Source organism: Perca fluviatilis, chromosome 16 (genome assembly GCF_010015445.1).
Source record: "Perca fluviatilis chromosome 16, GENO_Pfluv_1.0, whole genome shotgun sequence".
NCBI classification, from domain to species: Eukaryota; Metazoa; Chordata; class Actinopteri; order Perciformes; family Percidae; genus Perca; species Perca fluviatilis.
The window spans coordinates 379,624-451,712 of record NC_053127.1 but is presented as its reverse complement, the minus strand read 5'-3'; the positions used below and the strand labels follow the sequence as shown (position 1 = coordinate 451,712).

The 72,089-nt window shown below is 43.2% G+C and overlaps 3 protein-coding genes across 7 annotated transcripts in view; 2 read left to right on the top strand and 1 right to left on the bottom strand.

The window, feature by feature from the left end:
• The window catches only part of slc23a1 (solute carrier family 23 member 1), a 24,518-nt gene extending 10,756 nt beyond the window's left edge, over positions 1-13,762 (top strand). For 2 of the 4 annotated variants that reach the window (XM_039777724.1, XM_039777725.1), the window contains 11 exons: positions 3,441-3,529; positions 3,743-3,810; positions 6,154-6,335; positions 6,532-6,652; positions 6,742-6,898; positions 8,219-8,366; positions 8,446-8,551; positions 10,305-10,434; positions 10,975-11,118; positions 12,291-12,386; positions 13,377-13,762. In XM_039777724.1, coding sequence (XP_039633658.1) covers positions 3,441-3,529; positions 3,743-3,810; positions 6,154-6,335; positions 6,532-6,652; positions 6,742-6,898; positions 8,219-8,366; positions 8,446-8,551; positions 10,305-10,434; positions 10,975-11,118; positions 12,291-12,386; positions 13,377-13,636 — 1,501 coding nt within the window. In that variant the 3' untranslated portion in view covers positions 13,637-13,762. The remainder of the gene's footprint in view (positions 1-3,440; positions 3,530-3,742; positions 3,811-6,153; positions 6,336-6,531; positions 6,653-6,741; positions 6,899-8,218; positions 8,367-8,445; positions 8,552-10,304; positions 10,435-10,974; positions 11,119-12,290; positions 12,387-13,376) is intronic. The other 2 variants (XM_039777727.1, XM_039777728.1) reach the window with 1 other exon arrangement.
• A 4,448-nt stretch (positions 13,763-18,210) lies between these two features.
• Positions 18,211-23,595, bottom strand: prob1 (proline-rich basic protein 1). The gene is made up of 4 exons (XM_039777739.1): positions 23,268-23,595; positions 20,692-21,079; positions 20,353-20,596; positions 18,211-18,906 (listed from the first exon to the last, which is right to left on the bottom strand). Exons 2-4 carry the CDS (start codon positions 21,055-21,057, stop codon positions 18,236-18,238), a joined length of 1,281 nt encoding a protein of 426 aa, XP_039633673.1. The 5' UTR covers positions 21,058-21,079; positions 23,268-23,595; the 3' UTR covers positions 18,211-18,235.
• Positions 23,596-23,946: 351 nt separating this feature from the next.
• Positions 23,947-59,646, top strand: mat2b (methionine adenosyltransferase II, beta). 2 transcript variants are annotated; one of them, XM_039777749.1, is made up of 8 exons: positions 23,947-24,109; positions 24,488-24,562; positions 35,088-35,285; positions 46,633-46,747; positions 47,084-47,236; positions 52,648-52,838; positions 57,039-57,152; positions 59,165-59,646. In XM_039777749.1, the coding sequence occupies exons 1-8, from the start codon at positions 24,080-24,082 to the stop codon at positions 59,336-59,338; spliced, it is 1,050 nt and encodes a 349-aa protein (XP_039633683.1). In that variant the 5' UTR covers positions 23,947-24,079; the 3' UTR covers positions 59,339-59,646. The 2 variants fall into 2 exon arrangements, with proteins under 2 accessions (XP_039633683.1, XP_039633684.1); XM_039777750.1 differs by lacking the exon at positions 24,488-24,562 and having other exon boundaries at positions 23,948-24,109.
• The last annotated feature ends 12,443 nt before the right edge of the window (positions 59,647-72,089 follow it).

The window sequence follows — 72,089 nt, the reverse complement described above, 5'->3', positions numbered from 1 at the left end:
CTTTTGCTACACATGAACATGCAACATAACAGGGAGGAGAATAAAGACCTTCACGTTCATATGTCTCTTTGTAGCTTTGCTTATTTAAAGCTAATGTACTTAATTGTAAGTCGCTTTGGATAAAAGCGTCAGCTAAATGACATGTAATGGAATCAGAATCAGGATCAGCTTTATTGGCCAGGTTTGCGTAGACAAACAAGGAATTTGACTCTGGTAATCTTTGCTCTGAAATTACAACACTTAACATTTTAAGAATAAAAAGAGATGACGATAAGAATATAAAAATTAGTGTACAGTATAACAGTACAATAGAACAATTACAATTTTACAAAACATATACAAAAGAGAGGGAAGGTTTAGTGCAATATCGGTCAATAGGCTGAGATTTTAGGATTTAAATATGAGTACAGTGCAATGCAAATCAGTGCAGTGGTAATATATTAATAATATTGTAATTGTAGGATTGAAATAGACATGAGGTAGATGAGCAGAACAGTGGTGGTTGACTTTGTTCAGTGTGAGGGTGGGGGCTATTTCTGAGAGTTCAACAGAGTGACTGCTTGGAGAAAGAAACTGTGTCAGCTTGTTTTGGCGAACAGTGCCCTGCATTGCCTACCAGAGGGAAGGAGGTTGAACAGTTTGTGACCAGGATGTGAGGGGTCTGCAGAGATTTTTGCTGCCCTTTTCCTGACCCTGGACCGGTACAGGTCCTGGATGGAGGGAAGGTCAGCTCTCTTCAGCCCTAATTGTCTGTTGCAGTCTGGCTGTGTCCCGTTTGGTGGCTGACCCAAACCAGATAGTGATGGAGGTGCAGATGACAGACTGAATGATGGCTTAGTAGAAATTGGTCAGCAGCTCCTTAGGCAGATTAAACTTCTTTAGCTGTCGCAGAAAGAATAACCTCTGCTGGGCCTTTTTCTGGACATAGTCAATGTGGGGAGACCGTTTTAGGTCCTGTGAGATGGTTGAACCCAGGAGGAAGGAATCCACAGTGGCCACTGTGTCGTTCTAGATGGTGAGGAGGTGTGTGTGTGGGGACTTCTCCTGAAGTCCACTGTCATCTCCACAGTCTTCTTGTGGTTTAAATCCAGGTGTTTTTTTGTAGTTTATTTAAATAGGGACAGATACAAAAAACATAGATTATTACATAAATAACAATCCAATGCCTGTATCACAGTGTTTATAGCCATGGCTAATTCGCAACACCTGTCCCTAGGAGGGCTTTTTACAGTTCAAATAATAGGAGTCAAATTTTTACAGTGAATACAATAAAATGTCCAAAAAAACAGTTAACAGCAATAAAAATAAGTGTAGTAAATAAACACATCGGACCAGCTGTTCCACATCCTGTCTGTAAGAAGACTCATCACCATCCTGGATCAAACCAATGACTGTGGTGTCATCTGCAAATTTCAGGAGTTTTACAGACGGGTTCTTTGAGGTGCAGTCATTGGTGTAGAGGGAGAAGAGCGGTGTGATGGACCGGGGGGGCGGTTTTTGGATGAGATGCTCCCCAGTCTGACATGCTGCTGCCTGTCTATCAGGAAGCTGATGATCCACTGACAGATGGCGGCAGGCTCTGAGAACTGGGTGAGCTTCTGATGTAGGAGTTCAGGGATGATGGTGTTGAACGCCAAGCTCAAGTCAACAAACAGGATCCTGGCATACTTCCCTGGGAGTCGAGGTGGTGCAGGATGTATTGCAGTCCCATGTTGACAGCATCATCCGCTAACCTGTTTGCCCTGTAGGCAAACTGCAGGGAGTCCAGCAGGGGTCCTGTTATGTCCTTCAGGTGGATCAACACCAGACGTTAGGGCGACAGGCCTGTAGTCATTTAGTCCTGTGATGGAGGGTTTTTTTGGGACTGGGATGTTGGTGGAGCATTTGAAGCAGGAGGGCATGTCACACAGCTCCAGGGAACGGTTAAAGATCTGAGTGAAGATTGGCGCCATATGTTCAGCACAGACTCGTAGACAAGAGGGGCACACATGATCAGGTCCTGGAGCCTTCTTGATCTTCTGCACACATCCTTCTCGGGGGATGGGTGTTGAGGGAAAATCTTTTGTGCGTGAGGGGTGTGATGATGGGTGCTTTTGAAACTTGCAGCAAAAGTCATTCAGGTCATCAGCCAGTCTGGGATTTTCTGCAGGGTGGGGGGATGGTTTCTTGTAATCTGTGATCTTTTGCAGGCCTCTCCAAACGGATGCAGGGTCATTGGCTGAGAGGCTGTTTTTCAGTTTCTCACTGTAGCTTATTTTTGCTACCGTGATCTCCTTTGTCAGCTTGTTCCTGGCCTGGTTGTATAGGTCCCAATCCCCACTCCTGTAGGCCTCCTCTTTGGCTCGATGCAGTTTCCTAAGATTAGGAGTGAACCAAGGTTTGCTGTTGTTGTATGTGCAGAAGGTAAGGCAGTATGTGTTGTTTTAAGGCAGCTGGAGCACGCTGTCCGGGATGCGTTCACAGAGCCAGGTTTCCGTGAAACACAGGGCGGCAGATCTGAGAAAGTCTGAGTTGTTGTGTTTGAGAAACAGCAGCTCATCCATCTTGTTTGCCAGGGACCGGACGTTTGCCAGGTGAATGGCTGGAAGCGTGGTGCATAGTCCCTGCTTCCTTAATTTCACCAGCCTTCCTGCTAGTTTCCCCTGTCTGTGTCTCCGGCAGATTCCATGGAGAACCGCGCGCCTTCAACCAGGATTTTGGTAAAGCTTGCTGGGGTTGTGACAACCAGAGAAAGTGTTCCTGTAGAAGTTTGCCTGATGTTTAAGAGTTCCTCTCTGGTATAAGTTATTGGTGAAGGACCACAGAAAACGTAATAAACGCACAAAAACAAAGTACTAGAGAGCAAAGTACTGAGGCTACTATCCACAGCGCCATCTTAGTTCCATATAAATGCACAGATAATTGTTGTTTTTTGTTGTTTTTTTGTTAGTGAAGAACAATATTGACCTTGTAGTTGAAAAAGGAGCCTCATATAAGAATGACATTTCCTCCTATGGATTCCATACATTCACATTCGGAGATCAACTCTTTTTGACTGGGAAAATGGCAGAAACAACAACTGTTACAGTGAGTTGTTAAAAACTTTCTTTTTAGTAAACTCTGGGTAAACAAACAATGTTGTCAATGCTGAGTTCATGTGTAGAGCCCCTGGTGATACTTGGAGCGAAGTCTCATGTTGTGTCGAGCCTTCTTAGTGTTTTAAAAATAGTGATTTTGATGCTATCATAGTAGTGCCCCTAGCACTCCCATTCAAAAGGCCATTTGACCAAAAAACTAGAATACGGTAAATCTTAAAAGTGGTGATTCCGTTCTAATTACGTTTTTACACTAAAGTTTGACTCAGGTAGATTCACAAAACGACCCTAGATTGCATTTTAGCGAGAGTTACACTTTAAGGGAAAGTTTGCTGACTTTCAACCAGCTGTTGTTTGTGTGTGTAGGCTTCCTCTGTTTCAGGCCAGTGCGTTAGCTTTCCTGATTCCTGCACAAGCAATCCTCAGTCTGGACCGCTGGAAGTGTCCCAGTGAGGGTGAGTGTCTGTCTGTCTGTCTGTCTGTCTGTCTGTCTGTCTGTCTGTTTGTTAGCCCATCTATCTGTTTCTCTGTGTGTGTGTCTGTCTGTCTGTTAGCCTGTCTATCTGTTTCTCTGTGTGTCTGTGTGTCTGTCTGCCAGATGATTTTAATGTTTTAATTAAACATTCACAGGATAAAAATAAGGGGGTTGTTGTTTCTTTCCTTTGCAGAGGCAATTTATGGGAACTGGAGTCTTCCTCTGAACACCTCCCACATCTGGCAACCACGCATCAGAGAGGTACATTACATTACATTCATCACCACTCATACATACATGATGTACATGATGATTATCTGTGCAGATAATCAGATAAAACCTGGTTTGGTTGGTCCAGGTGACAGCTAGAGCAGCATGACTCAGCACGACTCAGCAGGCAACTCAGTTCACCAGATTTATTGTTCGAAGTATAATTAAAGCAGTGTCCAAATCTTCAAATCAGGGCTTTCCAAAGAACAGGCAGAAAGGGCTAGTCTGAGGTATCAAAATCACTGGACAAAGGCAGGCAAGGGTCTTAACTTACTAGAAACACGAGGAAGGAATGCTAGAACTGCATGATCGAACCAAACGATACAAAACAATCTGCCTACTACAGCTAGTCAGAGGGAAGTAATTACACAAAGATGGTGACACAGCAAGGCCAGGAGATCACAAGGGACGCAGACATCATTGAATTTTCATTTTCCATCACCAAGGGACAAGTATTGACAAATGAAAATGTGACCTAATTGCTGATGTGGAACTTGTCGCAGGGAGCAGAACCACTGATTGAATAGATATTTTTGACAGTGGAAGGAACACTTTGAGGAACTTTTGAACCAGTCTGACTCGGGGGAACAAACAGTGGTACCAGCTGTGGATGATATTCAGCCTGAGATTTTGAAAGCTCTGAACCGTATTGGGTCATCTTATATCATGGAGGTGGGACTGGAGCATGAGCTCCAACTATCGTATCACAATCCTCAGCCTCCCTGAGAATGCTACTGTCAGGCAGCTGAAGCGAGTCTCTGGCTGATTGTTGGAGCTCAGATTAAGGAGGACTGATGTGGATTATGTCCTGGTCTTGAATCAGGTGACCAGCGGTTTACTCCTACACAGTCCTGAAGGAGGTGTTTGTGGACTTTGGAGAGTTTATGACTGTTTCCCCCAGAATGTCTTGGGGGGTCTTTTGGGAGTTTGAGGTGCCATGGCTTACTAGATTCATTCAGTCCTTGTTTAAACAGAGAGAGAGAGACCTGTATGTATTCTCAGCAGGAAGTCAGACATGTTCTCAGTGGGAGTTGTTTCTGTCGTGAGTCGCTGGAGTTAAAGCAGCTTAGGGTCAGTGGTTCAGCATCTGAGCAGGATCCTCCTGGATGCATATTTGTGGAGGTTCAGGTTAAGGGTGCATGACCAAGCCATGACACCAATGAAAGGGACATGAATGACTCAATCAAAGCACAATAAAACATGTTCATTTTGGTGTTGTTTAATATATAAATATGAGTTTACTTTAACAATACAAGTGCTGCTGAGCCTTTTTCAGTTCAATTTTGCTACAATGGCAGTCCCACTGTATTTATAGGATTTTACGACCTCAATGGTTCATGTGAGTAAATAGTAGTGATGCACCGAAATGAAAATTCTTGGCCGAAACTGAAAACTGAAAAAAGAGGAAACCAAGACCGAAAACCGAAACCGAAACACCGAAAGAAATTAAGCCAATTATTAGTACCATTGCATTTATGGCTATGACTGTGTACTAACTTTACTAAAATCAAGGCATTGCAATTGTATAAATTAATATTAAAGTTTAATTAAAAAAATATCTAGCAGAAATATGGCTACAATCTGATAGTCACATACAGTATATATATATAGTAGCCTAAGAACAGAATAGCTTACCTATTGTTATTGTTATTATTATTTGAGGCACTTTCTTGCAGGATTTCACTGAACATATCAGACAGCGAGGGTGCATGCCCCTCATCTGGTGCAGAGAGACCAGTCTTTGTTTCTGCGCTCTGATCTCCTCCTGCGCTGGGCGCCGCTCCGTCTCCGTCTCCACGTGGGTTCTCCGCATCCATGGCGTTCTGGATCATTTCTCGTGCGCAATGCTTTATTTCCGCATCCAAGTAATGGTGTTTATAACGCGGATCAAACAGTCGCGATGAAGTGCAGAGGATCTGAATAGATCTCCCTGAAACGTGTGCTGACAGACTCTAAGAGCACTTTTCATTGTTTTCACTCCGTGGTCCGTCTCAACCTCTTTGCTTAGGAGACGCTTTGCAGGTGGATCGGGTACTGACACACGTGCAGGTCACGGTTTTCGGCCGAAAATCTTCGGTGGCCGAATATTCGGTGCATCCCTAGTAAATAGGCAAATCTTAGTTTTAGATTTGAGCTTGTTTTGATGCAGCTGGGATGAGAGCCCAGCAGAGCAGAACCAGACGGGAGGGATTATACATCTGACCTGCGCTCTCCTCAGGATCCTCCAGGAGAAGCCTGACGGATCGGCTGAGTTCTGGTTTTATTCCATTTAAACGGGAAGCTGGAGTTAGACAGTGCAGCCGGTTAATTTATTGATTAATTTGTGTGTTTCAGATCCAGGGGGCCATTATCGTGTCGAGTTCTGTGGAGCTTCTGATCGGTCTGTGCGGGTTGCCAGGTTTGCTGCTGGAGTACATCGGCCCACTCACCATCACTCCAACTGTCTCACTGATCGGCCTGTCTGTCTTCACCACAGCTGGAGACAGAGCTGGGTCTCACTGGGGCCTGTCCACACTGTGAGAAACCTGTCTGTCTGTCTGTTTGTCTGTCTCTCTCTCTATATGTCTGTCTAGCTGTCTGTCTGTTTGTCTCTGTCTGTCTGTCCTCCTGTAAATCTTTTTACCTGTCTTTATTTTTCTGCTCTAATGAACTGAACCTACAACCTGTCTGACAGATAAACAGACAGACAGCTGTCTCTCTGTGTCTCTGCAGGTGTATTTTTCTCATCGTGCTGTTTTCTCAGTACCTGAGAGAGACTTCACTTCCTGTTCCTGTTTACAGAAGGAAGAAAGGGCTGTCGTCCACCAGAGTCCAGATCTTCAAAATGTTTCCTGTAAATAACAACCCCACTCAGTTAAGTGTCTGTTTTCTTGTAGTTACTAAAGCTCTCTTCAGTGTCTAACTCTCTGTCATCTCTCTCAGATCATCCTCGCCATCATGGTGGTCTGGCTCGTTTGTTACATTCTCACGCTGACCGACATGTTGCCGAGCGACCCAGATCGCTACGGACACAAGGGCCGGACGGACGCCCGCGGTGACATCATGGCTTCATCTCCCTGGTTCAGAGTACCCTACCCCTGTAAGACCTGAAATCAGCCAAGCCAACCCGTTCTCACTCCGAACTCGTAAAATATGGACGTTTGGACAGTGGCTGTCAGCGTCTGAAGCGACGAAAAAAACGCCCTTCAGTGTGTTTGTATAACGTAGCAGGGAGAGTAGCAGCTCCACGGGGTTTAGAGAGTAGTATGTAAGGGGGAAATACCTCGTAGTTAGGTTGGTCAGGGGGGTGGATGGTTCAAACACAGGACTTTCACCCAGGAGACTAGGGATCTTGTCCTGTGTGTCACATTTCCTAAAGTCGCTTTCTTCTTTAACGGTCCCGTTCCCGCGAGTCACGGAAATGTAAGCCCACCCACAACCTTTTCCTTAACCTATATTCAAGCACGCTTAGTTAATGCGTGTTATATGACGCTAATGGAGACTTTTAGCGTCAATAACAATGACAAAGGCTCCAGACCAAGTGTCCGCATTTTACCAGATGTTAGTGAGAATCTGTTCGCCAATCACAGGCTGTGTTCAGTTAGTAAAACAGTAAATCACGCTGAAAATATGAAGTTATGAAGAAGATGTGGACGAAGCAACAAGATAGACCTGCTTGATTCTTTCAGGGAATGATTGTAAATTGCGGGGTGCAAATGTTTCCTTCCTGAGACTATTTTGCAGAGCCACCGCCGCTGCGTCTGGAGCTTAGCGCCACCCAAGACCATTGGTTTAAAGAAATTCAAACAACAAAGAGTTTTTTCTCCTATCCAGGCATGTATGTGTAGAGGAGCTATAGCAAAGCTGTAGAATAGGTTCTGGCTATGAGAGACTAATGAAACATAAACTCACAATGACTTAAGTCCCTTCACTGACCCACCCACCTACAAAGTACGATCTGCGAATCCAGGGTGGTGAGGAAAGGACAAGCAATTTGCGGTTGTCAAGTCCTATAACAAAAAGATTTGTGGATCTAGTGGGAAGGTGAATCCAGTAAGAGTTCATAATGTCATAATGTCACTAAAGTTATGCCAGAATGAAGTAAGTCTTGTACAAGACCAAGTGCAATGTAAGAATGAGCGTTGGATATCTCAGGTTTATATCTGTGTAATCTCTGTGGTGTAATATAAATTTGGTGAAGAAATTTGTAGTGTATCAATTTATATCTAGAAAGAATAGTGGCAGACAAGCTTTTTTGACATAATTCTGATCAGAGCTCTGGATCAATCATCACGACCAAGTCGGACTTCTACTTCTCCTGAGACTCAGTGTTCAAGAAAGTCCATTTTAATCCCTTGTCAGAACAGTTTTATTTCGTAAAAACTGACTTCCTGCCTCTGCTCCCTTTGGATCCTGATAGGCCAGTGGGGGTTGCCGGTAGTTACAGTTGCTGGGGTGTTGGGGATGCTGAGTGCCACCATGGCTGGCATCGTGGAGTCGATTGGTGATTATTATGTCTGTGCTCGGATGTCTGGAGCCACGCCCCCTCCGGTCCACGCCGTCAACAGGTGAGACAGGAACTGGAAGTGATGTTTTCTCTCCGGCAGACTCCGCCCCCACAGGTGTTTCATGGTTTGTTTGTTTCAGGGGAATCTTCACTGAAGGCGTCTGCTGCATCATTGCTGGTCTATTAGGGACAGGAAATGGCTCAACCTCCTCCAGTCCAAACATAGGCATTCTGGCCATCACCAAGGTAACAGAGGCCACACCCACCTGAAAGACGTTTGTTTTATACAAACGTACCGGTTTCTGACCAGAAGTGACTGAGTCAAATACTGACTAGATATTTTCTCATATACCTGATCATAAAGGATCAGTATCCCACAACTTTTGTACCTAGTCCTCAGAGCTGGTAAAGTCATGAATCATGTGACTCACCCGAGTTCCCAACATCTTTCATAGGGCAGTTGTTTGAATGGTTGACCCTGTGTGTAGGGTAGATGTGTGAATGGTTGACCCTGTGTGTAGGATAGATGTATGAATGGTTGACCCTGTGTGTAGGGTAGATGTCTGAATGGTTGACTCTTTGTGTTGGGTGGATTTTTGAATGATTGACCCTGTGTGAAGAGTAGATGTTTGAATGGTTGACCCTGTGTGTAGGGTAGATGTCTGAATGGTTGACCCTGTGTGTAGGGTAGATGTCTGAATGGTTGACCCTGTGTGTAGGGTAGATGTCTGAATGGTTGACTCTGTGTAGGGTAGATGTTTGAATGGTTGACCCTGTGTGTAGGGTAGATGTCTGAATGGTTGACTCTTTGTGTTGGGTGGATGTTTGAACGGTTGACCCTGTGTGTTGGGTAGATGTTTGAATGGTTGACCCTGTGTGTAGGGTAGATGTGTGAATGGTTGACCCTGTGTGTTGGGTAAATGTCTGAATGGTTGACTCTGTGTGCAGGGTGGATGTTTGAATGGTTGACCCTGTGTGTAGGGTGGATGTTTTAATGGTTGACCCTGTGTGTTGGGTAGATGTCTGAATGGTTGACCCTGTGTGTAGGGTAGATGTCTGAATGGTTGACTCTGTGTAGGGTAGATGTTTGAATGGTTGACCCTGTGTGTAGGGTAGATGTCTGAATGGTTGACTCTGTGTAGGGTAGATGTTTGAACGGTTGACCCTGTGTGTAGGGTAGATGTCTGAATGGTTGACTCTGTGTAGGGTAGATGTTTGAATGGTTGACTCTGTGTAGGGTAGATGTCTGAATGGTTGACTCTGTGTAGGGTAGATGTTTGAACGGTTGACCCTGTGTGTTGGGTAGATGTTTGAATGGTTGACCCTGTGTGTAGGGTAGATGTTTTAATGGTTGACCCTGTGTGTTGAGTAGATGTTTTAATGGTTGACTCTGTGTGTAGGGTGGATGTTTGAATGGTTGACTCTGTGTGTAGGGTAGATGTGTGAATGGTTGACCCTGTGTGTAGGGTGGATGTTTGAATGGTTGACTCTGTGTGTAGGGTAGATGTGTGAAAGGTTGACCCTGTGTGTTGGGTGGATGTGTGAATGGTTGACCCTGTGTATAGGGTAGATTTGTGAATGGTTGACCCTGTGTGTAGGGTAGATTTGTGAATGGTTGACCCTGTGTGTAGGGTAGATTTGTGAATGGTTGACCCTGTGTGTAGGGTAGATTTGTGAATGGTTGACCCTGTGTGTAGGGTAGATTTGTGAATGGTTGACCCTGTGTGTAGGGTAGATTTGTGAATGGTTGACCCTGTGTGTAGGGTAGATGTGTGAATGGTTGACCCTGTGTGTAGGGTAGATTTGTGAATGGTTGACCCTGTGTGTAGGGTAGATTTGTGAATGGTTGACCCTGTGTGTAGGGTAGATTTGTGAATGGTTGACCCTGTGTGTAGGGTAGATTTGTGAATGGTTGACCCTGTGTGTAGGGTAGATGTGTGAATGGTTGACCCTGTGTGTTGTGAGGTATATATGTTTGAATTGTTGACCCTGTGTGCAGGTGGGCAGCCGGCGGGTGGTGCAGTATGGAGCAGGTATCATGTTTATTTTGGGATCAGTCGGGAAGTTCACGGCCCTGTTTGCTTCACTGCCAGATCCCATCCTCGGAGGAATGTTCTGCACGCTTTTCGGTAAGTTATGTGTTAACAAATAGCTGTACAGGAACAGACATGTTGGTGATGTAATAATATATTCCAGGTTTGTTGATGATGTAATAATATATTCCGGGTTTGTTGGTGATGTAATAATATATTCCAGGTTTGTTGGTGATGTAATAATATATTCCGGGTTTGTTGGTGATGTAATAATATATTCCAGGTTTGTTGGTGATGTAATAATATTTTTTTTTTTTTTTTTTTTTTTTTTTTTTTTTTTTTTTTTTTTTTTTTTTTTTTTTTTTTTTTTTTTTTTTTTTTTTTTTTTTTTTTTTATAATATATTCCGGTTTGTTGGTGATGTAATAATATATTCCAGGTTTGTTGGTGATGTAATAATATATTCCAGGTTTGTTGGTGATGTAATAATATATTCCGGTTTGTTGGTGATGTAATAATATATTCCAGGTTTGTTGGTGATGTAATAATATATTCCAGGTTTGTTGGTGATGTAATAATATATTCCGGGTTTGTTGGTGATGTAATAATATATTCCAGGTGTGTTGGTGTCTCTCAGGTACGATCACAGCCATCGGTCTCTCTAACCTGCAAATGGTTGATCTGAACTCGTCAAGAAATCTTTTTGTTCTTGGGTTCTCGATGTTCTTCGGTCTGACTTTACCGAATTACTTGGACAACCACCCAAACTCCATCAGCACAGGTGAGAGTGTGTCAGTGTCGTATCCTTTAAATGGCTATAAAGTCTAAATCACACTTTCTGCTGTGCTGCGGCCGCAGTGTTAAAGGGCTCCTTACTGCACAACATGATCATTCTGTTGATCATACCTGCCAACATTTTGATGTGAAAAAGAGGGAGATTTTCTGAGGTATTGGTTGGAGTGGCCTACTTACAATATTACAATTAGCTGACGCTTTTCCAGCCAGCGACTTCCAATTAACATTCACACACCAATGGCGCAGCATCGGCAGCAATTCAGTGTTTAGTTTCTCGCCTGAGGACATTTGGGACAATTAATGAGCCTTAAATCTTATAAAAATGAAAATACTCCAAAAAGAAATAATGTTTTTCGCAGCTAGCATGGTCATTTTCACCTCTGCCTTTGTGACTTTATCAGCCTCCGACACTCTTCTCAGAGGAACGAGCTGATGTTAGACGTTCCTCTTTGTGCCTCCAAAGCCTGTTTATGTTGTGTTTGCTAACATCAGTTTTCCCGCCGTGTCCTAAACTAGAGTCTGCCCGTATACTTGCAAAACGCAGTGTTTGCTGACGTGGCTAGCAGCTAGAAACAGGAATGTCTAGCACCAAGAGGACAGACATTTTGACTTGACTTTAGGAGCTATTTCATCTATTTTCATTTCAGCTGACTGACTCGAATGGGAGCTTGAACGCATGGAATGCCAGGTGGGTTGTTTGGGTTGCCAGGTTGTACCATGAGATATCCTCCAGTCTGGACAAACACAGGAACTGTGAAACCATTTGAATCATTGAAATCGGGAGATTAGGGCAGGAGAAAGGGTTAAAAGTAGGGAGACTCCCACGTAAATCGGGACTGTTGGCTGGTATGGCGTTGATGTACCTGCTGCTGCTCATCAGGGTGGTTAAATGTCTCTCTGATCTGTTCCTGAACATCATGTTGTCTTTCTGTAATGAAAGAATAATCCTACAGGTTTACAGATGATCCAGCAATTAGCCCCGGGTTACAGATATTAGTGAGCAGGACTGTTCCATTTCGGCTTACAGGAAATCTTTCTCTACTCTCAAAGTATCTAGGAGGCTCTAAATATTTGAGTGCAGTAGACAATGTTGATGTAAGATTTTTTTTAAAACGTATGTGTAGATGTAGATCCTAAAGATCAGTTTTGTTTGTTCAGGTCTGGCAGAGCTGGATCAGATCCTGACCGTTCTTCTGTCCACTGAGATGTTTGTTGGAGGTTTTCTGGCTTTTTGTCTCGACAACACAATGCCAGGTAACACACACACACACACACACAGAGACACACTAGCACATATAACCATTATACTGCTATTATACTGCTAAGCTTATCACCTGTAGACTCCAGCTTAGTGCTGAAAAGACACATGAAGACTGAAGTCAATCTGAAAATAGATAGAGATAGATAGATGTACTATGGGATGTGTATAAGCATGAGACGCATGCAGTGACAGGGCAGGTAAGGTGCTCTATGGTAAGGTGCTCTATGAGAGTGTGTCATGGTGGTAGTGGAAATAAGTCCAATAGTTAAAGGATAAAGGGAGGGGTTGTGCATATGGGCTAATATAGCCAGTAAACAGTGTAAACAGTGTAAGCAGTAAACAGTGGGCCAGTGGACAGTCAGTACATAACTGTTGTTATAGGAGGTAGTGGAAGACAGAGAGGAGAGGCAGACAGACTATGCAGAGAAGTCTCTCTTTCTTCTTCCCTTTAGTGAAGCATTGTAGAGTAGTATGGCCCTGTGGACAAATGTCTTCCTCAGTCTGTCAGTTGTGCGTGGCAATGTGCGTAGTCTTGAGAAACATATCAACAACAAAAAAATGCTGAACTGTTTGTTTTAGAGAGGTCACTCCGTGGACACACACACACACACACACACACAGACACACACACAGACACACACACACACACACACACACTCAGGGCCAGCTGTTACTGTGGGCGACAGTGTCGATTGAGATAAATATGTCTCATAGAGATGAAGAGAAACATTTATAAACAGTGTGTGTGTCTGTGTGTGTGTTTGTGTGTGTGTGTGTTTGTGTGTGTGTGTGTGTGTGTGTGTCTGTGTGTGTGTGTCTGTCTGTCTGTGTGTGTGTGTGTCTGTGTGTGTGTGTGTCTGTGTGTGTGTGTTTTGTGTGTGTGTGTGTGTGTGTCTGTGTCTGTGTGTGTGTGTGTGTGTGTGTGTGTGTGTCTGTCTGTGTGTGTCTTTGTGTGTGTGTGTGTGTTGTTTTTGTGTGTGCAGGATCAAGACAGGAGCGAGGGTTAGTGGAGTGGAGGTCTTCCTCCTTCTCCTCCTCTTCCTCCTCCTCCTCCTCCTCCTCCTATGATCTTCCTTTGGGGATGGGTGTGATCAGACGGACTCACTGGCTCAGACGGTTTCCCATCAGCCCCTCCTTCAGAGGTTTCCGGGCGTCTGACGCCTCGCCGCCGAAGGAGGAGGAGGTGCCAGAGAGAGGAGAAGAGGAGGCGCCGGACATCGACGTGTCCAGTAGCAAGATGTGACTTTGATGAGCGGGAATCAAACCTGTAGACGTGACTCAACTGTTTTAGTCTCCAATTGAATAAAAATCTGCTCTTCTGTCAGAGATATAAGAATGTTTTACAGGTGCTTTATTGATCAGCTCGAGGAATGAGGGGCGAGGGGGGGGGGGCTAGGAGCTAGAAGCTAGGAGTGAGGAGCTAGGAGCGAGGAGCGAGGAGTAAGGAGCTAGGAGCTAGGAGCTAGGAGCGAGGAGCTAGGAGCTAGAAGCGAGATGCTAGGAACTAGGAACTAGGAACTAGGAACTAGGAACTAGGAGCGAGGAGCTAGGAGCGAGGAGCGAGGAGTGAGGAGTGAGGAGTGAGGAGTGAGGAGTGAGGGAGCTAGGAGCTAGGAGCTAGGAGCGAGATGATAGGAGCTAGGAACTAGGAGCCAGGAGCTAGGAACTAGGAGCTTGGAGTGAGGAGCTAGGAGCGAGGAGCGAGGAGCGAGGAGCAAGGAGCAAGGAGCAAGGAGCAAGGAGCTTGGAGCTTGGAGCTTGGAGCTAGGAGCAAGGAGCGAGGAGCGAGGAGCAAGGAGCTAGGAGCTAGGAGCGAGGAGCTAGGAGCTAGGCGCGAGATGCTAGGAACTAGGAACTAGGAACTAGGAACTAGGAGCGAGGAGCTAGGAGCGAGGAGCGAGGAGTGAGGAGTGAGGAGTGAGGAGCTAGGAGCTAGGAGCTAGGAGCGAGATGATAGGAGTTAGGAACTAGGAGCCAGGAGCTAGGAACTAGGAGCTTGGAGTGAGGAGCTAGGAGCGAGGAGCGAGGAGCGAGGAGCGAGGAGCAAGGAGCAAGGAGCAAGGAGCTTGGAGCTTGGAGCTTGGAGCTAGGAGCAAGGAGCAAGGAGCGAGGAGCTAGGAGCTAGGAGTTAGGAGTTAGGAGTTAGGAGATATCAGATAAGAGAACTGAGACTCAGCTCAAAAAGTTGGGAACCCCTGTAACAGAGAACATGTAATGAAAACCTTCATAATCTTCACTGCTCAACTGAGTTTATGTAATGGTTTTAATTATTGATACTTTCACTCTAAAATATGCAGCCACTGTTACCATGGATACCGGAAAATATCCACACCATAAACAGGACTGATGGCTGTAAACATCAGGATCAATAAACTGGGACTACACAAGTTTTTAATTTATTTATTTATGTTTATTTAAAACATCATAAAATAACAAGTACAAGTGAAGAGAAGACACTGCGTGTGTTAGCTTCATGTGGGTTAGCTACATGTGTGATAGCTTCATGTGTGTTAGCTACATGTGTGATAGCTTCATGTGTGTTAGCTACATGTGTGATAGCTTCATGTGTGTTAGCTACATGTGTGTTAGCTACATGTGTGATAGCTTCATGTGTGTTAGCTACATGTGTGTTAGCTACATGTGTGATAGCTTCATGTGTGATAGCTTCATGTGGGTTAGCTACATGTGTGATAGCTTCATGTGTGTTAGCTACATGTGTGATAGCTTCATGTGTGTTAGCTACATGTGTGTTAGCTACATGTGTGTTAGCTTCATGTGGGTTAGCTACATGTGTGATAGCTTCATGTGTGTTAGCTACATGTGTGATAGCTTCATGTGTGTTAGCTACATGTGTGTTAGCTACATGTGTGATAGCTTCATGTGTGATAGCTTCATGTGGGTTAGCTACATGTGTGATAGCTTCATGTGTGTTAGCTTCATGTGTGATAGCTTCATGTGGGTTAGCTACATGTGTGATAGCTTCATGTGTGTTAGCTACATGTGTGATAGCTTCATGTGTGTTAGCTACATGTGTGATAGCTTCATGTGTGTTAGCTACATGTGTGTTAGCTACATGTGTGATTGCTTCATGTGTGTTAGCTTCATGTGTGTTAGCTACATGTGTGTTAGCTACATGTGTGATAGCTTCATGTGTGTTAGCTACATGTGTGATAGCTTCATGTGTGTTAGCTACATGTGTGTTAGCTTCATGTATCTCTCTCTGTTTCTCATTCTGCCCTCCTCCCTCCTCCTGTTGCACACCTGAGTGTAATCAGTGCTCAGTGATCCCGTCCAGTGATCCTGGACGAGCCCCCAAATATGTTACGGCCTCCATTTAAAGGAACAAACAAAGGCTCAAAAGGGATTGGAGGATGCAACATATAAAAAGGATGCCACAATGTTAACAATTATCCAACAAGCTTTATTAAATAATGAATATTCCCAAAAGTAACAAACAAAGAGAAACAAAAAGGATTGGAGACCCCGGCCAAAACGAACAAAAGATGTGAATACGCCGGACCAGCCTTGCAGTGTGCCGCCACTCCCCGCATCTCCCCTTAAACTACCTGAAAAGGGCCAACTAATCCTAGAACAAACAAAAGAGATGAATAACTGAACTACTGGTAACCTCCAGCCCAAATTAAAACAAGAAACTAAAATAACAAAACTACAGCACCTAAATATGCTGGAACCCCCCCCACACACACACACACACACACACACACACTCTACCTGAGCACTGATTACACTCAGGTGTGCAACAGGCAGAGGGAGAAACAGAGAGAGAGAGGAAGAAAACAAGACACACACAAGAGGCACATGTAAGAAGCTACATGTGTGTTAGCTACATGTGTGTTAGCTTCATTAGCTACATGTGTGTTAGCTTCCTATGTGTTAGCTACATGTGTGTTAGCTACATGTGTGTTAAGGAGCTTGCACACTGCTCCAACAAATGCCAACAGACTCCAACAGTTGGGTCAGTGTGGGCCGGCCATCTGTGTTTGTTGGCATTTGTTGGATGGAGTTGGTAGAGTTTGACATGTCCAGTCTGGTCTGGTGGAGTTGGTAGAGTCGGACATGTCCAGTCTCGTCGAGTTGGTAGAGTTTGACATGTCCAGTCTGGTCTGGTGGAGTTGGTAGAGTCGGAAGAGTCGGACATGTCCAGTCTGGTCTGGTGGAGTTGGTAGAGTCGGACATGTCCAGTCTCGTCGAGTTGGTAGAGTTTGACATGTCCAGTCTGGTCTGGTGGAGTTGGTAGAGTTGGACATGTCCAGTCTGGTCTGGTGGAGTTGGTAGAGTTGGACATGTCCAGTCTGGTCTGGAGGAGTTGGTAGAGTTGGACATGTCCAGTCTGGTCTGGAGGAGTTGGTAGAGTTGGACATGTCCAGTCTGGTCTGGTGGAGTTGGAGAATGTCGGACCAATGTAGCCCATTTTCCAATAATTGACAACATTCTAACAGCTGGAAATGCTGTCTGAATGGGTGTTTTTTTCTGGCAATTAGTGGAGTAACCATAGTCAGTAATTCCTCAAAAACTTGAGGAGCAAAACTGGCAAAATTTGCAAAAGCTGGAGTATCTTCTGAGCAAAGTTCTTGACACAAGTTAGGATAGACACCCTGTTTTGCATGTCGCAATATCCAAGGTTTACACCACAGTCTCCTCCTGGCTCGTCTTGACTCAAGTCTCTCCTGTACACGGCTAGCAGCTTTACAGGCCAGGTAGACCAGAACTACTTTGGCCACATTCAACAAGGTCTCCACTTCATCTATGTTTTAGTAAACCAAAATTCAAATAATAAAAGGTAGGACTAGGTGACAAAAGTCAGTCTTGTCTGTTACTGTCTGGGCAGAGTGGACTGGCAGTTGGTTTATGAACATTATAAAGACGACCAACTGACAACAACAGCTGACAACTTTAGAATGTTGGAGTCTGTTGGTATTTGTTGGAGCAGTGTGCAAACTCCTTTAGCGTCATCTGTGTTAGGTACATGTATGTTAGCTACATTTTAGCACAGAAAGTGTAATTATATGTTTTGATTTATTAATTATGGAAACCTCTCACTAAAACTCACAGAATGTCTGATGAATATAAAACACTAAATAACTGCAAACTAAAACTCATTTTAATGAAAATAGAATACAAAAATAATTACAAGATAAAACTTAATTTGTAATGCATGTCATCACGCAGACTGTGATGTCATCACACAGACTGCGATGTCATCAGGGTGCTGACGGTGTGTGCAGGGTGAAGGCGAGGCAGGGGGGGGCATACAGCGAGGACATGGCGACCGTTGGCTGGAACTGCAGCACCGACAGGACGGCGGGGGCGGGGCTTATCATAGTGGGGGCGGGGCTTATCATAGTGGGGGCGGAGTTAGCACAGCGCATGACGAACACACCGGGGTTGGTGTCTGCAGGTAGAAACACCTGGAAGAACTGACCGGTCTCTGGGTCCAGCAGCACCTTCCTCTGAGGAGGGGGAGCCGAGTCCACGTAGAAGCACCGCCCACTCTGAGGGTCCAGCATCATGTGACAGGGGGCGAGGCCACAGGGGGCGGGGCCACAAGGGGCGGGGCCACGGAGGAGCGCCCCAGAACCTGTGACATCACTTCCCCCCTGTGCTGGCAGGAAACACAGGAACGCCTGCTGCTGGAGCTGCCGAATCTGCTCATGTATTGCAGGTTTTGGCGTGTTGCCGTGGTGATCGTGTGTGGCAGGTGTCGGCGTGTTGCCGTGGTGACCGTGTGTGGCAGGTGTCGGCGTGTTGCCGTGGCAATCCCAGTCTCCAGCGGTCCTGATGAAGGGACCCGGCCGGGCGGAGCGGTTCTCCTCAGAGATCTTCAGCCGCTGGGGGGCAGGAACAGGTGGGGGGGGCTGCAGGTAGCTCTGGGGGGCAGGAACAGGTGGGGGGCTGCAGGTAGCTCTGGGGTGGTGGGAACAGGTGTGGGGGGCTGCAGGTAGCTCTGGGGGGTGGGAACAGGTGGGGGGGGCTGCAGGTAGCTCTGGGGGGCAGGAACAGGTGGGGGGGGCTGCAGGTATCTCTGGGGGGTGTGCACATAGCTGTATCTGGGGGCCTCTAATTGGCTGACATCATCCACTTTACCTCCGCTGATTTTCGACTCGCTGCCTCGTCTCTGCTGCGTGATTGGACGACTGAATTTGCCGCTTTGTTTCCTGTCCTGTGATTGGCTGAGAGACGCAGCGACCTTGGCGACATGTCCTCTGGAGGCGGTGACTAATGCTGGATCAGAGTGACCTTTGACCCCCACAGCCTGATGGTAGGAGGGGGGGGGGCTGTGGGTGTTTTTAACTAAACTCCTCACATCTCTCCCCCCTCCCCCCTCCCTTACCCTCTGGGGGAGGAGACAGGAAGTGGAGTTCTGCTCCACCTGCATCTTCTTAGACAGAATGCTCTTAATGATGCAGGACGCCATCTTGGTTTTAGTTTCGTCTAGAGAGAAGGACTTCTGTAGCCGCTGCCTTGGAGCCGAGTCTCCTCCTCCATTACACCCTGAAAACAGAAAACAAACACGTTTATATACATTATATTACATATATATGTATATAATTTATATCAGACAGGAAGGGCCTCTATGTTAGGTTAGAAGGGATACAGCTACGGTGACGAGAAGATTAAAACACGTTTCCTAGGTGAAAGTATTAATAATATATTATTATATTATAGTAGATTCTACGTTCACAATAAAAGCTTTTTGGCACAGGCGAACCGGGAAGCCGGGGGTGGCATTTTTTCATGACTCATGGGGGGCGGCACAAGCACTTAAAAAACAAAGCGGTTTTCTGTTATCTATCGTTTCACTGTGTGGGGAATTGTCAAATCGGCGCCCTGCCTGCTTGCCAGTTCACCTCTGGGAACGGGGAACCACAAGCCTTCTTGAGCTCATCACTTTTATGCATGATAAGGATCTATCAGGTCTGGCCCTGGTGGTCTGGCCCTTGGGGTCTGGCCCTGGGGTCTGGCCCTGGGTGTCTCGCCCCGTGTGTGTAATTCAGTGTAGAACCGCAACTGAGTGGAGGATTTGATTGTGAAGTAGATATATACTAGTTATTGTTGTTACCCTGTGAAGTAGATATATACTAGTTATTGTTACCCTGTGAAGTAGATATATACTAGTTATTGTTGTTACCTCGTGAAGTAGATATATACTAGTTATTGTTGTTACCCTGTGAAGTAGATATATACTAGTTATTGTTACCCTGTGAAGTAGATATATACTAGTTATTGTTGTTACCCTGTGAAGTAGATATATACTAGTTATTGTTGTTACCTTGTGAAGTAGATATATACTAGTTATTGTTGTTACCCTGTGAAGTAGATATATACTAGTTATTGTTGTTACCTCGTGAAGTCGATATATACTAGTTATTTTTGTTACCTTGTGAAGTCGATATATACTGGTTATTGTTGTTACCCTGTGAAGTAGATATATACTAGTTATTGTTGTTACCCTGTGAAGTAGATATATACTAGTTATTGTTACCCTGTGAAGTAGATATATACTAGTTATTGTTGTTACCCTGTGAAGTAGATATATACTAGTTATTGTTACCTCGTGAAGTAGATATATACTAGTTATTGTTGTTACCCTGTGAAGTAGATATATACTAGTTATTGTTGTTACCTTGTGAAGTAGATATATACTAGTTATTGTTACTTCTGAAGTAGATATATACTAGTTATTGTTGTTACCCTGTGAAGTAGATATATACTAGTTATTGTTGTTACCCTGTGAAGTAGATATATACTAGTTATTGTTGTTACCTCGTGAAGTAGATATATACTAGTTATTGTTACCTTGTGAAGTAGATATATACTAGTTATTGTTTTTACCTCGTGAAGTAGATATATACTAGTTATTGTTACCTTGTGAAGTAGATATATACTAGTTATTGTTGTTACCTTGTGAAGTAGATATATACTAGTTATTGTTGTTACCTCGGGGGGCCGCAGCCACCAGGCCCCTGTACACGCTGCAGCCGTCCACATCACTGCTGCTCGGGGGGAGGGCGGCCGGCATACTATGTTGCCGTAGCAACAGATCAGGGCGGGGACGGAGCAGCTCATTGGCCGACAGCTCCCCGTCAGCTCCTCCTTCAGTGGCGTTCACCGCATCTTTCTTCTTCAGCTGAATCAGGCGCTTCGGGACCATCTTTAGCCCTGCCCCCTCCGGACCTTTCACCTGGACCACAGGTAAAAGGTCAAAGGTCAAAGGTCAGCAGACAACCAGAGGACTAAACCTGTCGGTTGGTCGGTCAGTTAGATGATGACACTCACCTGTGATTCCACGGTAACGTCGACACACTCGAAGCCACTCTCTGGATCTGACTCATCGTCTGATTGGAGGATGATGGAGGGAGAGAAGTGGAGGGAGAGATCCTCCTCCGACCACTCGCTGATGCTCCCCTCCCCCTCCTCCCCCTCCTCCCCCGCAGAGCAACAGGTGGACAGGTAAGTCTGCTCAGACCGACCTGCGTGGCTCCTCTCAGCAGGAACTATGGAACGGGGTGGAGGGATCTGAGTCTTTGAGTCATGATGAGGCAGCAGGTCGACTTCAGGACAGCGGTGAGAGCTGAGGAAGAGCTGCCTCCCTCCTCTTCCTCCTCTTCCTTCTCCTCCTCCTCCGTCCAGTCCACTGCTCATACTTTAAACTTTCCTTTTGTCTCTGAAACACAAAGTTTAAACATGTTCACTGCAGCTAACGCCATTCATTCCTAAAAATAAAGTTTTACTCAGTGATGTTTCTCTCTCAAACATAAAATCCTAAAGTTGAACCAACAATAGTATAAATACATCAGGATGAGGTGATACAGTTTTTTTCCAATTCCTAAAACACAATTTAGCAAACTAGGTTTTATCAAAATACTTATTAACACAATTTACCACACACCCAAACTGCAAAATACGGCATATATCCTGTAACATACCTCATATATCCTGTAACATACCTCATATATCCTGCAAAATACCTCATATATCCTGTAACATACCTCATATATCCTGCAACATACCTCATATATCCTACCTCATATATCCTGTAACATACCTCATATATCCTGCAACATACCTCATATATCCTGTAACATACCTCATATATCCTGCAACATACCTCATATATCCTGCAACATACCTCATATATCCTGTAACATACCTCATATATCCTGCAACATACCTCATATATCCTGTAACATACCTCATATATCCTGCAACATACCTCATATATCCTACCTCATATATCCTGTTACATACCTCATATATCCTGTAACATACCTCATATATCCTGCAACATACCTCATATATCCTGTAAAATACCTCATATATCCTATCTCATATATCCTGTAACATACCTCATATATCCTGTAAAATACCTCATATATCCTGTAAATATCCCTATATATCCTGTAACATACCTCATATATCCTGTAAAATATCTCATATATCCTGCAACATACCTCATATATCCTGTAACATACCTCATATATCCTGTAACATACCTCATATATCCTGTAACATACCTCATATATCCTGTAAAATACCTCATATATCCTATCTCATATATCCTGTAACATACCTCATATATCCTGTAAAATACCTCATATATCCTGCAACATACCTCATATATCCTGCAACATACCTCATATATCCTGTAAAATATCTCATATATCCTGCAACATACCTCATATATCCTGTAACATACCTCATATATCCTGTAAAATACCTCATATATCCTATCTCATATATCCTGTAACATACCTCATATATCCTGCAACATACCTCATATATCCTGTAAAATACCTCATATATCCTGCAACATACCTCATATATCCTGTAACATACCTCATATATCCTGTAACATACCTCATATATCCTGTAAAATACCTCATATATCCTGCAACATACCTCATATATCCTGTAAAATACCTCATATATCCTGCAACATACCTCATATATCCTGTAAAATACCTCATATATCCTTGCTTATTTCTGATTGAATTGGTAACAGTAACCATTGAGGTGTTGTAGCTCATGTAGTGTCATTTTGAATGTTTTGAAATGGCAAACGTGACTTTATGTCAGACTGTTTTGTCTTATGCAGAGAACCATGTTAAGTGCATTTAAAAGGTTCCATTTTGAATTGCAAAATGTGTGTAAAGCAGAAAATGTGTTTAGACTTTTGGAGATTTGAGAAGAAGTTTAAATAATTATGTTATGTGTCATTTTAGGGTGTTAGCAATTGGAAGAAACTGTAACATGTTGATATCAGGTTTTATCAGTTAGAGAAACATAAGTGTGTGAGCCAAACGGATCAGACTGTTTATAAAAGCCTTTATATCTACAGCACAGTGTTCAGATGTTGTTATAAACAGAAGGACGTATTGTTAATGGAGTCGTTTTTAACTACAGTTTCATTATAGCTCAGACATTTTACAAATAAATGAGTATATGCACAGGTAGAGCCTACAGGGACAGGTGCTCTTATTCCATGATGAAATACTGAATTATGTGAAAAATCATTTGAACTTGAAAGATAAAATCATTCCTGTGTGTGTTTTTGATATTGTTCCGTTTGTTTGAGTGAGAGATGTTGAAGTCTTTGATCTTCAGTCTGTTTGGGAATGTAGACTGTCTGAACAGTTGTTAGAAATCCCAAAACCTGTAATATGATGTAGGCCTAATATGATTGGATGTTATTATCACACAGCTGTGAATGAACCAATCAGGGTGAAGCATGAATAAAACAGCTGATCAGCCACAAACCTCACTTCCCTCCACTGAAACGTTTAACTGTCTTTTCACCATAAAAACTTTGAGATTCTAGATGAAATATGAACCAATAATTTTCTGACACGAACCAGGTCTTTTGGATCTGGTCCGACAGGATTCAGGTTCAGACTTCTTTAAAGGTCCTCCAGGGTCCAGTCTCTGGTCCTGGTCTAGGCTCTGGTCCAGTCTCTGGTCCTGGTTCAGTCTCTGTGGTTGTTGGTCAGTTAGTTTGCGTTGACAGTAAAGTTTACCCAGAATTCTCTAGCCCTCTTTTCTTATCCGTCAGAGCCGTTTCAGAGGAACTTCAGCAGTCTGATCCCGTTTGAGTTCAAACTCAGAATGTCGGGGCGATCGACACCGACTGTCCTGCAGGACAGAGAGAGAGACAGAGAGAGGGAGGGAGAGGGAGAGGGAGAGAGAGACAGGGAGAGAGGGAGGGAGAGAGAGAGAGAGAGAGAGAGAGAGAGAGAGAGAGAGAGAGAAAGTGTTGGTGACAGACTGCAGCTTCAGAGAGAGAGAAAGTGAGAGAGATAAACAGAGAGTTGGTATCAGCTGCAGGTTTCTATTTTAGGAGGTGATTGACAGACAAGGCTGCAGCTCTGTCTCTGTTTATCTGTGTCTCTGTGTGTGTGTGTGTGTGTGTGTGTTTAAGTTTGTCCCTGTAACCATGTTGACCGTGTGTGTCTCTGCTGCCTGTCAGCTGTCACTTATTGAGCCACACTCCGGAGCAGCAGGGGGCGCTAATCGCTAGTAACCCTAGAGCACCAACAGTTAGCTACACACCAGAAGAATAAGAGTGTCAACATCCGTCTGATTGCTCTGTCACTCCGGACACTTTCTACAGATTTCTACCGGACCCTGCTGGTCTGTTCTGGACCCTGCTGGTCTGAGAGGATCGTATATGCCTGGATTTGAGTTCCCTGTTTCGGAGGTAACGTCCCGTTCTGTCCCAGTAACAGTTAACCCTAGCAGCTAGCAGCTAGCAGTTAAACCTCTGGTGTCTGAGTTAATGTGTATGTGTGGAGTCTGACCCGGGTTAGACTCTGACCCGGATTACAGAGTCTGACCCAGGACACAGAGTCTCTGTAGACAAACTGAGTCCGTTTTATGTCCCGTCCCTCCGTGTTTCTGCTTAGTTAGCCTGAATGCTATCCCGCTAGCATTACCGCGACAGCTGCTTTACGGCAAACAGCTGGTAAACAGCTGATCTGCGTAGACCGGAAGTGGAAGAGAGAAAACAACTGCGCATCATAAGTCATCAGAAGCACAGCGATCAATAACAAATATAGCATCATATTTATCTGATCAGACAGAAGCAGAGATGAGCTGCGCAGGCGCAGAACTGAGAATCATCTTCAGCCCAGGTCGCGTGCAGCTGATTCAGGTAAACACTCACCTGGACACTGCTAACAGGCTAACTGTGCTAACGGCTAACTGTGCTAACAGCTAACAGAGGAGGAACACCTGCTGCAGTTCTCATCGATATGTTTTGATATTTGAATATCATTTATAATATTTATGAAGAGTTGATTTCTCAGCATGGATATTTAAACACCTGCTGATTTAAATAAAGTAAATAAATATGTTTTAAATTCAGGCAGAACTCTGAAAATATGCCACAGTGAATTAGATTAAAGTTTCTTGTCGGTTCAGTTTCTAAGAAAACTAGAGATGCACTGATTACAACTTTTTAGGCCAATTACGATTTTCTTTGAGTTAGGCCAGCCGATACCGATTATAGCCGATTCCGATTGCATTTTTTCAAACCACTTTACAGCACACACAAATATTTATTTTTATATCTTTTCTTTGATAGAACATTTTACATAGAACATTTTTTGAACAGATAATGGGTCACTATACAATAGAACTATATAAATTACTCCTGGTGTGGGAAATTCACACACATCTAAAGTACAATGTTAGAACCATTTCCTTCTTTTCACATCCAATATCCTACGTAATGTAATAAATATAGCCTTGCAGTATAAAGATATTTCTCAAAACACACACAGGCCTGTTTGAACGTCAACAGTAACATTACCTGAATCCCCACTAAACTGAAAAGCGTTTTAAACAGTAACGTTAATACTGCATGTCGGAGGAATACAGCGTCTCTTTAATTATTTATAGTAGAGATTAAATTAGCATCATTTTTAGCTTCTAATCAGTAAATAATAATAATAATAATAATAATAATAATAATAATAATAATAATAATTAAAGCTGCAAGCAGCGATGACGGGCCCTCGCTTCATGCTTCACATGTAGACCACACATTCTAAGTTTCATGTAAATCGCAAAACTTTTGCCAAGATAGAACCGTTCATGTTTCCACACCCACCTACAGGAAGTTGTTCCTCCATAACTTGCGCATTGTGTTAGCTATCAAAATTCTTTTGATAACTTTATGTCACGAGGGTCAACCGAGTCTATATCCAAGTTTTCGTGCAGATTGGACTCACGGCCCAGGAGGAGTTAGACAAAGTATGTTTCCCATATATCGCGATGTGAATAATTCATAAAAAAAATTCTAACAGCGCCATCTAATGGCCGATTCACTCTGAATTTGGCGTGGATGCTCAAACCCCTATACGGAACAACTTTGTCATATTTGGTGTCAATCGGGAATAAATCTTGTTAAGATGTGCAACTTCCTGTTTCGACAGCCCCCTACATGAAGTTGGTCCTCTGTAATTTGCGCATTGTGTTAGCTATCAAAACTCTTTTGATATATTTTTGTCATGAGGGTCCACCGAGTCTACATGCACATTTTTGTGCAGATGGGACTCATGCTCTAGGAGGAGTTAAAAAAAGTAGGTTTCGCTCAAAGCAAATTAGCTAATTAATAAAAAAAAAGGCCAATTGACGACATATTTGGCAAACATTGGCACATGAGGAACAACTTTCTTAAGTTTTGTGTCCATTGGAATAGCCGTTGGCAAGATATAACCATTCCTGTTTCGACAGCCACCTTCAGGAAGTTGGTCCTCTGTAACTTGCGCATTGTGTTAGCTATCAAAATTCTTTTGATAACTTTTTGTCAGGAGGGTCATCAGAGTCTACGCGTAATTGTTTGTGCAGATGGGACTCGCGCTCTACGAGGAGTTAAAAAAGAGTAGGTTTCGCATATAGCGAATTTGCTAATTAATAAAAAAAATTAAAACAGCGCCATCTAAAGGCCGATTGACACCATATTTGGCACACAGCCTCATTGGCACATGAGGAACAAGTGTGTTAAGTTGTGTGTCCATTGGAATAGCCGTGTGCAAGATACAAAAGTTCCTGTTTCGACACACACGTACAGGAAGTTGGTCCTCTGTAACTTGCGCATTGTGTTAACTATCAAAATTCTTTTGATACATTTTTGTCAACAGGGTCCTCCGAGTCTATATGCAAGTTTTCGTGCTGATCGGACTCACGCCCCAGGAGTAGTTAGACAGAGTATGTTTCCCATATATCAATATTTGCTGACTAATTAAAGAAAATCGAAACAGCGCCATCTAATGGCAGATTGCCACCAGGTTTGGCACAGATGCTAAACTGGCCATGAGGAACAACCTTGTCAAGTTTTGCGGCAATCCGAATAATTGTTGCCACGATAAGGCAACTTCCTGTTTAGACAGGAAGTTCCTATAACTTGCGCATTTTTTCAACTATCAAAATTCTCTGGATAACTTTTCGTCATGAGGGTCAACAGATACTACCTGCAAAGATTCGAAAAGATTGAAATCACGGCCTAGGACGAGTTCGAAAGAATGTAAAACGCCTGAAAAATGCATAATTAAATATGGCCGCCATCCGGTTGGGCGGAGCTAATGAAGGTAAATGGGAAATGTGTCTGCAATTATTAGAGCAATATGTGTATTAAATCTGGTGATGATCGGAGCAACTATGTCCACGTTAAGGCCTTCCATGCCTTAGGGGGCGCTATGGAGCTCGCTTAGATGTATGGCCCAAATCGCTGTACATTCTCGCAAAGCATCCAGGTGTTTATGTGTGCGCCAATTTTTGTGAGTTTTCGTATATATTGAGGCCGTCAAAAATGTGCCCAAGTGCTAAATCCAATTAGGGGGCGCTATAGAGCAACCGTAACACTCCCAAGCCTAAATGTGTATTCAGATGAAAGATTTCAATATTCTGCAAATGGCTGCAAAAGTTTGAGAGATTTCGTGCATCCTAAAGTCCTCAAACATGTGTTCGAAAAATGAAGATTTTTTCACGAAAACCAATATTTCAGAAATTTTTGAATTTTGTAATTTTTTCTAAAAATAGCACGATGGAGTTCAAGATGAGACCTAAGTTCCCTAAAAAGTTGGTATATTAACTTATTACTTTTGTCGTAATTAATGCGCACGTAAGGGGGCGCTATGGAGCCCCCTGGCAACGCCCAAGCCCAATTACTACAGTACTTTGCAATTTTCACCAGTTGTGACATGTGTGCAAAGCTTTGTGAGTTTTCGTGCATGCTAAGCCCCTCAAAAACGCGACGGAGGACTCGGAAAAATAATAATAATTAAAGCTGCAGGCAGCGATGATCGGCCCTCGCTTCTTGCATCGGGGGGTACTGGCAGATGCAACATCACGTGTAGTCCACACCTTGTAAGTTTCATGTAAATCGGAATAACTTTTGCCAAGATACAACCGTTCATGTTTCGAAACCCACCTACAGGAAATTGTTCCTCCATAACTTGCGCATCGTGTTAGCTATCAAAATTCTTTTAGTCACGAGGGTCCACCGAGTCTATATCCAAGTTTTCGTGCAGATTGGACTCACGGCCTAGGAGGAGTTAGACCAAGTATGTTTCCCATATATCGCAATGTGAATAATTAATAAAAGAAATTCTCACAGTGCCATCTAATGGCCGATTCACTCTGAATTTGGCATGGATGCTCATGCCCCTATTCGGAAAAACTGTGTCATGTTTGGTGTCAATCGGAGTAAATCTTGGTAAGATATGCAACTTCCTGTTTCGACAGCCCCCTACAGGAAGTTGGTCCTCTGTAAGTTGCGCATTGTGTTAGCTATCACAATTATTTTGATAACTTTTAGTCACAATAGTCCACCGAGTCCATATCCAAGTTTTAGTGCAGATTGGACTCACGGCCCAGGAGGAGTTAGACAAATTAGGTTTCCCATATATCGTGATGTGGCTAATTACAAAATAAATTCTAACAGCGCCATCTAATGGCTGATTCACTATAACTTTGGCATGGATGCTCATGCCCCTATGCGGAACATCTGTGTCATGTTTAGTGTCAATCGGAATAAATCTTGGTAAGATACACAACTTCCTGTTTCGACAGCCCCCTACAGGAAGTTGGTGCTCTGTAACTTGCGCCTTGTGTTAGCTATCAAAAATCTTTTGATAACTCTTTGTCACGTGGGTCCACTGAGTCTATGTGTACATTTTTGTGCAGATGGGACTCATGCTCTAGGAGGAGTTAAAAAAAGTAGGTTTCACATAAAGCAAATTTGCTAAATTAATTTACAAAATGACAACAGCGCCATCTAAAGGCCGATTATCACCATATTTGGAAAACAGCCTCAGTAGCACATGAGGAACAACTGCACTAAGTTTTGTGTCCATTGGAATAGCCGTTGACAAGATACAACCGTTTCTGTTTCCACACACACCTACAGGAAGTTGGTCCTCCTTAACTTGTGCACTGTGTTAGCTATCAATATTCTTTTGATAAGTTTTTTTCATGAAGGTCCTCCGTGTCTACTTGCAAGTTTTCGTGCCGATCAGACTCACATCCCAGGAGTAGTTAGACAAAATAGGCTTCCCATATATCAATATTTTGCTGATTTAATAAAAAAAAATTAAAACCGCGCCATCTAATGGCCGATTGCCACCAACTTTGGCACAGATGCTAAACCGGCCATGAGGAACAACCTTGTCAAGTTTCGGGGCAATGCAAATAATTGTTGCCACGATAAGGCAACTTCCTGTTTAGACAGGAAGTTGCTATAACTTGCGCATTTTTTCAACTATCAAAATTCTCTGGATAACTTTTCGTCATGAGGGTCAACAGATACTACCTGCAAAGATTCAAGAAGATTGAAATCACGGCCTAGGATGAGTTCGAAAGAATGTAAAACACCTGAAAAATGCATAATTAAAACTGGCCGCCTTCCGGTTGGGCGGAGCTAATGAAGGTAAATGGGAAATATGTCCGCAATTATTAGAGCAATATGTGTATTAAATCTGGTGATGATCGGAGCAACTATGTCCATGTTAAGGCCTTCTACGCCTTAGGGGGCGCTATGGAGCCCGCTTAGAGGTATGGCCCAAATAGCTGTACGGTCATGCAAAGCTCCCAGGTGTTTATGTGTGCGCCAATTTTTGTGAGTTTTCGTATATATTGAGGCCATCAAGAATGTGCCCAAGTGCTAAATCCAATTAGGGGGCGCTATAGAGCAACCGTACCAATCCCAAGCCTAAATGTGTATTCAGATGAAAGATTTTAATATTCTGCAAATGGCTGCAAAAGTTTGAGAGTTTTCGTGCATCCTAAAGTCCTCAAACGTGTTCATAAAATGAAGATTTTTTCACGAAAACCAATATTTCAGAAATTTTAGAATTTTGTAATTTTTTCTAAAAATAGCACGATGGAGTTCAAGATGAGACCTATGTTCCCTCAAAAGTTGGTATATTAACTTATTACTTTTGTCGTAATTAATGCGCACGTTAGGGGGCGCTATGGAGCCCCCTGGTAACGCCCGAGCCCAATTACTACAATATTTTGCAATTTTCACCAGTTGTGACATGTGTGCACATTTTTGTGAGTTTTCGTGCATACCAACCCCCTCAAAAATGCAACAAAGGACTCGGAAAAATAATAATAATCTGACGAAAAACAATAGGTTCCTTCGCACTTTCAGTGCAAGGCACCGTTGGGGCCTTGCACTTTCGTGCTCGGGCCCTAATAATAAACAGTTTATGATCAGTACTTTAACCCAAAACGATAGAAGAGCTCCAGGGATCCATAACCCCCTACCCCCCTAACCCTTCTCTAAAGATACATACATATAGAAGAACAGTCACATATAAACCCTACCCCCCTACCCCCCTAACCCTACCCCCTCTCTAAAGATACATACATATAGAAGAACAGTCACACATAAACCCTACCCCCTACCCCCTAACCCTACCCCCTCTAAAGATACATACAAAGAACAGTCACATATAAACCCTACCCCCCTACCCCCTAACCCTACCCCCTCTCTAAAGATTCATACATATAGAAGAACAGTCACACATAAACCCTACCCCCCTAACCCTACCCCCTCTCTAAAGATACATACATATAGAACAGTCACACATAAACCCTACCCCCCTACCCCCCTAACCCTACCCCCTCTAAAGATACATACAAAGAACAGTCACACATAAACCCTACCCCCTACCCCCTAACCCTACCCCTCTAAAAGATACATACATATAGAAGAACAGTCACACATAAACCCTACCACCCTAACCCTACCCCCTCTCTAAAGATACATACATATAGAAGAACAGTCACACATAAACCCTACCCCCCTAACCCTTCTCTAAAGATACATACATATAGAAGAACAGTCACACATAAACCCTACCCCCCTACCCCCCTAACCCTACCCCCTCTCTAAAGATTCATACATATAGAAGAACTGTAAACTGGACACAGTCATCGGCCTGTCACCAGAACACATTTTGCTGGACGATAAACTGTCCCAGAAATTATTGCGATAAACGATAATGTGGTCGTTCTGAGACCATTTTCAGCTAATATAAATATAATGGCTTCTAAAGAATATTTGACACTGGAACTGGAAGACATTTTAATATCTACAATAAATCAACAAAACAACCAAAAACAATAAATAAAATGGACTCTCAGTCTCTGTTAACAAAAATGCACTGGAATAAAAAACAAACACAATCAAAAATAATCAATAAAATGGATGTGAACAAAATATTAACCATTAGGCTGAGCCATGAAGAGTGATACAACACTGCCAGTTAGGACCTTTGTAAACAAAGAGATGAAGCAGATGCCTCAACAGGCCATGTGCAACAAGCTTTTTAAAAATAATTTCTACAGATAAAGCTTTGTTCAAGTAAAGTGAATTACAGGGTAGAGAGAGAGAGAGAGAGAGAGAGAGAGAGAGAGAGAGAGAGAGAGATCAGACCCTAATAATTACAGAGGGATCTGTATCAACAGCAACCTTGGGAAAATATTCTGTGGTATCCTAAATTCAAGGATACTAACCTTTTATTCAAGAAAAAAGCATACTTAGTAAATGCCAAATTGGCTTTCTTCGAAGTTACAGAACCTCCGATCATATATACACCTTACATACTTTAATTGACAAACGTCCACCAAAAAAAGGGAGGGAAAATATTTGCTTGTTTCATCGACTTTAAAAAAGCCTTTGACTACATTTGGCATGAAGGACTTTTCTTCAAAGTCCAAGAAAAAAAATAGGGGGGGAGGTATATAAATTTAAAAAATGTATGTACAAGCACAATCAATGTGCTATGAAAATTAATAATCAAAGAACAGAATATTTTACCCAAGGTCGCGGTGGGAAGCAAGGATGCTGTATAAGTCCTGCATTATTCAACCTGTACATAAATGAACTTGCAGACCAGTTGGACCGATCAGCAGCTCCAGGCCTCACACTCTTAGATACAGAGATTAAATACCTGCTTTATGCAGATGACCTTATTTAGTTGTCTCCAACCAGAGATGGTCTCCAACATAACCTGTCCATCCTGGAACAATACTGCCATAACTGGGCATTGGAGGTCAATTTCAAGAAAACTCAAATTATGATCTTTCAATATAAAGCCAGATGTCTTGAAACCAAATACCATTTTACTTTGAATAACACCCAAATTAAACACACACAAAATTATACTTACCTTGGTCTGACCATATCTGCATCAGGACATTTCAATAAAGCCATACATTCACTTAAAGAAAAAGCATGCAGGGCAATGTATGCATTAAAAACCAAGCTGTTCGGCCTTAACATCCCAGTTAGAATCTGGACTAAAATATTTGATAGTATAATTGTACCGATAGCACTTTATGGAAGTGAAGTTTGGGGCCCACTCAGTAGATTGGAGCATGACTCCTGGGACAAGCACCTGATACAGACCCTACCACCCGATACAGACCCTACACACAGAATTCTGTAGAAGAACTCTAAACGTTCAAAGGAAAACCCCAAATAACGCCTGTCGAGCAGAACTGGGATGTTTCCCATTACTGCTAAATATACAGAAACGAGCTATTACATTTGGGACACATCTTAATTTAAGCCAAAAAGAGACAAACTTCATTTTAAAGCACTAAAAACCCAAGAGCTGAATCCTGAAAAAAGTGCTCAGTCAGCTGATGGTGAAGCTAACTAACCAGAAACAGTCCCCTCAGTCAGCTGATGGTGAAGCTAACTAACCAGAAACAGTCCCCTCAGTCTGCTGATGGTTAAGCTAACTAACCAGAAACAGTCCCCTCAGTCAGCTGATGGTGAAGCTAACCAATGAGGCTCCCATCAGCACTGGCTCAAAACAACACAACAGAACAAAACAGATTATGAATCATTCAAAAGATCAATATTTAGAACATTGGAAAAGTCAAACAAAAACACAAAGTAGACTAAATTGTTATTTGACTCTTAACAGAGAATATAAATTGGCTGAGTATCTGCACACTGTCAGAGATCTAAAGCAGAGACCGGCTCAGTGACCACCAACTGGACGTAGAGACAGGTAGACTCAGACAGACAGGTCAGAGAGAGAGAGGCTCAGTGACCACCAACTGGGTTAGACAGACAGGTCAGAGAGAGAGAGAGACACAGGCTCAGTGACCACCAACTGGGTCAGACAGACAGGTCAGAGAGAGAGAGAGACAGGCTCAGTGACCACCAACTGGGTCAGACAGACAGGTCAGAGAGAGAGAGAGACAGGCAGACTCAGGCAGACATGGCTGCCCTGAGAGAGGAGCGTATATGTGCTCACTGCTCAACAGGGGAGATAGAAACAGAGATACACTTCCTCCTCCACTGTGAAAATGTCTCTTCACTAAGAGACTTACACTTAGAAAAATAGCCCACAAAATAGCGAATTTCCCAATGTTAACATCAGAAGAGCAGCTGGTAGTCCTCCTAGGAGAAGAGACAGCAGCCCTACTGGCAGCTAAACGTATATCTGCCTGCCACAACCTGAGGGAGTCACCACTATAAGATCCCAACATTACACATTGGTTTAGGATTGTACAGGAATTACATTGTACAAAACTGTTCAGTATTACATTGTGTTATGTAATTGTTTTGTAATATAGTGTGTTGTATAACTATCAGTGCAGTATATAATATATGTGACACCTACTGTATGTATTTAATATGTGATATGTACTATATATGTATTATCTGCAGGGCTCTAGAGTGCGACCAATTTGGTTGCAAATGTGACCAAAATTTGTAAGGGTGCGACTAAGATGTTTCCACCAGTGCACCTAACGTCCTCGCATCCGCTGCCTCTCCACTAACGAAGCGATGTCGTTTATATCGATATGGTTTAATGTTGCGTTACATTCCTTCTGTAAAGCCGTGCCTGTGTTTGGATCTCTCCTCCGCGCAGCCCCCCCCCCCCTTCACTCACACATGGCAACATGGAGAGACACAGCGCCGCCGGTCCAAACTACTGACTTTGTCTACAGTTTTAATTGTTATTAACACAGCTGTATATTAAGTATGAGAGGGAAACCTGTGTTATTAACACAGCTGTATATTAAGTATGAGAGGGAAACCTGTATTATTAACACAGCTGTATATTGTTAGGTATGAGAGGAAACCTGTATTATTAACACAGCTGTATATTGTTAGGTATGAGAGGAAACCTGTATTGGTACCAGTGTTTCCGCTGTTACTGCGGCCGCCACGGTGAAAAACACATTATTATAAGTTATTAAATGCAACTAACTTCAGTTGGTTGAGTAATAGCGTGTGAGACGGAGCCTGCTGGATCATAGTTCATAAAAATGCAGCGCAGTGACGAGACAGACATTTCATATCCTACACAAGACTGGTGTAACACCGCTAATGAGTCAGCCGTCACTCTCTGAGTAGCAGACGCTTCAGTCCATCGCACTCCCCCCTCTCTCCCTATGTCTTTCGGTCGTTTTTTTATTTTTTTTATTTTATAAAAATTTCGGCCTTTATTTTGATAGGAAAGCTGAAGACATGAAGAGGGGAGAGAGAGGGGAATGACATGTAGGAAAGGGCCGCAGGTCGGTGTATTTCTGACTGTAGTTCTGACTGTAGTTCTGATTGTAGTTCTGACTGTAGTTCTGATTGTAGCTCAGTAGTTCTGACTGTAGTTCTGATTGTAGTTCTGACTGTAGTTCTGATTGTAGTTCTGACTGTAGTTCTGATTGTAGCTCAGTAGTTCTGACTGTAGTTCTGATTGTAGTTCTGACTGTAGTTCTGATTGTAGCTCAGTAGTTCTGACTGTAGTTCTGACTGTAGTTCTGATTGTAGCTCAGTAGTTCTGACTGTAGTTCTGACTGTAGTTCTGATTGTAGCTCAGTAGTTCTGACTGTAGTTCTGATTGTAGTTCTGACTGTAGTTCTGATTGTAGTTCTGACTGTAGTTCTGATTGTAGCTCAGTAGTTCTGACTGTAGTTCTGATTGTAGTTCTGACTGTAGTTCTGATTGTAGCTCAGTAGTTCTGACTGTAGTTCTGACTGTAGTTCTGATTGTAGCTCAGTAGTTCTGACTGTAGTTCTGATTGTAGTTCTGACTGTAGTTCTGATTGTAGCTCAGTAGTTCTGACTGTAGTTCTGACTGTAGTTCTGATTGTAGCTCAGTAGTTCTCACTGTAGTTCTGATTGTAGTTCTATGTGTGTTTCAGGAGGAGGCGATGGTGCCGGCGGCTCCGAGCGTCCTTGTTACCGGGGCGACGGGTCTGCTGGGTCGGGCCGTACTCAGAGAGTTCCAGAGCAGCGGCTGGTTGGTCAGCGGGACGGGATACCGGAGGGCCAGGCCCCGCCTCCTCCGCTGTGACCTCACAGACGAGGACGCCGTCAGGGCGCTGATGCAGCAGCTCAAGGTACACACACTACTACACACTGCTACACACTGTTATACACTACTACACACTACTACACACTGCTACACACTGTTATACACTGCTACACACTGCTACACACTGTTATACACTACTACACACTACTACACACTGCTACACACTGTTATACACTGCTACACACTGTTACACACTACTACACAATACTACACACTACTACACACTGCAACACACTACTACACACTGCAACACACTACTACACACTGCAACACACTACTACACACTGCAACACACTACTACACACTACAACACACTACTACACACTGTAATAGCCGAGACACACCAACCAGACGGCCGACCATCGACAGAAAAGCCAGTCGAGATGATCAATCGGGTCCCCGAGGTCCAAAAAACTGCCTCGGGGCACACTGAGGCGACACCGACTTGAGAAACGTAATGCGTCTCCATAGCAGCAGGCGGCAGTTGCCCAAGAAATGAAAACCGGCAGCTGATTGGACGAACGCGTCACATGGGTTTGTTTTCTCCAGAAATTCAAAGCCAGACTGTCATGGCGTCTCGTTCAGAATCCGAACATGAACATGTCAGGTCGGCCAAAATGAACGCCGACAGCCCCCCAGACTGACGACGGCACGGGACACACCGAACAGACTCGAGTCACCGACCTCGCCAGACTGTCAGACGGCCGGTTATCGGCTCGGTGGGTCTCGGGCTTTACACACTGCTACACTACTACACTACTACACACTGCTACACTACTACACACTACTACACACTGCTACACTACTACACACTACTACACTACTACACTACTACACACTGCTACACTACTACACACTACTACACACTGCTACACTACTACACTACTACACACTACTACACTACTACACACTACTACACACTGCTACACTACTACACACTACACTACTACACACTACTACACACTACTACACTACTACACTACATACACTGCTACACTACTACACAACACTGCTACACTACACTACTACACTACCTACACTACTACGCGCACTGCTACACTACTTTACACACTACTACACTTCTACACTACTACTACACTTACTGCACTACACTACTACTACATACACTACTACACGCTACTCTACACTACTACACACTGCTACACTATACACTACTACACTACTTCTACACACTACTACACACTGCTACACTACGCTACATATACTACTGCTACACTGCTACACACTTCACTACACCTGCTACACTACTACACTACTGCACACTGCTACAACGCTACTACACACTATACACAGCTGCTACCACTACTACACATAACATACTACACTACTACACTTACACACTACTAACACACTGCTACTACACTACACTACTACACACGCACACTACTACACACTGCTACACACGTACACTACTACACACTACGCACTGCTACTACACACTACTACACTGCTACACTACTACACACTACTACACACTGCTAACTACTACACTACACATACTGCTACACTACTACACTTACTACACATGCTACACTACTGCCCTACACTACTACACTGCTACGCATTACGTACTGCACTGCTACACACTACTACACACTGCTACACTACTACTACTACTACACTGCTGCACGGGCAAACCTCAATTTAATAACCCGTAAACTGACCGTGCTGTGCTATCCAGCCATTGTTGTGTGAAACTTCCTGCTCACTTCATAGATAAAATTGTCGGCCTGTTTTCATCCCCTGCAAAGGACCCCTCTTGCCACTTTTATGCTCCAGCTGCCTCCAGCAGTTTGAGCCAGTTCTCACCTCCCACCTCTCTGGCTGATAGCCTGGCAGCTCTGTCCAAGCACTGCCTGGCATAGGTATCCCTGCATCGCCATTTCTAAAGATAAGTGTTTTTGAACAAATTGTTAGCCCCGGTACTTAACTTTGGTTTAACTCCATCTCTTAGCTCAGGGTGTAAGGTTCCAGCTGTTTTAAACATGCTGTTGTAAAACCACTTTTAAAAAAGAAAAATTTGATCCGCGGGGTTTTGTCTAATTTTAATCTATTTCAAAACCACTGCTTTATCTAAAGTGTTGGAGAAGGTTGTTTTAATCAACTTCAATCATTTTTAGATGATTTTAGTATTCATGAAAAGTTCCAGTCTGGTTTCAAGCCTCACAGTACTGAAACGTTCCTCTAAGAGTCTACAACGACCTTCTTAGCGGTCGCACTCAGGGAAACCTGTTTTAGTGCTTTTTAGACTCTGACTGGCGGCCTTTGACACTGTTAACCACTCTATCTTTATCCCGGACTCAAACAAAGTGTTGCGCATTACTGGCATTGCCTTTAAAAATGGTTTGAATCCTACTCTTGACAGATAGGAGTTTTCAGTCCACATTGGTAACTGCTCTTCATCTGCTGCCCCTTCTTTCCCCTGTGGGTCCCCTTAAGGTTCCATTTTGGGACCCATACATTTCTTTGTACATGCTGCCCTTAGGGTCACTTGAAAAACACAACATTTCTTTCCATTAGTTTTGCAGATGCATGTGCCAAATCTATTTGCCTGTAACAAAAATGAGAAGGAACACTATCCAGCCAAGTAGTTAAACTGCTTTGAGTGATCTCAAAATATGGTTGGATCAGGAATTTTCTCTGTCTTAATGACAATAAGACCAAGTTGTTGTGTTTGGTCGCTGAACATTTCAGTGCCTGTGTAGATGCTCTTGGTAAATCTTTAGGTTCCCAAATTCATCCTTTTACCAGAAATCTGGGAGTGATTTTTGACAGTGCTTTTAAATTTGACAAACAGATTAGTTCTGTTGTTAAAACTAGCTTCTTCCAGCTGAGACTTTGGCTAAGGTCAAGCCTTACCTGCAACGCAAAGACTTTGAGAGAGTCATACATGCATTTATTACGCCCCGCTTGGACTACTGTAACTCACGTATGTTGGATTGAGCAGTCATCCCTTTGTCGGTTAGCAGTTAGTCCAGAACGCAGCAGCTCGACTTTTAACCGGGACTAAAAAGCTGACCATATTACACCGGGTTTTGGCCACGCCCACTGGCTTCCTGTTTGTTTCCAGGATTGAATTTAAAATTGTATTAATTGTTTTAAGATCTTAAATGGGTTCTCGCCTTACTTATCAGAGCTCTTACATGTCCACACTTCGTCAGAGCACTGAGGTCAGCCCAATCAGATGCTCCCTCGATGGGCCCAGTATCCAGGTTAAAAACCAAAGGTGACCGAAGCCTTTCAGTGGCTGCTCCAAACCTCTGGAATAGTTTACCCATTCATGTAAGAACAGCTCGGACCATTGGAACGCTCAAGTCCTTGGCTTAAGACCCATTACTACGCATTGGCTTTAATTCAAGTTGAGCTTTGATATCTTGACATTATTGACATTATTCTTTTTCTACTGTTGTATATTGTGCCTTGTTTGTGTTTATTGTTTCGTTGCTTTTGGAGCATGTTAAGCACTTTGGTCAACTGAGGTTGTTTTTAAACGTGCTATATAAATAAAATTGAACTGAAATTGAACTGAACTACTACACACTGCTACACTACTACACTACTACACACTGCTACACAATGCTACACAATGCTACACACTGCTACACTACTACACTACTACACACTGCTACACACTGCTACACAATGCTACACACTGCTACACTACTACACACTACTACACACTGCTACACTACTACACACTACTACACACTGCTACACTACTACACACTGCTACACTACTACACACTGCTACACTACTACACTACTACACACTGCTACACTACTACACACTGCTACACTACTACACACTGCTACACTACTACACACTACTACACACTGCTACACTGCTACACTACTACACACTACTACACACTGCTACACTACTACACACTACTACACACTGCTACACTACTACACTACTACACACTGCTACACTACTACACACTGCTACACACTACTACACACTGCTACACTACTACACTACTACACACTGCTACACTACTACACACTGCTACACTACTACACTACTACACACTGCTACACACTGCTACACTACTACACACTGCTACACTACTACACACTACTACACTACTACACACTGCTACACACTGCTACACAATGCTACACACTGCTACACTACTACACTACTACACACTACTACACTACTACACACTGCTACACACTGCTACACACTACTACACACTACTACACACTACTACATAATGCTACACACTACTACACAATGCTATACACTGCTACACACTACTACACTACTACACAATGCTATACACTGCTACACACTACTACACTACTACACAATGCTATACACTACTACACACTACTACACTACTACACTACTACACACTGCTACACACTGCTTCACACTACTACACACTACTACACAATGCTACACACTGCTACACACTACTACACAATGCTATACACTGCTACACACTACTACACTGCTACACACTGCTACACACTGCTACACACTACTACACACTACTACACAATGCTACACACTGCTACACACTACTACACACTACTACACAATGCTACACACTACTACACACTGCTACACACTGCTACACTACTACACAATGCTACACACTGCTACACACTACTACACACTACTACACAATGCTACACACTACTACACACTGCTACACACTACTACACACTACTACACAATGCTACACACTGCTACACACCTCACACACTACTACACAATGCTACAAAACTGCTACACACTACTACACACTGCTAGCCTGATGCCAGTCGATCCTAGTCCTACCACAAACATCTCGAGAAGTAACGGGAAGTTCGGGTCTGGACCTATTCCTGTTGAGGAGCACTATTCCTAACAGGATCTCGTCTCAACCAACTCAATTGTTGACAGATGATCAACAGTAACAGAATCAACCAACACCAAGAACCCATTGATCATCACAAACAGGTGCAGCCTGGAGAACCGAGATGTGTAGATCCAACCATCGACCCGTCACAGACCATACCCAACCATCTCACAACCCTCAGTAACCCCAAACAACCTCAACACAACCATACAAGATATATATATATATATATATATATATATATATATATATATATATATATATATATATATATATATACATATATACATACACATACATACACATACATACATACATACATACATACATATATACATATATACATACACACAACACATACATATATACACAATATTAAAACACATATTCACACAAACACATACACACACACATACACATACACACACATACACATATACATACATACAATATAAACATACATACACAACACATATTACATATACATAACATATTTAAAACACATGCACACTTATCACACACACACACACACACACACATACTACTTTATTAAAACACATTATATTCACACATACACACACACATACACACACACACACACACACACACACACACACACATACATACATATTTCATATACAACACATATCCTACCACATATTACATATTATTTACATACACACATACATTTACACATATTTACTTAAAACATATTCTCATACCATACATATTTACATACATACATACATATTTACACATATTTATTTTAAACATATTATTCACAATACATATATATATACATAATATATATATATATATTACACATATATATTATTTAAACACACATACCAGACACACATACATATACAAATTATTTATAAAATATATAAATATAATAAAGAGATAAAAGAAAATAAGAGAGAGAGAGAGAAGAGAAGAGAAAAGAGAAAAAAAGAGAGAGAGGAAGAGAGAAAGGAGAAAGGAAGAGAGAAACAAGAGAGAGAAAAAAAGAGAAGAAGGAGAAGAGAGAGAGGAGGAGGAGGAGGAGAGAGAGACAGAGGAGAGAGAGTGAGGAGGAGTGAGAAGAGACAAGAGAGAGAGAGGAAGAGAGAGAGAGGGGAAAGAGGGGAAAGAGAGGAGGAAAGGAGAAGAGAGAGAAAAGAGGAGAGAGAGAGGAAGAGAGAAAGAGAGGAAGGGGGGGAGAGAGAAGGGGAGAGAGAGAGAGGAGAGAGAGGAAAGGAGAGGAGAGAGGAGAAGGAGAAAGAGAGGAGGAGGAAGAGAGAGACAAGGAAAGGAGAGGAGAGGAGAGAGGAGGAGAGAGAGAGAGAGAGAGAGAGAGAGGAGGAAGAGAGAGGAAATATGGAGGAGAGAGAGGAGAGAGAGAGAGAGAGGAGGAAGAGAGAGAGGAAGAGAGGAAAGGAAAGGAGGAGAGAGAGAGAGAGAGAGAGAGAGGAGGAAGAGAGGAGAGAGAGAGAGAGAGGAGGAGAGAGAGAGAGAGAGAGAGAGAGAGAGAGAGAGAGAGAGAGGAGAAGAGAGAGAGAGAAAGAGAGGAAGAGAGAGAGAGAGTAGGGGAGAGAGAGAGAGAGAGAGAGAGAGAGAAAGGAGGGAAGAGAGAGGAGAGGAGAGAGGAGGAGAGAGAGAGGAAGAGAGAGAAGAGAGAGAGAGGAGGAAGAGAGAGAGAGGAGGAAGAGAGAAATATGGAGGAGAGAGAGAGAGAAGGGGGAAGGAGGAGGAGAGAGAGAGGAGGAGAGAGAGAAGGAGGAGAGAGAGAGGAGAAGAGAGAGAGAGAGAGAGAGAGAGAGGAAGAGAGAGAAGAGAGAGAGAGAGAGAGAGGGAAGAGAGAGAAGAGGAGAGAGAGAGAGAGAGAGAGAGAGGAGAGAAAAGGAAGAGAGAGAGAGAGAGAGGAGAAGGAAGAGAGAGAGGAGAGAGAGAGAGAGGAGGAGAGAGAGGAGAGAGAGAGGAGGAAGAGAGAGAAGGAAAGAGAGAGAGAGAGAGAGAGGAAGGAAGAGAGAGAGGAGAGAGAGAGAGAGGAGGAGAGAGAGAAGAGAGAGAGAGAGAGAGAGAGAGGAAAAGAGAGGGTGGAGAGAGAGAGAGGAGAGAGAGGAGGAGGAAGAGAGAGAAAAGGAGAGAGAGAGAGAGAGAGAGAGAGAAAGAGAGAGAGAGAGAGAGAGAGGAAGAAAGAGAGGAAAGAGGAGAGAGAGAGAGAGAGAGAGAGAGAGGAGGAAGAGAGAGAAGAAGGAGAGAGAGAGGAAAGAAAAGAGAGGAGAGAGAGGGGAGGAGAGGAGGAAGAGAGAGAGAGAGGAGGAAGAGAGAGAAGGAAAGAGAGAGAGAGAGAGAAAAAGAGAGAGAGGAAGAAGGAGAGAGAGAGAGAGGAAGAGGAGAAGAGGAGGAGAGAGAGAGAGAGAGAGAGAGAGAGAGAGGAAAGAGGAGAGAGAGGAGAGAGGAGGAAGGAGAGAGAGAGAGGAGAGAAGAGAGGAGAGGAGGAGAGAGAGAGAGAGAGAGGAGAGAGAGAGAGAGGAAGAGAGAGAGAGGAGAAAGAGAGAGAGAGAGGAGAGGAAGAGAGAGGAGAGAGAGAGAGAGAGAGAGGAAGAGAGGTAGGAGGAGAGAGAGAGAGAGAGAGGAAGAGAGAGAGAGAGAGAGAGAGAGAGAGAGGAGAGAGAGAAGAGGAAGAGGAGAGAGGAAGAGAGAGAGAGAGGAGAGAGGAGAGAGGAGGAGGAGAGAGAGAGAGGAAGAGAGAGGAGAGAGAGGAAGGAGGAGAGAGAGAGAGAGAGAGAGAGGAAGAGAGAGAGGAGAGAGAGAGAGAGAGGAAGAGAAGGGAGAGAGAGAGAGAGGAGAGAGAGAGAGAGGAGAGAGAGAGGAGAGAGAGAGAGAGAGAGAGAGAAGGTGCAACACAAGTTATTTAAAAAACACACACCCACACACACACAACACAAAACAACCACCACCACAAAACACAAACACAACACACACAAACATACACAATACCAACACAAACAATTAAACAACCAACACATCAACAAACACAAGGCTTCATGCAAAAAAAAAAACAAAAAAAAAAAAAAAAAAAAAAAAAAAATCATTTACACACACACACAACAACATAATTCACTACAACACAACAAACACATAACTAAAACACATACATACTAAACATATTCAAAAAAAAAAAAAAAAACAACTACACACATACACACACAACATATACACAATATATATTTAAACACATATCCCACACTTTATTTACAATATATAATATATATATATATAATTTTAAATATAATTATACTATTATATACATACATAACAACATCAACTACATATATATATATATAAATACCATACAACATATATTACATAAATAATAATTATATATATATAGATATATATATATATATAGGAGAAAATATATATACATCGAGGAATATATATATATATATAAAAGGAGGAAGAGAGAGAGCTATATGGGAGAGGAGGAGGAGGAAAAGAAAAAAAAAGGAGATAGATATATATATATATATATGAGGGAGAGAGAGATGCTATATGGAGTGAGAGAGGGGGAGAGAGAGAGAGAGAGAGTGAGTGAAGAGAGAGGTATATGGTGGAGAGAGAGAGAGAGAGAGAGAGTGAAGAGAAAGAGCGTTATATGGTGGAGAGAGAGAGAGAGAGAGAGAGAGTGAAGAGAGACAAGAAGGCTGCTAGAACAAATCGGTGAATCATTGAAATAAAAGGTTTTCTCATCACTCTAGAAATGCACCCTAGCATAGCATGTCACTATCACTAACGTATCCACATTTATATTTACAGCTAACAAATGATATATCCAGCTTCAAAAAGGTCTAAAAGTCGGAAGTTAGAACGTAATGCATTGTGCAAAGAGTGGTTGCTATGGAGACGATACACTGTGTTGGGTCTCTGTTGACAGTTGAGTTGAGTTCCGTTGCTCTGATTGGTTGGAGGTCTATCCAATGAATGCAGAGGCATTTTCTTTCCTGGTTCGGTGGAACACGCCTCATAATCACAGTCCAATGGAGCGGTTTCAGACTCATATTCTGACTAGAATCTGCGTATGACCATGTCAAGCTACATACCAAACACTGCTACACACTTCTACACACTACTACACACTGCTGCACACTGCTACACACTGCTGCACAGTACTACACTACTACACACTGTTGCACACTACTACACACTGCTACACACTGCTACACACTGCTGCACAGTACTACACTACTACACACTGTTGCACACTACTACACACTGCTACACACTGCTACACACTACTACACTACTACACACTGCTACACACTGCTACACACTGCTGCACACTGCTACACACTGCTGCACACTACTACACTACTACACACTGTTGCACACTACTACACACTGCTACACACTGCTACACACTACTACACACTGCTACACACTGCTACACACTACTACACACTGCACACCACACACTACTACACACTACTACACCACTACACACTACTACACACTACTACACTACTACACACTACTACACACTCACACACCTACACACTGCACACACTGCTACACACCTACACACTACTACACACTGTTGCACACTCACTACACACTGCTACACACTGCTACACACTACTACACACTGCTGCACACTGCTACACACTGCACACTACTACACACTACTACACACTGTTGCACACTACTACACACTGCTACACACTGCTACACACTACTACACACTGCTGCACACTGCTACACACTACTACACACTACTACACTACTACACACTACTACACACTACTACACTACTACACACTACTACACACTGCTACACACTGCTGCACACTGCTACACACTGCTGCACACTACTACACTACTACACACTGTTGCACACTACTACACACTGCTACACACTGCTACACACTACTACACACTGCTGCACACTGCTACACACTGCTGCACACTACTACACTACTACACACTGTTGCACACTACTACACACTGCTACACACTGCTGCACACTACTACACACTGCTACACACTGTTACACACTACTAAACACTGCTACACAATTCTACACACTACTACACATACTACTATACACTCACCTAAAGTATTATTAGGAACACCTGTAAGAGTTCTCGATAATGAAATTATCTAATCAACCAATCACATGGCAGCTGCTTCAATGCATTTAGGGGTGTGGTCCAGGACTAGACTATCTCCTGAACTCCAAACTGAATGTCAGAATGGGAAAGAAAGGTGATCTAAGCAGCTTTGAGCGTGGCATGGTTGTTGGTGCCAGACGGGCTGGTCTGAGTATTTCACAATCTGCTCAGTTACTGGGATTCTCACGCACAACCATTTCTAGGGTTTACAAAGAATGGTCTGAAAAAAAGAAAAACATCCAGGATGCTGCAGTCCTGGGGGGTGAAAATGCCTTGTTGATGCTAGAGGTCAGAGGAGAATGTCCTGTTGATGCTAGAGGTCAGAGGAGAATGTCCTGTTGATGCTAGAGGTCAGAGGAGAATGTCCTGTTGATGCTAGAGGTCAGAGGAGAATGGGCCGACTGATTCCAGCTGATAGAAGATCAACTTTGACTCAAATAACCACTCGTTACAACCGAGGTCTGCAGCAAAGCATTTGTGAAGCCACAACATGAACAACCTTGAGGTGGATGGGCTACACCAGCAGAAGACCCCACCGGGTACCACTCATCTCCACTAAAAATAGGAACATGAGGCTCCAATTTGCACGAGCTCACCAAAATCGGACAGTTGAAGACTGTAAAAATGTTGCCTTTTCTGATAAGTCTCGATTTCTGTTGAGACATTCAGATGGTAGAGTCAGAATTTGGCATAAACAGAATGAGAACATGGATCCGTCATGCCTGGTTACCACTGGGCAGGCTGCTGGTGGTGGTGTAATGGTGTGGGGAATGTTTTCTTGGCACACTTTAGGCCCCTTAGTACCAATTGGGCATTGTTTAAATGCCCCAGCCTACCTGAGCATTGTTTCTGACCATGTCCATCCCTTTATGACCACCATGGACCCATCCTCTGATGGCTACTTCCAGCAGGATAATGCACCAGGTCACAAAGCTCACATAATTTCAGATTGGTTTCTTGAACATGACAATGAGTTCACTGTACTAAAATGGCCCCCACAGTCACCAGATCTCAACCCAATAAAACATCTTTGGGATGTGGTGGAACGGGAGCTTCGTGCCCTGGATGTGCATCCCCCAAATCTCCATCAACTGCAAGATGCTCTCCTCACAATATGGGCCAACATTTCTAAAGAATGCTTCCAGCACCTTGTTGGATCAATGCCACCAAGAATTAAGGAAGTTCTGAAGGCGAAAGGGGGTCAAACACGGTATTAGTAGGGTGTTCCTAATAATCCTTTAGGTGAGTGTATATGTGTGTACACACACACACACACACACACACACACACACACACACACACACACACTGTACATACCGTAACTATATATAATGTGTTTCAGCCTGACGTGGTGGTCCACTGTGCAGCAGAGAGACGTCCAGATGTTATGGAGAGACACACTGAAGCCGCTGTCAATCTCAACGTGCACGCCACGAGCACGCTCGCCAAGGAGGCCGGTAGGTGATGTCATGATGTCATCTTGTCCTGTGAGTCTGATGTCATCTTGTCCTGTGAGTCTGATGTTATGATGTCATCTTGTCCTGTGAGTCTAATGTCCTCTTGTCCTGTGAGTCTGATGTCATGATGTCATCTTGTCCTGTGAGTCTGATTTCGTGCTGCATTAGAAACTGTCCAAGCACTGACCTCTTGTTCTCTTTGTTTCACTGTATCAACTGTGTTAACTGCAGCTGTGTGCAGAGCAATTCTCCTCTACATCAGCACGGCCTTTATTTATCTGAGGTCTGATTGTTTGAATGATGATGATGATGATGAAGATGGTTATGTATTTGCAGCTGTGTGTGGAGCCTTCCTGCTCTACATCAGCACGGACTACGTGTTTGACGGGAGGAACCCTCCGTACGGAGAAGACGACAGTCCCAACCCTCTCAACGTTTACGGACGCAGCAAAGTAGAGGGAGAGAGAGAGACACTAAGACACTGTCCAGGTACCTGTCTGTCTTCCTCTCTCCGTGTGTTTCCCTTTTAAAATCTGTTCTCTTCGTGAAACAACAAAAACCTTCGAACTAGAGAGCTACACGCTGAAAATCTCAAGTTCTGAAGACGGACGGAGCAACAAGTCAGACCTGATTGGTTCTTTCAGGGAATGATTGTAGATAAAGAATATGTTTATATCATTTCCTCTCTAACTGGGAGGTTTTATAAAGAATATGTTTATATAATTTCCTCTCTAACTGGGAGGTTTTATAAAGAATATGTTTAGATCATTTCCTCTCTAACTGGGAGGTTTTATAAAGAATATGTTAGATCATTTCCTCTCTAACTGGGACGTTTTGGGACTGATTGGTGGGATTGTTGTGGATGAAGTACACATGGAGATACACTGGTAAGAGCCAATGAGGTTTAACCATGTATCAGCTCATTTAAAGTGCCCATATTATAAAAAAAAAACAACTTTTTCTTGGATTTATTTTATTTTGTGTCTCTGGTGCTTCCACACACATACAAACTTTGAAAAAACCATCCATTGTGAGAGTGAGATACGGTTTCTGAATGTATCCTGCCTTCAGTCTCCGGGTGAGCTGGTCAAAATTGGCAGGGCCATCTGTCATTGGACGAAACGAGGGGGCTAACCGCTAGCATGCTAGTGCTAGCATGGTAGTGGTTAGCTCGTTCTCAATGGCAAAACACTACTACAACACACACTAGAACTATGACCATAATCTCCAAAAGAACTACTTCCATGTCCCTGTTCTGCAGGTATTCCACGCTAAATTGGAAGTGCGCCCTCGTTTAGAAGAAGTCTCCCGGCTAATCCTGCCTCGTAACTGATATGATCTTATCTAGCTGCAGAGCATGTGCGACTCCCAACAAAGATGGAACAGAAGTGAGATGTCTCACTCTGTAGCTAAAACAGAGAGCTCAACACACAGGGTGAAAAGAGGAACTGCAGCAATGTGCAGTACAAATAACATATGGTGTTTTTTGAAAACCATGTAAACCTGCAGACATGAAAATCACTCACCTTTCGGCGGAATTTGCCGTTTGGAACCAGTACAGACTACAGTTTTGAAAAAGTACTCGGGCCTGGTGCCGGATTTCTGGCGTATGACTATTTTAGAAAAATAAGTAAATTTAAAAAGTCCACATGGGATTTGTTTTGATGCGTTTAACCAATCATCAAACTTCCACCTACCAATGAAACGAGTTATAGCCAATCAGATGCAAAGTAGGGCGGGTCGAAATGTCAGTGTTGCCGGTGTGGTCTCTGTGGTAACGCGGCTAAAAAAAAATGGAGGCAAAGTTTATCAAACTTGGAGCATGTAGATACCATAGAGGTAGATACAGGCAGCTTTAGTTGAGAAAGTAGTTAAAATAAATGGCGCTGGGCATGAGTAGAGGACAAGAGGAGAAGGGAGGAGACGGGAAGCTGTTCAGCACTTGGTGTCTCAAACTGAGGGAGCCGGGTGGTGCTTCAGCAGCGCATGTTCAAGGAAGAGGCTGGACGGAAGCAGCGGTAAGAAAGTGCTTGCTAGTCATTAGATGCTAGTCACAAAGCTTCGGTCCGTGCACTCTGTAATACGAGTACGTTACCGGCAACGACCGCTACCGCTACCACTGTACCTTCACTGACCGACCGTGATACAAACAATACGTGTGTGCACGTTCATAGCGGAACATGATTAGTCAATAACATGGCCACTGTGTAAAAGCTATCTGAAGCCCAAACTGCCTCGACAAAGCTGTCTGTTTGGAATCAGCATGGCAGGTATTTAAACATAACGGCCTTGTCCCAGAGTTTAGACGTCTACCTATATGAAAAGCAATGCCACGTTTTTAATAAATAAAGCAGCTAATATCAACATGGACAAAATCATGAATGTACTAATTCGCTTTTTTGATGATGACCCGGCCAAAGTAGTAAAGTTTAGTTTTAATATTATATATTATTATTGCAGTATGTAAATCCATTGACTCTTAATTTAACATATGGTTGGAAGAAGTAAAAATTGATCCAAAACTTTTTAGTTTAAAAAAATTATGACTTTTATTATTGTGTAATGTCAGAAGGACTTTAACTGTTTTGCCAGTCAAATTAACTTTAATGAGTGCATATTGAAATATTACACTGTTGTTTGGCAAAAAATGCATCTCAAAATGCATCAGATTGATGCTTTAAAATATGGAATATTTAAAATTTTCTTCTGGGGTAGCATGCTCCTAGACCCCCCCAGAGGAGCAATATCCTTCTCAACTTTTTCATCCCTGACCCGTTTTCATGCCTGAAACCTATTCTGGTACAACCTCAAAATACAATTATGAACCTGAAATAAGCACAATATGACCTCTTTAAATAGATGACGTTACTGTATTGTGTCAACAGTTAATTTCCTACAGCCGAACAGGTCATCGTTCCTTGACCTCATGACGTTTACCATCGGGGTTAAGTGGTTAGGAAAGGACTTAGGAGGTCATGTTGTTGACTTTAATTACAGGAGTGCCTGGAGTGGAAGGTAGAAACTAGCTTAATAAACAGCTGATTTATCTCTGAAGGACTTGTAGAGACAATAAAATCTGCGAGTCGGGCAGCAAGATGCTCTGCTTCTGAGATGCTTCTGGTGTGGTACGGCCCCCGGTGTGGTAAGGTGTAGTATGGCCCCGGTGTGGTACAGCCCACGGTGTGGTAAGGTGTAGTATGGCCCCCGGTGTGGTAAGGTGTAGTATGGCCCCGGTGTGGTAAGGTGTAGTATGGCCCCGGTGTGGTAAGGTGTAGTATGGCGTGTGGTAAGGTGTAGTATGGCCCCGGTGTGGTAAGGTGTAGTATGGCCCCGGTGTGGTTAAGGTGTAGTATGGCCCCGGTGTGGTAAGGTGTAGTATGGCCCCGGTCTGGTAAGGTGTAGTATGGCCCCGGTGTAGTATGCGCCCCGGTGTGAGTAAGGTGTAGTATGGCCCCCGTGTGGTAAGGTGTAGTATGCCCGGTGTGGTAAAGGTGTAGTATGGCCCCGTTGTGGTAAAGGTGTAGTATGGCCCCGGTGTGGTAAGGTGTAGTATGGCTGCGGTGTGGTAAGGTGTAGTATGGCCCCGGTGTGGTAAGGTGTAGTATGGCCCCGGTGTGGTAAGGTGTAGTATGGCCCCGGTGTGGTAAGGTGTAGTATGGCCCCGTGTAGTACGTTACGGTGTGGTAAGGTGTAGTATGGCCCCGGTGTGGTAAGGTGTAGTATGGCCCCGGTGTAGTACGCCCACGGTTGTGGTAGGTTGTTAGTAGTATGGCCCCGGTGTGGTAAGGTGTAGTATGGCCCGGTGGGTACGCCACGGTGTGGTAAGGTGTATTGTGGTTTGTATTACCGGGTTGTGGTAAGGTGTAGTATGGCCCCGGTGTGGTAAGGTGTAGTATGGCCCCGGTGTGGTACGGCTACGTGTGGTAAAGGTGTAGTATGGCCCCGGTGTGTTGGAATTAGTATGGCCCCGGTGTAGTTTCCACGGTGTGGTAAGGTGTAGTATGGCCCCGGTGTGGTACGGCCCACGGTGTGGTAAGGTGTAGTATGGCCCCGGTGTGAATACGGCCCCGGTGTGGTAAGGTGAATTATGGCCCCGCGGTGTAAAATGCACGCCCACAGTGTGGTCCCGTATGGTGTAGTATGGCCCCGGTGGTGGTAACGGCCCACGGTGTGGTATGGTGTAGTATGGCCCCGGTGTGGTAATGGCCCCGGTGTTGGTGTAGTGGCCCGGTGGTATATGGCCCATGTGTGGTATGTGTAGTATGGCCCGGTGTGGTAACGGCCCCGGTGTGGTGTGGTGTAGTATGGCCCCGTGGTAGCAGCCCACGGTGTGGTATGGTGTAGTATGGCCCCGGTGTGGTACGGCCCCGGTGTGGTAACGGCCCGGTGTGGTATGGTGTAGTATGGCCCCGTGGTGGGAATGGCCCACGGTGTGGTATGGTGTAGTATGGCCCCGGTGTGGTAACGGCCCGGTGTATATGGTGTAGTATGGCCCGCGGTGGTATGGTGTAGTATGGCCCCGGTGTGGTACGGCCCCGGTGTGGTATGGTGTAGTATGGCCCCGGTGTGGTACGGCCCACGGTGTGGTATGGTGTAGTATGGCCCCGGTGTGGTACGGCCCCCGGTGTGGTATGGTGTAGTATGGCCCCGGTGTGGTATGGTGTAGTATGGCCCCGGTGTGGTAACGGCCCCGGTGTGGTATGGTGTAGTATGGCCCCGGGTGTTGGTGTGGTGTAGTATGGCCCCGTGTGGTAGTGTTGGTAGGTGATATGGGTGGTATGGCCCGGTGTGGTATGGTGTAGTATGGCCCCGGTGTTGGTATGGTGTAGTATGGCCCCGGTGTGGTACGGCCCCCGGTGTGGTATGGTGTAGTATGGCCCCGGTGTGGTATGGTGTAGTATGGCCCCGGTGTGGTACGGCCCCGGTGTGGTGGTGTGGTGTAGTATGGCCCCGGTTTTGGTATGGTGTAGTATGGCCCCGTGTGGGTAACGGCCCCGGTGTGGTATGGTGTAGTATGGCCCCGGTGTGGTACGGCCCCCGGTGTGGTATGGTGTAGTATGGCCCCGGTGTTGGTATGGTGTAGTATGGCCCCGGTGTGGTACGGCCCCCGGTGTGGTATGGTGTAGTATGGCCCCGGTGTGGTATGGTGTAGTATGGCCCCGGTGTGGTACGGCCCCCGGTGTGGTATGGTGTAGTATGGCCCCGGTGTGGGTATGGTGTAGTATGGCCCCGGTGTGGTACGGCCCCCGGTGTGGTATGGTGTAGTATGGCCCCGGTGTGGTACGGCGCGTGGTGGAGGACGCAAAAAAATAGCGGCTCAGCCGGAACACAGCACAGACGCCCAGTGGAGAATCAGAGTAAAGGACTACAAACTAACTCTCTCCTGTCTCTCTCTCTCCCTGCCTACCGGTCTCTCCCTGCCTGCCTGTCTCTCTCTCCCTGCCTACCGGTCTCTCTCCCTGCCTGCCTGTCTCTCTCTCCCTGTCTACCTGTCTCTCTCCCTGCCTACCGGTCTCTCCCTGCCTGCCTGTCTCTCTCTCCCTGCCTACCGGTCTCTCTCCCTGCCTGCCTGTCTCTCTCTCCCTGCCTACCGGTCTCTCCCTGCCTGCCTGTCTCTCTCTCCCTGCCTACCGGTCTCTCTCCCTGCCTGCCTGTCTCTCTCTCCCTGTCTACCTGTCTCTCTCCCTGCCTGCCTGTCTCTCTCTCCCTGCCTACCGGTCTCTCCCTGCCTGCCTGTCTCTCTCTCCCTGCCTACCGGTCTCTCTCCCTGCCTGCCTGTCTCTCTCTTCCTGCCTACCGGTCTCTCCCTGCCTGCCTGTCTCTCTCTCCCTGCCTACCGGTCTCTCCCTGCCTGCCTGTCTCTCTCTCCCTGCCTCCCTGCCTGCCTGTCTCTCTCTCAGGTGCTGCGGTGCTGCGGGTGCCCGTTCTGTTCGGGGAGGTGGAGTCTGTGACGGAGAGTGCGGTGACGTCTCTGTGGCTGGACGTCCAGAACGACTCCGAGGTCTCTCTGGATCACCGCCTGCAGAGGTTCCCCACAGACACCAGAGACGTGGCCGCGGTCTGCAGGAAGCTGGCCCAGAGACAGAGACAGGTAGCGACTGTCTGACTGACTGAGAGACAGAGACAGGTAGGGACTGTCTGTCTGACTGAGAGACAGAGACAGGTAGGGACTGTCTGTCTGACTGAGAGACAGAGACAGGTAGGGACTGTCTGACTGACTGAGAGACAGAGACAGGTAGGGGCTGTCTGTCTGACTGAGAGACAGAGACAGGTAGGGACTGTCTGACTGACTGAGAGACAGAGACAGGTAGGGACTGTCTGTCTGACTCAGAGACAAGTAGGGGCTGTCTGACTGACTGAGAGACAGAGACAGGTAGGGGCAGTCTGTCTGACTGAGAGAGATACAGGTAGGGAATGTCTGTCAGTCTGAAACCGGTAGGGGTCTGTCTGTCTGAATTAGAGAGAGAGACAGGTTTATGTCATATCTCCCAAGCACGATAAAATATATATAATATTGTATTTTATATATATATATAGATATAGATATAGATATAGGGCTGTCAGCATTATTGGATGCGATTAAGGGCCGAGCATAAGACATTCATTTTCTTTTTTATCTCAATCGCATGCCGCCATTTATTAATTTATTTTACACTTCACTGGGCTTCACGTTGTGCCTAACAGGCTACTATTTTGACCCTTTGTAGCACCGTTACTTATCCTCAAGCTGCAATACTTCCTCCTAACACATCCTCCTGCTGCTGCTGGCTGCAGACATGATGGAGAAATGCAGCACAATCCTTTTTGAAGCTTTTTATTTTCCAAAACTCCCAGACGGCTCGTAGACAAGTCGAAAGCCATATGCACATTGTGTAAAGACGAATTTAAAATATCACCGAAGCACGTCAAGCTACGAGCTAAGCATAGTCCAGTTAATGTGACTCAGGTTGATGCTAGTGCTACCAGCTACGAGCTAAGCATAGTCCAGTTAACGTGACTCAGGTTGAGGCTAGTGCTACTAGCTACGAGCTAAGCATAGTCCAGTTAACGTGACTCAGGTTGAGGCTAGTGCTACCAGCTACGAGCTAAGCATAGTCCAGTTAACGTGACTCAGGTTGATGCTAGTGCTACCAGCTACGAGCTAAGCATTGTCCAGTTAACAGGACTCAGGTTGATGCTAGTGCTACTAGCTACGAGCTAAGCATAGTCCAGTTAACGGGACTTAGGTTGATGCTAGTGCTACCAGCTACGAGCTAAGCATAGTCCAGTTAACGTGACTCAGGTTGAGGCTAGTGCTACCAGCTACGAGCTAAGCATAGTCCAGTTAATGTGACTCAGGTTGATGCTAGTGCTACCAGCTACGAGCTAAGCATAGTCCAGTTAACGTGACTCAGGTTGAGGCTAGTGCTACCAGCTACGAGCTAAGCATAGTCCAGTTAACGTGACTCAGGTTGAGGCTAGTGCTACCAGCTACGAGCTAAGCATAGTCCAGTTAATGTGACTCAGGTTGATGCTAGTGCTACCAGCTACGAGCTAAGCATTGTCCAGTTAACGGGACTCAGGTTGATGCTAGTGCTACTAGCTACGAGCTAAGCATAGTCCAGTTAATGTGACTCAGGTTGAGGCTAGTGCTACCAGCTACGAGCTAAGCATTGTCCAGTTAACGGGACTCAGGTTGATGCTAGTGCTACTAGCTACGAGCTAAGCATAGTCCAGTTAACGGGACTCAGGTTGATGCTAGTGCTACCAGCTACGAGCTAAGCATTGTCCAGTTAACGGGACTCAGGTTGATGCTAATGCTACCAGCTGCGAGCTAAGCATTGTCCAGTTAACGGGACTGAGAGTGCTACTAGTTGCCGACCTGTTGATGAAACCAAATCCAAAAACATTACTACCACTCTTGCAAAATGGGCAACAGACTGCAGACCTGTCAGCGTCGCAGACGACTCGGATCTTAAAGAAGTACTACGGTTGGCATGTTCTGACCCGTCCCGAGAGGGCCAGCAGCCCCACACACACACAGCCTGAACTCCACGGAGAAAGCAGCCACACTGGAACTGCAGCAGAGTGCAAACGCTGTCTCATCAACCGGTGATCACTGGACGTCAGTGAGGAATCTAAATTATTTAGGAGTTACTGCACACTATAATGACTCTGATAGGGTTAGGGATTTTTAGTTTTTCAATTCAATTTTATTTATAGTATCAAATCATAACATAGATTATCTCGAGACACTTTACAGATAGAGTAGGTCTAGACCACACTCTATAATTTACAAAGCCCCAACAATTCTAATAATTCCCCCAAGAGCAAGCAGTGCGACAGTGGCGAGGAAAAACTCTTGGGAAGAAACCTGGGACAGACCCAGGCTCTTGGTAGGTGGTGTCTGACGGAGCCGGTTGGGGATGTGATGAACAGTGGCGATAATAGTCACATTAATAATGGAACAGTGACTTCAAATGGTAGTCGTAGTAGTTCATGTCATATCAGGGCGCTGCAGGGCGTTACAGGATGTAGCGTGGCCATCAGAGCATGGATGGACGTAGTAGGAAGCTGCAGGGTTCAGCAGGACGCAGCATGACATGACAGTGCAGCAGGAGTTAGGTACTTGGAGGAATTGTGCAATAATGACAGATTCACTCATTTCATTCTTTTGTTTACAGTAAATAAATAATAAACAAATACAAATCTTAAAGTCCTAAAGTAACTTTCTTTGCATTAATTTGATTCCCAATCAAGATAAACTGGTAAGAACTGCTTTCCATTGTTAATATGTACTTAAAAACAGTTCTGAAATGCAAAATAATACAATTTTAATCATGTGATAAAACATGTGATTAATTGCGATATAAAAAAAAAAGTAATCGTTTGACAGCCCTAAAATATATATATATATATATATTTCACACAGATATTACTCTCCACTAGGGTTGGGTATCGTTTGTTTTTTTTTCGGTTCCGGTGCTAAATCGATACTTTTAAAACGGTTCCGGTGCCTAAACGGTGCCTGAATCGGTACTTTTCAATAAAGTAAAAAAAAATAAGAAAAAAAATAAGGGTAGTAAACAACAGTCAGTGACTTGTTTATTGCTAAGGACATGGTCAAAATTAAAGATTTAATAATAATGTAATAACTATAACAATAACAATAAGTTATTTCACCAGTAAATTGCTGTTGAACCCCAGATGGGAAAAGGGTATTTTACAATTACTGTGAATGCACCACGAGGCTACCTGTTTTAAGTGAATGCACCGTCTGTGTTGTTTAATTCCGACAACGGCAGCTGCAAGTGAACGCACCGTCTGTGTTGTTTAATTCCGACAACTGCAGCTGCAAGTGAAAGCACCGTCTGTGTTGTTTCATTCCGACCATATAAACATACTGTATATCTATGAATTGCGACAACGGCAGCTGCTGCGCTGCAGAGCAGACTGTTACATCCCGCTGTTGAAGTCCTCCACAGTGAAATACAGTCACACTTTACACTGTTTAACGTTAGCTGTCAACATTTTACCGGTGTTTAATCCAGCTGCTAGCTAAAGGTAGGCTAACGTTACATGCTGTCAGGTGTAGTGTAAAGTCAAGCACCGAAATGAGGCACCGAAATTTTCGTTCTTATTCGGTCTCGTTACTACCGTTTACGTCGGCACCGGTTCCCTATTGGCACCGAGTTTCGGTACCCAACCCTACTCTCCACTCACCTATTTAACAACCGAGACTTAAACAGGCAGCTGTGAGCGTGAAACAGAACACAGGGAGAGGGAAAGATTGGCACCTGCAGTATATAACTAAGCATATATTAATAATCATAATAATAATAATGGCCGCTGCGTGTATAAAACTTGCACACGCCACAGCGTCTGCTGTGCGCTATCAGAGTTGATTTCTGCTCACCTGTCTGTCTCTCTGCCCGCCTGTCTCCCCACATCTCTCTCTCTCTGTCTGTCTTCCCACCTCTTTGTCTCTCTCTCTGCCTGTCTGTCTCTCCACCTGCCTGTCTCCCCACCTCTCTGTCTCTGTCTGTCTCTCTGTCTGTCTCCCCACCTGCCTGTCTGTCCACCTCTCTGTTTCCCCACCTCTCTGTCTCTCTGCCTGTCTCCCCACCTGCCTGTCTGTCCGCCTCTGTCTGTCTCCCCACCTGTCGGTCTCTCTGTCTGTCTATCCACCTCTCTGTCTGTCTGTCTCTCCACCTCTCTGTCTATATGTCTCCCCACCTCTCTGTCTCCCCACCTGCCTGTCTGTCCACCTCTCTGTCTTTCTGTCTGTCTCCCCACCTGTCTATCTCTCCAGGACCCGTCCATCAGAGGAATCTTTCATTTTTCGGCTAAAGAGCAGATGACCAAATATGAGATGGCCGTCGCCATGGCAACAGCCTTCAACCTGCCGTCCAACCACCTTATTCCTGTAAATACATTCATATTTTACTAATATACCTGTACATTCATAGTATACTAATATACCTGTAAATACATTCATATTTTACTAATATACCTATAAATACATTCATGTTATACTAATATACCTGTAAATACATTCATGTTATACTAATATACCTGTAAATACATTCATATTTTACTAATATACCTATAAATACATTCATGTTATACTAATATACCTGTAAATACATTCATGTTATACTAATATACCTGTAAATACATTCATATTTTACTAATATACCTGTAAATACATTCATAGTATACTAATATACCTGTAAATACATTCATGTTATACTAATATACCTGTAAATACATTCATATTTTACTAATATACTTGTAAATACATTCATATTTTACTAATATACCTGTAAATACATTCATAGTATACTAATATACCTGTAAATACATTCATGTTATACTAATATACCTGTAAATACATTCATATTTTACTAATATACCTGTAAATACATTCATAGTATACTAATATACCTGTAAATACATTCATGTTATACTAATATACCTGTAAATACATTCATATTTTACTAATATACCTGTAAATACATTCATAGTATACTAATATACCTGTAAATACATTCATGTTATACTAATATACCTGTAAATACATTCATATTTTACTAATATACCTGTAAATACATTCATATTTTACTAATATACTTGTAAATACATTCATAGTTTACTAATATACCTGTAAATACATTCATGTTATACTAATATACCTGTAAATACATTCATGTTATACTAATATACCTGTAAATACATTCATATTTTACTAATATACCTATAAATACATTCATGTTATACTAATATACCTGTAAATACATTCATGTTATACTAATATACCTGTAAATACATTCATATTTTACTAATATACCTGTAAATACATTCATAGTATACTAATATACCTGTAAATACATTCATGTTATACTAATATACCTGTAAATACATTCATATTTTACTAATATACTTGTAAATACATTCATAGTATACTAATATACCTGTAAATACATTCATGTTATACTAATATACCTGTAAATACATTCATATTTTACTAATATACCTGTAAATACATTCATAGTATACTAATATACCTGTAAATACATTCATGTTATACTAATATACCTGTAAATACATTCATATTTTACTAATATACCTGTAAATACATTCATAGTATACTAATATACCTGTAAATACATTCATGTTATACTAATATACCTGTAAATACATTCATATTTTACTAATATACCTGTAAATACATTCATATTTTACTAATATACTTGTAAATACATTCATAGTTTACTAATATACCTGTAAATACATTCATGTTATACTAATATACCTGTAAATACATTCATATTTTACTAATATACTTGTAAATACATTCATAGTTTACTAATATACTTGTAAATACATTCATGTTATACTAATATACCTGTAAATACATTCATATTTTACTAATATACCTGTAAATACATTCATATTTTACTAATATACTTGTAAATACATTCATAGTTTACTAATATACCTGTAAATACATTCATAGTTTACTAATATACCTGTAAATACATTCATATTTTACTAATATACTTGTAAATGCATTCATAGTTTACTAATATACCTGTAAATACAAGATGTAAATATTATGTTTTCATTCATATATTTGATCACAATGTTACATACAGTTCTCATGAGCAGCATTTGTGTATACCTGTCTGTCTGTCTCTCTGCCTGCCTGCCTTTCTGTCTCTCTAACCTGTCTGTCTGTCTGACTGCCTGCCTGCTTGTCTGTCTGACTGCCTGCCTGCTTGTCTGTCTGTCTCTCCGCCTGCCTGCCTACCTTTCTGTCTCTCTAACCTGTCTGTCTGTCTGTCTCTCTGCCTGCCTGTCTCTCTAACCTGTCTGTCTGTCTCTCTGCCTGCCTGTCTCTCTAACCTGTCTGACTGTCTACCTGTCTGTCTGCAGCTGACGGAGCAGCTGGCGGCGGCGACTCCTCGACCAATCAACAGCCAGTTGAACTGTTGTCGTCTGGAGCAGCTGAACCTGAGCATGGAGCCGCGAGCTTTCACCTCCGCCATCACAGACTGTTTGTGGCCCTTTACCCCGGACAAACGCTGGAGACAGACCGTCTTCCACTGACGTGGAGAGAGAGAGAGAGAGAGGCAGGCAGACAGACAGACAGACATTCCAGTGACTACAGGCAGGCAGACAGACAGACAGATATATATTTTATGTTTAGCTATCAATAAGGAAATTTTACTTAAAAACTACTGATTTATTTTTCAGAATAAAAGTCTGTCATTAGAGAAGATAGTTATTAATTGTGACTGAGAGAATAAATATGTACGGTGTATATTTAGTGTAACCTAACCCCCCTCCCCCCGTGATTCTACTCTAGCTCATGTAAAGACTGTCAACACTTCACAATAAACATCTGAAGTTCTGAATCTGAGCTCAGAGTCTTTGTTTAAAGTTCTGGGTGAAGAGGTAAAAAGTCAGTGGGTAACACACACAGACACACACGCACACACACACACACACACACACACACACACACATGCTGCAGCTCCTCTTTTCACCCTGTGTGTTGAGCTCTCTGTTTTAGCTACAGAGTGAGACATCTCACTTCTGTACCATCTTTGTTGGGAGTTGCACATGCTCTGTAAGGACTACTAGCCAGTCAGAAGCAGAGTATGAGGGCCCTGACAGTACCTAGGTAAGGACTACTAGCCAGTCAGAAGCAGAGTATGAGGGCCCTGACAGTACCTAGGTAAGGACTACTAGCCAGTCAGAAGCAGAGTATGAGGGCCCTGACAGTACTTAGGTAAGGACTACTAGCCAGTCAGAAGCAGAGTATGAGGGCCCTGACAGTACCTAGGTAAGGACTACTAGCCAGTCAGAAGCAGAGTATGAGGGCGTGTCCTGACAGTACCTAGGTAAGGACTACTAGCCAGTCAGAAGCAGAGTATGAGGGCGTGTCCTGACAGTACCTAGGTAAGGACTACTAGCCAGTCAGAAGCAGAGTATGAGGGCCCTGACAGTACCTAGGTAAGGACTACTAGCCAGTCAGAAGCAGAGTATGAGGGCCCTGACAGTACCTAGGTAAGGACTACTAGCCAGTCAGAAGCAGAGTATGAGGGCGTGTCCTGACAGTACCTAGGTAAGGACTACTAGCCAGTCAGAAGCAGAGTATGAGGGCGTGTCCTGACAGTACCTAGGTAAGGACTACTAGCCAGTCAGAAGCAGAGTATGAGGGCGTGCCCTGACAGTACCTAGGTAAGGACTACTAGCCAGTCAGAAGCAGAGTATGAGGGCGTGCCCTGACAGTAGCTAGGTAAGGACTACTAGCCAGTCAGAAGCAGAGTACTTTGGGTTCCAGCCTGAAATCCCAAATCGTGACAAAAAATCTGAATTACAACCGGATTATATAAACTGAGAATATTCTGTTGCTTAACTTGGACAAGACGTGGAGGAGTGTTACGAGGTCCGGCAGAACTACAACCCTGAAGATACTAAAGGTGAATCTCCTCCGCTCTCACATGATCCTTAAAACAGTTAGAACACCCTGACTAATAATCCTTTTTGCTGAGTCATGGCTGATCTGTAACAGTGAGCACAATCTTACTAATAATGCTTTTTGCTGTGTCAGAGCTGCTGGGGAAGGGTTACACATCTACTTCTAAAGATCTTGTTGTATTCCCTGTAACAGAAAGGTCAGATGGTTCCTGTATCTTTGTCTCTGAGAGTTTATCAGATGGTTTCTGGCTGATTCTTCCACACATGACTAAACAGGAGAACACAAATCAACGTGGTGAATACAGTGCATGTAGAAGTGATGTACAGAATGTAATACGAGGTGAATGCTGATGTGATTTTAAGGTTTCTTTATGCTGCCATCTTGTGGTCTCATCTGATATTACATCTGCAGTAAATACTCAGCCCTGTACCCTGAATACTGCAGTAAATACTCGGCCCTGTCCCCTGAATACTGCAGTAAATACTCTGCCATGTACCCTGAATACTGTGGTAAATACTCTGCCCTCTACCCTGAATACTGCAGTAAATACTCTGCCCTGTACCCTGAATACAACCTGACAATAGCAGTTTAAAAGGATGGTGGTACAGTGCCAGAGAGAAGAAAGTTGTTAAGTATTAATGTAATCATTGGAGCAATAGATGGCAGGCAGCTCTTAACCAGGCTTGTTGGAAGAGGATCCAGCTGACAGGTGGAGTTTCACCACCATGGACAGCCTTCCTCTGTTTTAGTCATAATGCCGTTTCAGCACGGCATTCAGGGATGAGGAAGAGTTGTTTTTACTGTCAGTGAATAGCACCAAGTGAAAGTCAATGTTTTCGTTATATCTAGTGACTATGGCCCAATCCCAATGTCCGGACTCACAGACTCACGGACTTTGGTGCGCGTTCTCGCGAAATTCGTCAGGGCTTAGGGTTGTCCCAATGTGGAATTTCAAAGGGCGTGAGGGTTTGAGTACACACTTACCGAGCCCTTTCCGTAAGTCTGCATCGATGCAGACTTCACCAAAGGGAATTACCCACAGTTCAAAGCGTTGTGACGTTTACCGCGGAGACGATAGGAAATCCGAAAATTACGAAGGTAAACAACAGCGCACGACCACGCCGACCGAGAAACGGACCAACCTGTTGTCCAGCTTGTAAAACAAGAGTTTGGATTCAGGCAGCCGTCTCCTGGGCCTCGGCCGTGTGAAAAGCAACAAACTTAAAAGGACAATTCCCAAACCGGCAAGTGTTAGCAACATCTTTGTTATTAAACGTCGCCAAGGTAACATGTGATCTCGTGAAGCGCCGTCCCAATCCCATTTATACCTATCCGAGCCCATGTGGCCTCACACACTCGCTCACTTAGTACCTGAGATCACTTAAGTCTGTGAGTCCTTAGTCCTTAGTCCTCAGGGCTCACTTTGGGATTGGGCCAGTGATCATGTCGTTAGTTCAGATAAGTACCAAAAATCCCCCGACGGTTGTAAACACATATTGATTAGATATCTCACGTTTTGATGGTAGCCTACTTGCTCCAGTAACAACATATTTGCCTAGTGTTTATTTATTACTTGTTATCTCGTCTCTCCTTCAGTCCTCTCTCCTTGTCTCCTCTCTCCTTGTCTCCTCTCCAGGCATCTACAGGTGAGCTCCTTCCTTAACCATGGTCCGGTTCGTTTATAGTGTGAAAGCATTTTTTGGATGGTTCAGACTTTCGGACCAAATAAGAAGCTCTGGCAGGCTCTCCTTGTGTTATAAGACTGGGGAAGCTCCTTTAAGGCGAGACACTACAGGTGGATAGGGTAACATTTTTAACTTACTGATATCACCATGAAACTTTACCAGTTGATTACTCACATGAATAGGAGAAAAATATGTATTGCAATTTTTTGTAATTTTATGTTTAAATATGCTAATCAGGCTATATCTAATTAAATATGCGCTAATTTGCATATATTTTGACGTGACGAATCTGACCATTGAAAAAAAACAAGGTTCAAAATTATTTTTGCATTTTGTTGATATATTCAAAGAAAATACTTAACCAGAGGGGATTATGAATATCTCCTTTTGTTACCCTGTAAATCACAAAATACTGCCAATAGCCTTAAAAAATTGATTTCCGCCCTATTTTTAGGCATAAAATGTCACATAAATCAGGCCAAGAATGATATATCAACAAATCCCTCTGGACAAACCTTCACAATATAGTTAGGAATACAACTGTAAAGTTTGGTGTATATAGGTGCTACAGAAGTGGAAAAACGTCACGGCGAGTGTGAGAAAAAACTCATTTTGAGAAAACGGCCTTTAAACATTTTTATGGCAAAATTCCACTAATTTCTATTGAAAGCCATGAATTGAATGAAAACTATCTTCACTAAGAGATTTACACCTTGTAAAAATAGCCAAAAAAATTAAACTTCCCAAAGTTAACACCAGAAAAGTAGCTGGTAGTTCTCCTAGGAGAGGGGACAGCAGCTCTACTGACAGCTAAATATGGATCTGTCTGCCACAGCCTGAGGGACTCACAACCACTTAGGATCCCAAAATTACAGATTTATTTAGTATTTTATAGTAATTATAGTATAATAATATATATGTGACACCTACATATTTAATATATGACATGAAGGCCATGAATATCTGTAAACTGCTGAGAGAGAGAGCGCGTCTGATTACCTCTGCTGTCTGAACATTCCTGTTTTCTGAACGATAGTTGACACATGGACGTACTATGTGAAGGCGTTTCATCATCTGCTGTCTTAGTGTGTAATCCCCTGCTGGGTCTTCTTGCTAATAACAAATGTTTTAGTCTTCTCTGAGGTGATTTTCGACCGTTTTCGACGCACTTCTTTCGACATTCTGAACTACCGCGGAAATGTCAGAGCGAGTCACATGATGATTCTAAGCGAATCACGTTGTCAGAAATTGGCATCAGCCAATGAGATTTCGCATTTAGAGTTAAATCCCCCCTTTTACTTTCATGATTGGTTGCTGATAAAAAGGAAATGACCATTTTGGGTCGATCAGCGATTTGGGTCCGACAGCATTGTACAGGAGAGAGAGAGAGAGCTTTCCAACGGTATATGTGATGACAGGGTGCAGACAGCGCTCGCGGAGCAGCGGGATGATTTAGAACGTCAACTTTTGTTGAATTTAGGTGAAATCTACCGACGCAAACAGACAAAGTGTAGTAACATAAAGATCTAAATGTGTATTTTTGACTTTTTTTCACCACAATTCTGAAAGAATACATGTTATTGAAGACAAATAGCCAAAAATCTCAAAATTGACCAGTGTTTTTGCCTGCCGTGTCTCACCTTAAGGAACAGCTCGGTGCTTAGTGAGAGAGAGTGACGGTGAATGCGCTCAGAGAAGACAGAGCTATCGGCTATCAGAGCAGAGAATACATCAGCAGTTTATTTGTTAAGTGTACAGTGTAGGTTTCCGTTTGTCTCTTGTGGAACGATGTGACAGTTATCGAGGCATAGTATCACTTTTTCTTTTAAAGCCAACCCCTTTGCTCCCCCTCGATAACCCTCGCCCTCTATGCCCTCTTATGCCATACAGCCATTACACATACTGTCAGCGGGGCGGATGGTTAAGCCTATATTAAAGAAATTATTTCAGATACTTCCCTATGGTTTAGATTATTTTTAGAGAGACACACACACCCCTGCGTTAACGGGTCGTCGCTACGGTGGAAACCCGATGACGAAACAAGAGGCTTTTGATTGACAACATAGATGTCCCCTGTATGTGAAATACACAGCACACAGAAGATCTTCACAACCAAACAATTACAATTGATTACTCACATTCGGACAGCTACTTCTGCCTTGGTCACAGAAGCTTCCGCTCAGCTGGAGGATCAAAGGCCTGCTTGTCAGATCGGTCCCCGGGGTTGCTGCAAACCACGCGGTTAAAGGGGAGTCCCCACTTCGCCTTTTCAGGGTGTTCCCCGCTCACACGGGTGAAGTGGAGGACAAGGAGAAAAAAAGGAGAAAAGGAAAAAAGTCTTCTAAAAAGGCAAAAAAGACTTACAAGGTTTTTTGGGTCCCCTTGCTCAAGACGAACACAGGTGGTTTTATTTTATTTGAAGCAAAAAGTTATCAAGAAAAACCAAATAAGCAAAAAAATGAATAAATGGAAAAATGAACTAAGTTCAATCACTCAAAAATGCTCCAAGACACGGGATGCCCCTACAGCATGAGTGAAGGTCGAGAGAGCCAAGAGCCACGAGTCAAAAGGCAAGGGCTAAGCACTTTCGTTGACAAAGCATCAATATTTATATACACATTTCATGGGGTTCAACCCCTCATCACAGTGAGGTGTGTTTTACCATCTTATTTCACCTTACATGGCAATACAATCTTAATGCAGCTATCAGGCTGGACATGCGTAAAAACATCTCATGTGACGATATTTCCTATATGCATATGCAATTACCATCTAACATCCAATCTAACGGCTCAGTTCATCACTAGGTCAATGCAGCCATCTTTCTCTCTCCTGTGTGCATCTAGGACCTCACTAGACACTTACTCTTTCCAGCTGCAGGTTCAAGCAGACTGTTACCCAATACAGCTTATCCATCTGAGGCCTCTTGCAAATACTTCCTCTATTCGGCTGCAGGGTCAAACGGGCAGTTACACACAGTAATTCACACTAAAATGTCTCTAAGCATGTTTTATAATAATATCAGTAACTCAACGTTTAGCATGATTATATTTCTAAGCAATCATATAGTTTTATAAGCGAATCAACACTCACAAACCAATATCAAAGGCAGTATTATAGTTTCAAGAGCAGAAATATATTTTAGCTGTTTTTGGGTTAACTCATGTCAAAAGCAGAAGCACAGTCTCAACTGTTCTTGAGCTGATACATTTCAAAAGCAGAATTATAATTTTTGGCTGTTTTTGGATTAATACAAATACTTTTCAAAAAGCGGGAGTATAGTCTTAGCTGTTTTTTGGATTTTCACATAACCTCGTTCAACACTCTGAATAAATGCTCCAGAAAGAAAGTTCCTGTGTCTTGCTTCTCAACATCACAACAAAACAACAAGAGCCGTGGCAGTAGGGGGGAGCAGCAGTCAGTTGGAAAAACTCTGACCCAGAGAGAGGATACTGGAGGACGGGGAAGCCCGTCAACAAACCAATCAGTTCTAAGTATCTGGAGACGCAGCTCACGTATGTGATTACGGCAGGACGTAGTTTTGTCACGTAGAGATCTTTAGTGCGCTTGCAAAACTGCAGTGTGAAACCAAAACTTACCGGATCAAATGTATACAATGTAACAAAAAACCTTGGTCAGGACCTTGGTTCGGACTTTCATGTTTGAAAATGCCCTAAATGTCTGTCACTGAGCGTGTTGGCAGTTTGGTTTTTGAGAGTTTCTGTTGTTAATTGTTTCCTCTGATAACAGCTGACAGTAGGTTGATGTTTCAAAGCTCTGTGCCAGCTCCAAAAAGCGAAGAAACAACAATCCCAAAGAAAAGCTCTCCGTCTCACTGTGACCCAGACAATCCTACGCCGTGTGGTGATGTAGGTGGAGATGGTTAAAAGATACATTCAGCGCCACATCCGCTCTGCCAAATGGTCAATTAGCCAAAGCGTTAACATCTCTGTGTCCTGTCTGTCCCTCCCTGTCTGTGTCTCTATACTGTTTGTGTGTCTCTATCCTGTCTGTGTTTCTAGCCTGTCTGTGTGTCTCTATCCTGTCTGTGTGTCTTTATCCTGTCTGTCTCTCCCTGTCTATGTGTCTCTATCCTGTCTGTCACTCCCTGTCTGGGTGTCTCTAACCTGCCTGACCCCCTTTAGGACCAGATCTTCACCAGTCCTGCCAGTCTGGTCTTTGTGTACCTGTCTGTGTCTCTAACCTGTCTGTCTCTAACCTGTCTGTCCAACTGTAGGACCAGCTCTTCACCAGTCCTGCCAGTCTGGTCTTTCTGTACCTGCTGTGCCGGGCAGCAGTAGATGAGGACACATCTTCGGAGCAGGAGCTGCACGCACACTGTAAACCCGAACGTTCAAAGTAATTAAATAGATTAAGTAGTGTATACTCAAAGTTTTAGAACAAGTTCTACTAACTTAATTTTGTCAAGTTGGTGTAACATGTTCTTCCTTTTTGAGTATTGTTAACTAATATTTTTTGATTAAATGGAACTATTTTGTGTATAAGTAAGCATAACTTAAAAACATAACTTAAGTACAATGTAATAGAATTGAGTAATAACATACTAAGAATGATAAAGTCCTGTTATTTCTATTGTTTAAAATAGGGATGATTTAAAAATAAACTGAATTTATATAGCACATGTTAAAATACAATAAAATCTCAAAGTGCTTTACCAAATAAGTAAAATCGATCATAATAAATAAATTGCAATAGCAAATGGTCTGAAATGCATTAGACATTAGTGGAGGACAAAATGTTTTTATTTGATTTATTTTTTGCTTCATCAGTTTAATGTAGCCTATATATTCTTTTTATTTTTATTTAAGCAGCTGCAGGGATAATTTTGTATGGAGAGTTAATCTCTGATTCAACCTGCGAAGCAGAAGGTGGCGCTAATTTGCACACTACACTGATTCCTTACCGCTCTTTGGAAAAACACAGAAGAAGAAAAGTTTGAACAACGCAGCAATACTACTAATCATATTTTACTTAACTTTGTATTTGCTTGCAAAAATTGTTGAAGAAGACTGAGAAGAAACTGACCCTCATTAGAAAGATGATGGAGACCACATTTCCCCTACGCCGACAGACCATAGTGATGTCCTGCCCACCAGTGAACGACCTCATGGACCTCTGGCCTGCTCTTAAAATAGAGTCTGAGGTAATATGGATCAGCTCTCTCTTTTAAAGTGAAAATTGTGATTCTTACTCATTTGGCTGATATTTTTGCTTTATGAATGTGTGCAAGATTCTTCAAATTGAACTGTTTTTTTAATAAGTGTTGTTGCTGTATTCTCCTCTGGCTGTTATTTCTATGTAGTTGTATGCAGAGTTCCAGCGGATTACAAATCAGAACCTGCCCAACACGTGCTATGCTGAGCTTGACCGCTATCTTCCTCGACTGATGACCTTATTCAGACGGAAGGCATCAAAAACTGGGAAGACAGCAGATGCTCTGGCTGAAATTTTAAAAATCCATGATGAACAGGTAAATAGATTTTTACATTATTCATAGGTTGAACCAGTAGAACACTGAACAGGTTCAATGATTGAAATGAGCTTTTGACTTTCGCAATTAGTCCACTTTGTTTGCCATTTGTCTGATTGCATTAAAGATGTTAACAGGTTATTTGTGGACATATGTTCTGTTTGGACTGTTTAAAATCAGCTTTATGTAAACTCTTCAGTATATGCAATTCTGTTTTTATCTGAATAGGAAATCCATGACATACACACCAAGCGCACTACTGTTCTCCACGTCCTTCCTGTGTATCTGCGTGAGGACGTCTCTGGATGTTTAAGAACCTGCACAGTGAGTCTCCTTAAGTCACTAACAGATTCTGCTGTGTATTATCTAACCCGTAAATACTAACATTTTATTCAATGTTCAGTAAAACATTTTCTTGTAAATGTCCTTGGTTTCAGTCAGCACTTAGATTCTCTGGTATTTTGGCTGATTCATGTGTGCAGAACATGGATCTTATGTTTTTCAACTCTTACAATGAGACCCAGGTCTCTTTTGTAAAAGTGGTATTGGATTTCAATGGGACTTGGTTAAGGAAAGACAAATTATGTCATCTGTTCTGTTCCATGTGTTAGTTTGTGATTAGTATCTCTTTTTTCATTCATTCAGGATGAGTCTGATGAGCCAGAGCTTGATGGTGTTGCAGTGGGCCTCATTACTTTCATCGGTGACCATGACGCAAAGTCCAGTTCACTACCACCCTGTGAGAATCACTGTCGTCATTGAAAGTGATGCCGTGGTCAGCCTTCCCAGACTTGGCGATGCCTTCCTGGTAATCTGTGGAGTGATCTATGCACTACACCTCAGCTATCCCAAAGCACTGACCAACACTTTTGAATTCACTCAAAAGATTTAACTTGGTCTAGAAAGTGGTAAACTATCCCCGAGGTTGCAGACCCTCAAGAATGAATTAATGATGTAGAAACTCATCTGAAAAAAAGGCTGCAGGGTAAAGCATTATAAAAGGCTAGTTCAAAGTTATCTCCTTTTGTCTAAATAATGCCTCAAAAAGTTACTGCACTACTGCAGGTGTTCAGCCAATAGGCCCAAACTACTCAATATGCCTTTGTTCTTATTAATATAATGCAAAAGTAACGCTAATGTTTTGTATGTTTTAATGTTTTTCTTAACCATTGTGGGCTGCGCAAGATGACTCACATTTCACTGTGCATTTGATATGGTTTGTAAAACATTTACATTTTAGAGTTTTAAGTGAAAATGTTCTTAAACTCTATAGAATATTTGAAATTTCATCCAAATTGCTGCCCTGTCGCCTTACTCAGGAATTAGCAAGGAAGCCAAAAGCAGTGTTTTTTCTTTTATAGCTGTAACGAACGATAATTTCATTTTGGTATTATTGTTTTTGATTACTCCGATTATTTTCCTGACTATCTGATTAGTTGTCTGGTCAATATCAGAAATGTGTGATAAATATTTATTTCCTAGGGCCTTAAAGAAACATGCCTACCGTATTTTCCGGACTATAAGTCGCTCCGGAGTATAAGTCGCATCAGTCAAAAAATGCGTCATGAAGAGGAAAAAAACATATATAAATCGCGACGGGACTATAAGTCGCATTTATTTAGAAATGTATTTCACAAAATCAAAAACTACACAATAGCACCCAGAACAACAGGCTGAATACGGTAGGGTTCCGGTATGTTAACGTAACACATTAACAGTTATTAAACTATACAATAGCACACAGAACAACTACGGCGGTAGCGGCGTAGCGAGCTAACTGCACCGTTGACAAGCCTCTCCCAGCAGCACGTTGTTCAAGCACCCATGTGTGACTCGTTCCTCCAGCTCTGGCCATCTTGCTTTCAGCCCGCGATTAGCCGATTAGCTTTCTTTGTTTTCTTCATTGCATAATCACCTTTCGCCAGTCCCTCACAAGTTTCTCCCTTGTTTCAAACTTTCTTTCTGCTGCTTCGATACCGTTTTCGCTGCATATTTTACTACCTGCAGTTTATCTCTTTTCTCTTTCTCAGTTGTCTTTAGGAGCAGCATTCTAGTTGTCACAAGCATAGAGGCCTCTTGCGGCTGTAGATGGTAATGTGTTCAGTATGAATTAACATTTAAAAACATGTTAAATTATATATATTTTGATATACAAGTCGCACAAGTCACAGGACCAGCCAAAGTAGGAAAAAAAGTGCGAACTTATAGTCCGGAAAATACGGTACTTATTGGGATTTATTCACAGTATCCCCCAGAGTTAGATAAGTCCATACATACGCTTCTCATCTCTGTGCGTTATCGTGTATCTCTGTCTGGCCGCACCCATGCCTAGCTTAGCACAGATCCTGGAGGTATCTGGCTCCATCTATGCTCCTAATAAGTGACAAAATAACGCCAACATTTTCCCTATTTACATGTTGTGATTTGTACAACATGTGCTAAGCTAGCTAGCAGTGGGTCGCCGCAGAGTTACAACACACACTGAGATGAGAAGGGTATTTATGGACTTCTCTAACTCCGGAGGATACGGTGAATAAGACAAAGTCCCATTAAGTCGTGTTCGTTTAAGTGACCAGGAACACATTTGGAAGGATAGGATCAGAGAATTTTGAGTTTTTCTTCTTAAAAATCTCTCAAATTTATTTATTTATTTAATATACAATTAAAGTATATAAGTATATTTTAAAATTATTTTTTATTTTAATTTATAAATGTTTTTCTATTTCATTTTAACATGTAACTGTTCAAAAGCAGACGTTCACGACTTTAAGATATATTAAGTTAGTTAAACTTAATGTAAGTGAGGTAATCGGTTGCCTAAAATTTTTAAGTTTTGAATCACATGTTTTTAAGTAAACAAACTCAACATATTTGACTAATGTGTACTTAAAACAATGACAAAACAAACTAATAAACATTGGAGTTTTATTAACATAAAAATTGTGTGGTTGTGTACTTATTTTTTAAGTTCTGTGAACTTATTCCTGTGGTTTGAAAACTCAAAACTGTAAGTCATAATAACTGAAAATAATTGAGTTCCCTTAACAGAAAACTAAGTCATATTAACTGCAAATATTTGAGTTGAGCTAAATGAGCACTTTTAATTTAACTGTTATCAAAAGGTACAAGTAGCAATTCAACCAACCTTTTAAGTTCGGAAAATTTTGACTTTTAAGTTAATCAAGTTAAAAAAAGTGAGGCAACTGATTGCCTCACTTTTTTTGAGTTCTGGTAACTTATTCGGGTTTACAGTGCAGTCTTCTTCACCTGTCTCTACTTGAGCTACTCGTACCTGGGCAGCGAGATCTCCTACCCACTCAAACCCTGCCTGCTGGAGGTCAGACGCAATGCATCCCGGGAGTCCAGCCGCAATGCATCCTGGGAGTCCAGCCCCGATGTATCCTGGGAGAGAGCGCTGCAGCTGATCGACAGGCTGAGTGCCGACATGCTGCGGATCAACGCCGAGCCGCACTTCTTCACCGAGGTGTTTCAGGATCTGAAAAAAGAGGGACAAGAGAGGGAGAAGCAAAAGAAAGAGAGGGAGAAGCAAGAGAAGGAGGGGGAGAAATTGGGAGAGAAGGAGCGGGAGAAAGAGAGGGAGAAGCAAGAGAGAGAGAAAGAGAACAATGGAGGAAATGGCATCGATGATCTGGATCGTTAACTGTACATACACACGGTGACATAATTTCAACTTTCTGATTGAAGCTCTGGTCGCTCAAAATGCTCAAAATGACCAAAATGCGACGCCGACAGATTTGCTGCTCCTTGCAGCTGAGAGAAGCTTCCATTGAAAATGAATGACTTCCTGTAACTTTAGAAGCTCAAGTCGGCCACAGTGTGTGCGTAAAGTAAGAGAGAAGAAAAGAGGAGACCACTACGTCCCCCCCTCTCATTCCCCCTGCTCTGGTGTTTCCCCTCTCATTCCCCCTGCTCTGGTGTTTCCCCCTCTCATTCCCCCTGCTCTGGTGTTCCCCCTCTCATTCCCCCTGCTCTGGCGTTTCCCCCTCTCATTAACCCTGCTCTGGTGTTCCCCCTCTCATTCCCCCTGCTCTGGCGTTTCCCCCTCTCATTCCCCCTGCTCTGGCGTTTCCCCCCTCATTAACCCTGCTCTGGTGTTCCCCCTCTCATTCCCCCTGCTCTGGTGTTTCCCCTCTCATTCCCCCTGCTCTGGCGTTTCCCCCTCTCATTAACCCTGCT

Coding starts and splice junctions, on each gene's coding strand:
- prob1 (XM_039777739.1), bottom strand. CDS start 21,057: ATGAGCAGTGGACTGGACGGAGGAGGAGGAGAAGGAAGAGGAGGAAGA. Junction 20,597..20,691: donor ACGTTACCGTGGAATCACAG/GTGAGTGTCATC, acceptor CCTGTGGTCCAG/GTGAAAGGTCCGGAGGGGGC. Junction 18,907..20,352: donor GGTGGCTGCGGCCCCCCGAG/GTAACAACAATA, acceptor TTCTGTTTTCAG/GGTGTAATGGAGGAGGAGAC.
- mat2b (XM_039777749.1), top strand. CDS start 24,080: ATGCCTGGATTTGAGTTCCCTGTTTCGGAG. Junction 47,237..52,647: donor GACACTAAGACACTGTCCAG/GTACCTGTCTGT, acceptor TCTCTCTCTCAG/GTGCTGCGGTGCTGCGGGTG. Junction 57,153..59,164: donor CGTCCAACCACCTTATTCCT/GTAAATACATTC, acceptor GTCTGTCTGCAG/CTGACGGAGCAGCTGGCGGC.